Source organism: Ovis aries, chromosome 11 (genome assembly GCF_016772045.2).
Source record: "Ovis aries strain OAR_USU_Benz2616 breed Rambouillet chromosome 11, ARS-UI_Ramb_v3.0, whole genome shotgun sequence".
Lineage (NCBI taxonomy): Eukaryota > Metazoa > Chordata > Mammalia > Artiodactyla > Bovidae > Ovis > Ovis aries.
In genome coordinates, this window is record NC_056064.1 from 36473713 (window position 1) to 36535104 (window position 61392).

The 61392-nt window shown below is 52.2% G+C and overlaps 1 protein-coding gene and 1 long non-coding RNA gene across 2 annotated transcripts; both read left to right on the forward strand.

Annotated features, from left to right (window-relative positions):
• Nucleotides 1-12270: 12270 nt before the first annotated feature.
• Nucleotides 12271-18681, forward strand: LOC121820599 (uncharacterized). The gene is made up of 3 exons (XR_006061187.2): nt 12271-12362; nt 17352-17681; nt 17960-18681. It is a non-coding gene; the product is annotated as an uncharacterized LOC121820599 (long non-coding RNA).
• A 34280-nt stretch (nt 18682-52961) lies between these two features.
• On the forward strand, nt 52962-60484 carry TAC4 (tachykinin precursor 4). The gene is made up of 2 exons (XM_015098719.4): nt 52962-53133; nt 60342-60484. The coding sequence occupies exons 1-2, from the start codon at nt 53035-53037 to the stop codon at nt 60441-60443; spliced, it is 201 nt and encodes a 66-aa protein (XP_014954205.1). The 5' UTR covers nt 52962-53034; the 3' UTR covers nt 60444-60484.
• The last annotated feature ends 908 nt before the right edge of the window (nt 60485-61392 follow it).

The window sequence follows — 61392 nt, forward strand, 5'->3', positions numbered from 1 at the left end:
TCTGCCTAGAAGCCTTCTTTGAGTCCCCAGTCTAAATCTGTCCCACCCCCATTATAAGTTCTCCTTGAGTTCCTAAAGATACCCTGAACTTATCACAGTTTGTAAGGATGTGTTTATTTATGGGATTATGTGATTAATTCTTCTCCCCCACAGCACCGTAAGTGCCAGGAACAACCTTGTTTGTGAGCCAAGGTGGTGGGCCCTGAAAGCATGCAGCATGGCCAGGGTGAAACAAGCCACTAGATGTGGCTAGAGTTAAGGGGGTGAAGTGCACAGTGGCGGCCCAGACTGGCAGGGGAAATTGGCACCAGATCAGGGCAGGCTGTAAATGCCAGGCAACGTTGGGACTTTATCCTGCTGGCAGTGGGGAGCCATCAAAGGTTTTTGAGCATGAGAGTGGCATGTTCCAACCTGTGTTCTGAGATTCCAGGATCCCTTAGTACAGTGCAGAGGAGGGATGGGGGGTTGGAGTGTGCCCCCCTGGAGCCAGGGGAACCAGCCTTTGTTGCAATAGTCTCAGGGACTGGTTTTAAAAGGTCTCAGTTTTGCATCTGGAGCAATCAAAGTGGAAAGCAAAGTGGGCAAGTTCGAACTACTAATACTACAGAAAGGATGGGGTTTGGTGACCAATTGGATGGTAAAAGGAGGGAACATTAAGGATGACTTGCAAATTCTAGTCACACTGCTTTGGAGATGGTAATGCCTTCAAGCTGGATAAGGCATACCTAAGGCAGCAGTTGTTGAGAAAGATGAGCTATATTTGAAAGATTGAAGGCGGGAGGAGAAGGGGACGACAGAGGATGAGATGGCTGGATGGCATCACCAACTATTATGGGCATGAGTTTGAATAGGCTCCGGGAGTTGGTGATGAACAGGGAAGCCTGGAGTGCTACAGTCCATGGGGTCGCAAAGAGTCGGACACGACTGAGTGACTGAACTGAACTGAACTGAGTATATTTGGACATACTCCTGAGATCCACTGTCCATTCTCCTATTATAGCCAAAGTCAGTGTTCTCTTACCCCTCCACACAGGCTTCAGGGTGGCATAGCTTCCCCAGGGTGGTGATGCTCATAGATACCAGGGGGGAGTGTGGGGTGGGCAAGTGGGAGTTGGAACTGGGCACCGGTCCTTCTCTCTTCCTGCCCTTGCTTGGCACTGCCTTTTGACTGGACCTCTGACTTCCTGCTCCTCTTGGTGTTTCCACCCCACAAGAGGATCTCCCCAGGGAGGCTGGATAAGATGGGGAAGAGATCAGGAAGGAAAGATCTGAACTCTGAGGCAAGTTTAGCTCCTAGAGCTTTGCCCTCCTCACCCCTGCCCACTAGATAGCCCTGTGCACACCTGGATTCTTGGAACTCTTAGCAGAAGATATAAGAGAGGGGGCTGCGAAAAACACAGGGCTGTGGGGAGGCATTGGGTCCAGCCACATGCAGAGTATTAAGAGGGAGTGTGGGCCCCAGACATGGACCCTGAACAATAAACTCAAGGTTGAACTTGCAGTCCTCTATGGAGGGCTCAGGACTCAGTTCTCAGACCCTGGAAGCAGGAGCCCAGACCTCAGGGCATCCCAGCATGCCCCAGGGTGAGCCCTGGACAGAGAGCAAATGCCTGGTTGGCAAGACCCCCAACGAAAAGAAATGCATTCTGCATCACCAACACCTGGACCTCACAGCTTTCCAAACTGCATTCCCTGGAATCCTCCCTAGGTGTTTCCATCAGATGGGTGGGAGGGAAAGGGGACTTCACCCTCTACTCCAACCAGAAACTCTCCACTTTGTTTCATTTATATACTAGGCATCTGCCTGAGACTCCTGCCTGGGGGGTGTGGGAGGGGAGGGGCGGAAATGTAGGTTGCTACTAAAACATACAAATACATAATCCCACATTTTTAATTACTGACCTAATTCTATACATTGGAGAAACTCACACTTAGAGCCCACGTTCCCTGACTCTTAACAGCTGAGCTGATCCTCTTAGAGCTTCGGGTGTCTGCACGGCGTGAATATATGGATTTCTGGACTCTCGGTCCAGTGCTCAGAGCTTCAGGGGACTTTCCAAGAGAAGGCACAGCATCATGGGAGGTTGGCCCGCCCCGCGGGGAGCCTTGCGAGGGAGGCGACATCATCTGTCACAGGAGACCTGGCTCTCAGCTGTCAGCCCTAGGACCAAAGGGGCCTGAGGCCAGCGGGGCGGAGGCGGGGGACCCCCCCGCCAGCGCCCAGACGCCCACTCAACCGGCGCGCCCAGCCTCCCGCCCAACCGCCGCTCCAGCATCCCGCCCCTCTGCCCCTCGTGGTTGGCGACCACCCGGCAGCTGGCGGCAGCGAAGGGGTGCGGCCAAGAAAGGGTTAATCTGTGGAGCCTTTCATCAGCAGCTTGGCGGGCTCCCAAGGCCCACAGGCTGGGTACCTGGGCGCCTACCTCCGTCGGTGGGGCGGAGACGTGACCACAGGGCAGCCCTGCCGTCTGCATTCCTCCCGCGTGAGTGCGTGAGTGACAGCCGCCGCCGCGCCGGAGCCCCTCGCCGGGCGCCCCGCCCTCCTGCCTAGCGCGGGGCAGAGGTGGGGGCGGGCCCCAGGGGAGGGGAGGGGAGGACACCCCCTCCCCGCTGCCACCCCAGCCCACCCCCACCCGCACACACACCGCGCCCCCTCTTCTCTCCTCTCGCTGTGACCAGTGCTCTGGAGTGAGTCCCAGAGTGGGGAGAGACCAAGAAAACCCTGCTGGGGACACAGCGGAGGAGCAGGGCACACCCTGTGCCACGAGGTCGGGATTCGGGGAGGGACAGGTGACCTGGGCTTCCTGGAGGAAGGGTCAGGACAGGACAGGCACAGCCAAGTCCCAGGCCCGGCTCCCTGGGATTTCTGCCTTTGTTCCCTGTATCCTTCTCCTGCCCCAGCTCTCCACACAGGTTTCAACCCTCCTATTACACAGTGGCAGTATGGGCCAGCCTCAGTTCCTCTTCCCTCAACTCAGGGCTCTTGCCTTTGATCTCCTCTTGGGGCCTGTTGGTGGAAACAGGAAGTTGCCTTTGGCTTGAAGCAAACTCAGACAGGGTGTAAACAGGCAAGGACCCCACCTGCAGGCTTCCCCAAGGTGGAGACCAAGTGTCAAGACAGTGAGGTGCGTCTTTGCTCTGACACAGAGGCAGAACTGCGCTCCCTTCACCGTAGGCCTGGGGTTCTCCACGAAGGCCAAATGGACTAGAGAGGGGCTTTGTAGATGGGTCCTCCTCTTCAGGAAGAGCCTCTCCCTGAAGTGGGGCTCAGCCCAAGGCCCAGCACCCCTTCTCCAGACTAGAGCACGTGGCACCACTCCTGGAGAGGAACTCCCCCCAGTGGCATCTAGGGTTGCCCAGAGAAAGGAGCTGTGCAGCCCCCAAATGCCTTAGTAGCCCCAGGGTCATCAGACCCAGGAAACCAGCAGAGACTCCTGAGAACTTTCCACATCCCTCTTCAAATTGGCACTTCAAGCATAGTTTGAAGTGCAAGCTCAGCCCTTGTCTCCAGCCTCTCTCTCTGTTTGGCTTCCAAGGGCCCTGAGCTTATGTGCAGAGGAGAGGGAGGGAGGGGTTTGGCGGGAAGAGGCAAGTGGAGGGGAGATGGGTCAGGGCAGGAGCAGGTGGGGGCCAGCCCCTGAGCCTACTCCAGAACCATGGAAACACTGCTTTGCCCACTGGTCTCCCTCCCCACTCCAAGATTCTCAGCCATCTTCTTTACATCTTGGCTTTCAGTTCTGTCTCAGGGAGGCCAGTTGCTGCTGAGCAGGTAGAAGTTGGTCTGATATCTAGATTTTCAGAAGTCTTCTCGGCCTTTGGAATCCTGCCAGGATGGCCTTCTTCTCCTTCTCTGTCCTCAGTTAATTATGTAATTAATGCCTGGGGAGTGGGGTTGAGGCCGCTTTCAGGGGAGGAGCAACTGACTCCCTGACTTGGGAAAGAAAGTGTTAGTCCGACTCTCTGCGACCCCACCAACTGTAGCCCACCAGGCTTCTCTGTCCATGGAATTCTCCAGGCAAGAATACTGGAGTGGGTAGCCATTCCGTTCTCTTGGGGCTCTTCCCCACCCAGGAATCAAACCCAGGTGTCCCACATTGCAGGCAGATTCTTTACCATCTGAGCCACCAGGGAAGACCCCCACCCAACTTAGGGCAGAGGGCTTATTCCTGACCTCAAGGAAACAGCAGTCTTTGTCTGAACAGGAGATGGAGTAAGGGGTTGGGCGGAGGGGGCAGATATCCAGGAGATCTTGCTTTGCACTGCCACAACTCTGCCCTGGGGCCAATGACTCCATCTCAGTTCTCCCATCTCTGAAATGGGATAATAACTCCAGAAACCACACACAGCGGGTGTTCTGAAGGTTCCTCTCTTAATTAGAGATGGGTGCTGGGTGGTCGGTGCCCTGGGAGAGAAGGCCAGCTTGGCTGCTGTGATCATACCCCAAGCCCATGGTCCTCAGCATGAATGAGATGAATTACTAAGTTACCCACTGCCTGCCCCAGTGGCCCCCCAAGTCAGGGTATCCTTCCAACACCCCAGGCACTACCTTGAAAAGAAAGCTGAGGAACCCACAAATAATAATAAGGCATAAGCCACAATCAGGTAAGGACAAAATAAAGTCAAATGAGGAATCAGGCAGCAGATCTCAGAAGAACCAACTCTGCCTGGTTGCCCGGGCTGATGCTTAGATAGCATGACCAGCTGTCCCAGTCTGCTGAAGACTGTTTTGGCTTCAGCACAGAAAAACCACATCCCTGAAGACCTCTAAGTTTGGGAAAAACTGGGACAATTGGTCACCCTTTTTCAGGGGACTTTGGAGGTTGGAGAGATCACAGATGTCTGATTCGCTTTGCACCTCTTGGTTTTCTTTAGGCATCCATGTAGCAATGAAAAATGCTGGAAGCCTGAGAAGCTCCCACCCCAAAATTATATGACATCACGATGGAAGGCAGTTCTCCCCAATGCTGTAGGCTAGGACCCCTTTCCCCAGTTATCTCTCTTCCAGGAGAATTCTCATCCAGGGACTGTGGTCCTGGGCCCCTTCACATACTTCAGGCAAGAGCAGAGCCCTGGTGCTCCCTGGCAACCAGGGAGAATCTTTGAGGAGACAAGCCCCAGGTTGCCATCTGGTGGTAATTCCCCAGGGAAGAGATTTGCCCAGGTGACCTCTAGGTCAGGCTCCTTTAAATAGCCCCAAATTGCCTTTGACACCGGCAACCGAGGGTCACTGCTGGGGGAGAAAGACCTAAGACTTTGAAGGCCACACCCCCAATGGTATTACCTTGAAACTACTTCTAGGGGCAAGCCGTCCAGCTGTGCAACAGTCATCCACAGGCATTCCTAAGGGGTAGTTGCAGCAGCAGTCTCTGGGAGGGGCAGGGAAGGGGCAGAGGAAGTCGGGGCAGGCCCTCCCTTATACACGCCTAGCCTAGCTGTTTTCTTTTAGGAAACACCAGACCCTGCCTCCCCCACCACACACACACACACATACATGAATCTCTGTTGATCTCAAAGCATAACCATTACTGTGTAAGATGAGAAACTAAGGGCCAAGGGAAGCCTGGTGGAAAGCTTAGCGAATGCTGCTCCCCAGGCCTCACCTAGCTGTGCATTTACACACACACACACACACACACACACACACACGCGCGCGCACAGGGCATACAGGTGCCTGGGCCCTGTTTGGAGCATGCCATCACCCATGGAAGCAGGTTAAGAGGGTGGTGGGCAGGCAGCCTGGCCTTGGGCCTCTCACTAAGAGCCAGGCCCCCCAGGCTGGCCAGGGAGCTGTCAAACCCCCCACTACAGAGACAAATGGAGCCGTCAGAGAAAATAGCTTCTAATGGGGAGCAGGAGCCAGCCTGGGCTAGGGGTGGGGGGAGGACTCTGCTGGCCAGATGTGAATTCTTCACTAATCACACCAAATTGGCCCAATTTGTTCACTGACACGTGGGGGGACTGGCTTCATCTTTCTCCCACTGAGCAGTCTCCCTCCCTCCCGCATGGAAGTGCTTTTGCTCTAGGGATGAGGCTGGCCAGCTGACAGCAGGCTTGGGGGGAAGGGGATGAGGCCAGATTTACACACACCCCTCCCTGTGGGAGCCCAGAAGTTGGCTTGGGCCGGCCTCCCCTCCATCTCTGCCAATCCACGAGGCCCTGGGTGCTGAGGAGTTTAGGGACCCTGGGGAAGGAGGCCAGCAAGAGAAGGGGGTTAAGGCATCTGCTCCCTGGGAAACAGGTATCATAGGCAGGAACTAGGGAACTGGAGATATTCTTGGGAAAAGCAGGGAGGGGTCTTGAGAAGGTCTAGGGGATTACTTCAAACAAGATGATGTCACTTCTTGGAGGCAGCAATGTTTCCCAGGTCCCATTAGGCCACAATGGTGGTGAGGGGAGGCAAAGGAGAGCCCTTGGCCCCTTGCTCCAGCCCTGAGGAACACTGACCCCTTAAATGCGTCTGCTAAAAACCATGTCCTGAAGGTGGGACTAGCAGGAGGGCTGCCAGTGAGACTATGGGAAGAACTTCCTCACCTTCCACTTCACTTGGGCCTCTCTTTCTCCAATGCAGATCAAGAGGCGATAATGAGATGGGCATCTATGAGGGTTTGTGGGCTCCAGGAGATAGGACAGGGGCGATAATGAGATGGGCATCTACGGGGGTTTGGAGGTTCCAGGAGGTGGGATGGGGCAATGATGACGGGTCAGCCAGGGCAGGGACATAAATGGAGGCCCAGCCTCTGGAACTCTCTTCTCGGCCCTGCGCCAGGAAAGGGAGCCATGCGCGTGCCATCTAGGGTCCATCCTCCCCCTGCCCCCTGCCATCACCCCACCCCCACCCAAACAGCCACTGGGGCCTAGGAGTTTCAGTGGGCCCAGGCTAGGAAAGATGGGAGTGAAGGGGAAAGCCTGTGTAGACCTGGACAGCAGGTTCAGGGCTGCTTGGGCAGGGAATTCTGACATTCTGTGGTCTAGAAAGGAAATTGTGCCAAGTCTTCCCCTTGGGTTCATGGAGTCCTCACTCTTGGGAAGGGGGATCCGGCTAGAAGAGGGCCAGAACAGGGCTAGTAACCTTGAGGTCTAAGACAGGGGCTTCCCATGCCCAGCCCAAGAGTAGTACAGCTGCTGGCCCATGCTTCCTGCCTGAGGGCTGGGGTGAAGTTGAAGGGCATCCCGGCACCCCAGCCCGGCTAGCTCTGGGGAAGAGGACAGCTCCCATTCCCAGGCCCCTTTCCTTCCTTTTGCTCTGGCCTCCTCTAGGCTAAGCAATTGCAGCCCTTGGGCATGGCCCTTAAGAACTTTCCTAGGTCACCTTTCACCCCAAATCCCAATGTTTCCAAGGCCCATTCCTGTCGTAATCAGTGCTACCCCCTTGAGGGGAATTCCACTCAGGAAGCCAGGGGGGTTGGGCCATCCCTGAGGGGGAGATGGGCCGCCAGGCTTTTGGAAGGCAGGGAGGTCGCCTGGTGTGATAACCTGTGGGACCAGGTGTGGCCTGCTCCTGCAGGAAGGAAGAAGACAAGAATTGGAAGAAGGGGGCTTAGGAGATAGACAAAGATGGCAGCCAAACACTGTCGGTGAAGTCAGGGGGCATCCTGGGGAGAAAGGAGCACAGGACCAAATGGAGGCCACCCTGCTCCATCAGCAACTTAATTGTATTGATCAATAATTCCTACTCCTCCCTACCTCACCTGCCTCCTTAGTTGTTCCCAGCTAAGCGGAGCGCCCCCTCCTGGCAGGGTTGTCAACCTGACTCCCAGAGAGCAGAGCCCAAACAGGAAGGAACACAGGAAAGTCCCTTGGTTTCTTGTAGAAACACTCTCTACCTCCTGTTCTCTCACTCACACAGTTCCTATTTGATTTGTGGGCTTATCTTCCCTCAGAACAAGAGCTGTTGCGCCTACCCAAAGAGTCACCCTGACCCAGGCATGAATTCTAGTTCTGCTACTTACTTGCTCGCTCTGTGACCACGATCTATTATTACATAACTTTGAGCTATTATGTAACCCCCTTAGAGACTCAGGTTTCTCATCTGTGAAGTTGGAAACCTACTACAGAGGACTCTGTAAGGACTGTTGCAGATCACAGAAGCCTTTGGCTTCATGGTGCCTGGCACACAGAGCTACTGGGTAAGTATATTTGGATGCATGGATGGATGGGCAGATGGACAGACTTGAAGAGCTCTCTGCTTATGTCTTTTGCTTGACTTCCTTGCAGATTCGTGGGCACCATCTGGATTTCCAACAGGGATTAAGCTCTTGTGTCCCAGGGTCCTCAGCAGCAAAATGGGTAGTAATGAGCCTTCCTGCCTCCTGGGGTTATTGTGAGGCTTGATGCATACATCCAGGTAAAGATCTTCCAGCAGAACCTGGTACTTAGCAAGAGTTCAGTAGGTGTTGGTCCACTAAAGGCTATCTTGTCTCTTCCCCAACACAGGGCAGGGCCTTCCCTTCAGCCCATACCACTCTGTCTTTAAACAGCTAAGGAACAAGATGCCCCGGGACTCTTCTTCCCTTTATCATCTTATTGCCCCCACCCAGCCCAGTCCTCCCACCTTGGAGATCAGAAAATCCTTTCTTCATTAAATGCCTTCTCTCAGAAATACTCTCCCCAAGACTAAAAAAACTCCAGACAAGTTCCACTTCCTCAGCACCCTCCCTGCCCCACCCAGGACCCAGTCTGGGCCACCTGCCCTTCCCTCCCTCCCTGTCTCCAGGACGGATCCTTCCCATGTCCCTGCCCTGCTCTCAACCAGTGACCTCCCTCTGAACCCTCCTCCCCGTTGCCCCTCTGTCTGGCACCTGGGCCTCCATCTCCCAGTGGCGGGTGGTGGTTGTGTGTAGACTGAATCTGTAGCAGGTCTTGGGAGGAGCAAGGGGTGCCAGAACCAGCCCAGGCCGGCGGCTCAGGCCTCCTCTTGCTGAAACCTGCAACCTCCCAGCCCCTGTGGACACACACTCATCCTCTTCCACCGCCCCCAGGAAGTGAGCTCCAAACACCTTTGCCTACAAACCAACACTCGCACCTACCAGATCCTGTCCTGGGATGGTTCTGCCAGCTTGTCACCTCAGGTGGGGCCTGTGCCCTTTGCCTGGGCTCTGGCCCTCTCTAGATGGTCCTTCCCCACTGAACTGACTTGCCTCCATTCTGAAGTGGACCCTGTTGCAAACGACAGAGAGGAAATATGGTTGTTCTGGGCAAACAGTATTTCTCAAAGTTCCCTGTGGGGGACCTGTAAGAGCAGGGTCCACCGGCCAGTGGGAAGGCCATTCAGAGCAACTCACTCATAAATACTTTGATTTCTGGCCTCTGGTTTACTTATAGTAGACCGGTACAAATGTACATGCACGTTTTACTCTATATTATGTCCAAGTTTGCTTTAATATAAAAAGCATGCTCTTGGGAATTCCTGGGCGGTCCAGTGGTTAGCACTCCACACTCTCACTGCTGAGGATCCGGGGTTCCATCCCTGGTTGAAGAATTAAAATCCCACAAGCTGTGTGGTCAATAAAAAGTTAAAAAAATAATGAAAAGGATGCTCTAAAATATATAGTTGAATTATTTTTTCTCCAAAAATCTTTAGGTCAAATAGACATATCAGAAAGGCAAGCAATGTCTGGGTATCCCCTGGCACAGCCCATGTAGTACAGGGCATATCAGTGCCTCTGCCAGAGAAGCTCAGGCTGAGGGAACAGGGAGGAGATTTGGATGAAGTCGGTGAATAAGCAGTCAGGGAATGTTGCAGGAAATTCTGGCACCTGATCCTTGAGGCTGAACAGAACATTATTTCTTTCCTTCCGTTGCTAAACTGACCTTATCTGAGACCAAGTTCTCCAGCTGTAAGTCCCAAACATGCCCCATTTATCTCAGATTTTTCTGCAGTGGGATTTCCCCCAAGGCTCACCATCGCCAATTCCAGCCAAGCCAAATCTTTGCTCTGATCCAGAGAAGAGCCCTTGGCAGTTCCAATTCTGGGGGAGTAGCGAAGCACATCCTTCCATCCCAGCACTCTCCCTGACCCCCTCGCACACAACAGCGTTCATTCTCTTCCATCACTCCACGCCTCAGTTTCCTTATCTGCAAAGTGGTGGAGTTGACTTTTGCTCTCTGAGGATCTTCCTACAGCATGAATCTTAATCTCCTTATAGAAACTGTAGGCTTCACTAAAAAATCAGTCTCTTTACTTCAAAACTAGTATTCTTCCATTCATTCCACTAACACCTATTGAGCCACTGCCATATGCCTGGCTCCATGCAAGGCACCAGGGCTGCCGATAAAGCACGATTCCTGCCCACACAACACTCAAATGTGGGGATTAGCGTGATGTTGGAAGCCTGCCTTTCTCTTTTCATCACTTAACAAATCTTAAAGTACCAGAGCCTCAGGAAACCTCAGGTGGCGACCCAGCCCTGGTCCTGCCCTTGTACAGAGTGAAGACCCCTCACTGTGGGACAGGAGAGCACAGTGAGTCAGCACTCAGGTTTCAGTGGGGGCAGCCCGGTTTGTATCCAGTCTCTGCACTCACTACTGAATCTCTCCAGGCCTCAGTTTCCGCATGTAACCTGGACTTGATAATAGTACTTCCCCACAGACTCCTCTCCTGCTGTGGCCCTCACTCCATGCAGCCTCCTGCCACCTCTGCTCAGTCCCTGAGTCCTCTCTGCTCCCACACACTGGCCTTCTTGCTGTACCACATGCCAAAGCCAAGCAAACACCCAACTCAGTGCCCTTAAACTTGCTGCTCCTCTTGCCTCCACTGCTGGGTCCCCAGTATTCAAATGGCTGGCTCTCTCCAGCAGGCCCAGCCCACCACTCTCTGTCCCCTCATGTTGCTCGTTTTCTTCAGAGCACTTACCTGACATTATATATCTGTTTTCTCCCTCGTTTGTTTTTTCCCTCCCTCGTTAGAATGTAAGTGCCAAGAGGGCAGAGTTTTTAATCTGACTTCTTGTTTTAATTCCCTGTATCCCCAGCCCCAGTGTCCAGAATAATGCCTGGCAGATAGTAGATGCTCAATAAATGTTTCCTTGAATGAATCTTGAATAAATGAATAGCGGAGATGTGGGAAGTAAATCAAGGTAAAGCCTGTAAAGTACTGCCCCGTCTCTGGCACAGGGTGAGCAACAATAATGGAAACTGTTAATATTAAACACACACCAACAGCCTGACTGAAAGGGACTGGAAGTTCATGAGGAGAAAAACAAAATTCAGCCGAAATTACATATATTACTTCATGCAATAAACACTTCTGTTGCCATCCATCCATCTCAATCAGAAAATGGTTTACTCCCGACACTCCAAAATGTCAGCATGCTCAGTAATCACTAATTCTTCATCTTCTTTAAGCACCTGTTATCCAGCTTATGAGGGCACGACTTGGAAGAAATCAGCAAGATGTCTCTGCTATGGCCACCTGGGCCTCAGAGGGGGACCAACCCCCACCCCCCGCCACGATGCTGCTAAGTGATCACAGAGCTGAGACGGCGATCACCATGACCAGATGGAGCCATTTCTCTTCCTGGCTGGGGCCCCAAAGAAAGAAAGGGCCATGGAGGAGGCCCCATGAGGGGTCTCCTGCCTCTCACTGGGAGTCCCCACTGCCCCTCCCAGCCTGGAGTCCCCTCAACCTAGAGCTCTGGAGAGGAGGAGGCCACACCCCCTCCCTCCCCTCCATGCTGAGAAGCCCGTCACCATCAACCCCACGCGAGGCCTTTCTTTGTCTTGGCCGGTGAGGACAGAAGGGGAAGCACCTGCTTCCAACGTCCGGTATGACCTGGAAATAAATGGTCCCCGCGTCCTCCCCACTCTCACAATGGCCCCGGGTGGGCTAAAGCTTGAAGATGACAATCCCTGACCAGTTTGAAGGGAGAGACGGGTCCCAGCCCTTTGCGGTTCTACCATAAATTCACCACTTACTGGGCCAGGCTCGTCTACCACTCGAACGCGGCAGGTGGGGTTCATAGCCCTATTTTGGCTGAGCAAACAGCCTCAGAGAGGTCAGGCGACTTGCCCAAGGACAGAACCAAAGCCAAGTCCCCGTGACTAGGGCTGAACATGAGGCACTTCCATCACTGAAGTGTAGGCCCCAGGAGAAGAGGTGCAGCCTCCTGAGCAAACTTGGAGGAGGAGGAGAGGCTCAGGGCTGGGAAAGGGGCGGCCAGAAGCAGAGAGGAAGAAGGCTGGGGTCGGGTGTGGCCTGGACAGCACGATCCCGGGATTCGAAGGCGAGGTGGAGTAAGCCCAACCTGGGAGGGGCCCTCACACCAGCCCTGCCGCCGCCCGGCCCACAGCGCGTCCCCGGCCACCCCCAGACTGGCAGGACGGGGGGGCAGGATGTAGCAGAGCCCAGGAGCCTAGATGTAGGGGTAAGCTCCCTCCTCTAGCATTCCCTGGCGACTTGGGGGCCCCGGGAAGAGGCTGGAGTGAGGGCCCAAAGGCATGGGGCCATCCTCAGGCCGGGCCGGGTCTAAGGACAGAGCCACCTGCAGCAGAAATTAGGCAGTGAGCAAAAACGAGGGGTCTACTTGGGCCCTGCGCCCAGACTGCAGGGTGGGTGTGGCGTCGACGACGGGAGGTGGGAAGTGGAAGGTGGAGGGTGGGGGGAGGGCCTGTCGGAGGCCTGCAGGGCCTGGCTGCCTAATGGTTTTCTGAGGAGGTTCCTGGTGGATTAGAAGTCTGCTCTGAGCAGGGCAGGGCTGGGGGAGAGGTCGGGCAGGAGCCGTTGGGCCGTGCTTGGGAGGGGGACCCCGGTTTTGGGAATGGGATAGCCCCAGGGCCTGCAAGTGCCCAGTGGGGCCAGAAGTTGGGGTGGCTTTTCATGCTAACCCAGCACCCAGTGGCTGCACAGACAGATGCTGGCTCTAGACCCTGGGGAGGAATGAAGATCTACCCAAGAGAAGGTGCTGGTGGGGGTGGGGAGGTGGGGCAAGGGGGTACCTTATGTAAGACAGAAATGCCAAGTGCAGAGCAATGCATGGGGTAGGGTGTGGGGGACTCAACTACCTCAATGCCTGCTGGAGAGGACTTTTCCATGGATTGAGCCTGGGAGGGAGTTGCCTCCTCCACAGGCCCCCATCTCTGCTGGCAGAATCCCCTGCCCCTCACTGAGCTTTCCCCTAATTTAAGCCTTCTCCCTTCATTACCACCCCACCACCAATCCCCTCCCTCTGCTTCAGCCTCCTCTCATGTAGCCCCTTCTGCTTTGGCCCCTGCCAGTGGGCTGCCGTCTGTGGGGTCGCATAGTCAGACACGACTAAAGTGACTTAGCAGCAGCAGCAGTTCCTGCAGAGACCCATCCAAGGAGGCTAACACCTCCTCCAGCCAGGCCCAGGCCTGCATTTCCCCCTCCGTGTCTGGAGCTGGCCCCAGGCAAGAGGAGCTTTCTCCTAAGAGGACCCCAATTCTTTTCAGGGAGTTGACCCAGAAGAGGGGCCAGGCCTTAAATGCAGGCTGGATGACTTCAAAGGGCGGTAGGTGGGGTTGGCGCCTGGTCACAGGTGCCACTCAGGGTGGGCCAACCTGCCCAACCAGGTCAGGGCTTGCACTGCACCCCGCCCTCTGCCCAGAACATCACGACACAGACCTGACAGCCGCTCCACCCATCAGAGACTCCCCTAGGGCCTCCGGAGAAAGACCTGAGACGCAAGATCCAGGATTCGAGGCACAGAGGGCCTGGCAGGTCATCCTAGCGATCCTCCCACACCAGCGCCCTGAGTCTCCACACGCCCTTTCACCCACGTGCACACCCACCGAGCTCTCGGCTACATAGGGACAGAGATGAGATCCTGGGCCTCAGAGGCTACACTTAGCTTTGTCCCAAAGTACTTCCTGCTGTCTGTCTATCCTTTGTCTGAAATTCTGAGGAAATTGACAGAGTAGGACAGTCCCCAGGCTGGCACCAGCTCCTCTGGACTGTGGGGCCCTTGAACCTGAGCCAGGAGTCCTAGGCACATCCTCTCACAGAGCCCTCTGCTGCCTCACCGGACTGTATGCCAGGTGAGCATCTGCACATTCCTATGCTCAGCACCAGGTGCTCAGGACCATCAAATGCAAGGGCTTCAAAGGGGCTAAGGTTTTTTTTCCTTCCTGTAGAAAGCTAATAGCCTCAGCTTGCTGATCAGTAAAATGGAGATAATAATAGTACATACCATAAGGCTGTTATGAGAACTAGGTGAAATACCACGTAAAAGTTCTTAGCACAGAGCCTGGCATAGAGTGAGTGCTCAGTAAATGGCAGGTGTCATTGCTACGAGTATCAACAGGACTCAGGGAGACCACATGGAGAGCCACATATGCCAGTCTGGACTTCTGTGACTGAGTGGGTTCTGGCCTTGGGTTCTGGCCTTGTGCAAACCAGTGTTCGCCCCTGCACTGCCATTCCACACGCAGCTCATCTCAGAGCAACAACCCTCAGGATTCAGACTGACCCTACCATCTACTAGAAGGGACTCCAAGGCCCCAGGCAGAGGCAGAAATGGTCAGTGGGGGCACGTGGCTATGGGCTACATATGGTGAAGACTCACAGAGGGAGAAAAGGGCACCCGACAGAGAGTCTTAGCCAATCAAGTTCCAGGAAGGCCTCAAGGAGGAGAAAGCTTCTAGGAGCAGGGGGAATAAACGGAGGGAAGTGGCTCTGTGTATCCTGGGCCAGAGATAGGATGGGGACAAAGAGGGTTAGGATCGGGGAGGACTGGGAGAATACAACAGGGTGTAAGGGGATGGAGAGATGAGATCAGCAAACAGGGGAGCGGGGAGAGCAGCTCACCCTGGCTCTTTCCAGGCCCCACACTGGCTAGGACAGGCTGGGTACCAATGAGCCATCTTAGCGTCAGTTGAGGGGAGCCTGGCTTCTCAGCCAACCCGTGCCTCTACAAATGTATTCATCTTCATGCATTTAATTCAGCAGTTTGGCAAGAAAGTGGGCATTATTTACTGAACACTGACTGCCAGGTTCTGAGCATAGACAGTCACTGAGACAGTCAGGGTCCCTGAGCCTGGGGTGCCTGTAACCTGGAGGGAGCAGTGACCCCTCAATTGAAGAAACCCTCCTACAAACAGGGAGGGTAAGGAGGCAGGGGCTGGAGAAGGTAATGTGGGAGGGCAGAGCAGGCCAATCTGAGCACCTCCCCCAACCAGGGGGAGGGGAAGGAGGAATGGCCTGGCCAAGTGGAATAGGATCTGAAAGGCTGCTGGGAGGGATGCTGCTGGCACTCATTCCTGGCCTGAGTGGGAGGGGATGTCTCTGGACCAGCCAGCCCTGGACTCCGGCTACACAGACCTCCCTTCCTTAGGCAGCAAGAGCCGGATGGGCCACATTCCACAGAGGCCCAGGCTGCCATCCTACTGGGCTCGCATGCACCCCCAGGGGCAGGCTGGTCTCAGGGCTGGAAAAACTGGTCTTCCTGCTCCCCCCCACCCCAATACACACCAGGCTGGAGTTCGAGGATTCAGGAGAGGGGATCACAGGAACTGGAGGTTTCCTCCTTTCCACACTTGCGGACCAAGGAGGGCAGAGAGGAGCTTCTCGCCTGTGAGGAACATGGCTTGATGGGATGGTGGAGGCATTTTTAATAGATTCAAAAGCAGGATGGGATGAAAGTCAGATGGCTTTCCCTCTCCCGGCCTGACAGGGGAGATGTCCTGCTTATAAGCAGGAGAGCTTAAGGATAGACATCAAGAACTTGCCCCCTGAATGAATTGGATGGCGGTGAGAGAGGAGTGAAGTATTCTCTAAGAAGAAAAGGAGAGAATGGCTTTCAGCCTGGGATGAACCCAGGAAGTGCAGCCTGAGGGTGAGCTGACTGGCTCCTCACCAACTCCTCCTTCCTTACCGTGGGGTAGGGGGACTGTCCTTCTGTCCTCATGGATCACTGCCACTCCCTCAGCCATATTAGACCTAAGAAAAACTCCAGTCCCTAGCACTACCTCTTTAAGAATATCCTTCGCAGCAAGAGATTTACTGTAGACCCAGAGAAGGAAACTGGTGACCAAAGCTAAGTCCCCAAATCGGCCCAGGGACATGTCAAGCCCTGTCTGGGCTGTGGGAGCCTCACCTCCTTCCTTCCTCAGGCCTGTTGTGATGCTGGTGCAGAGCAGTCCCAGTGTGTGTGTTTGTGGGGTGGGGCATGGTGGGGGGCTTTAATGGACCATGGCCAAGCCCCTGAGGTTTCCAGCCCATCTCCTCTTGGAGTGAAAATGACCAAATTTCTGCTCAAGGTCCTTTCCTGAATGTAGGCCAGAGATCACCCACCTGCCTCAGAATCAAGGAGCGCTTGTTCAAAATGTTCCCACAATCTCCCCACTGAAATTCACTGGACCAGGAACCGGTACTTTATATGCTTTCCCCATCAAGGTCCTCACCCCCAAGTCCATCAATGATTCTGAGAAGTTTAAATTTTTCTGCAAGGGACCAGCCCAATGAGCAGTTCCTAGAGAGTGGAACTTGGGGAACTCAGACTAGGTAGACAGTAGCCTTCAAGCCTTCTGTTGTGCCAGGGTGAACAGTGTGACCAGAGGAGGTTCCCCCATGACAAGTGACCTGAGTAACAAATACCTTTTCCCAATGTCTCTGTCCTTTCACTTGATATTCACTTAATAATCTCTGTTGTCAGCAACTAAGTGGTCATCTCAGAAGAGGTCCTGCTCGCCTGCCTGAGGGGCAAAGGAGGGGTAAGGCCGGAGGGTGAACAGATGACCATTTAAGATCCCTTGGAGACCCAGACGCACACTTGCCCAACTTTCCCACCACAGCTTTCAGGATGGGCCAGTCTTTTCTCTTCCTCATCGCAGCACTGCCCCATCCAGACAAGAGTGACTTTCCTGAAGGTGCTGAGCCTCATGGAGGGGAAGGGGCCTCTGGCTCTATAGTCTGATATCCCACTGATATGTTCCAAAGTGGAACTCACTGATGGCTTCATCATCCATTCACATGTTCATTTATGCACCAGGCTCCAGTCCCAGTCTGGGACTCAAACAGACTTACGGCACAGATAAGACATAATCTGTGCCATCAAGAGAGGCTCACATGAAACAGACACTTGTGATCCAAGGTGATCAGGCAGGTAATCATTCACCCACGCGTGTACCATACACAAGGTCCTTGGCCTGACTGTCTCCACCCCCTGGCATTGTTGCCTGCAGTAGAAGGGTGCAAAGAGCAAGGGCTTTGCAGTCAGGTGGTCTGCAGTTCAAATCCAGCCTTCTGGCTCCCTAGGGAAAACCAGCCAGCACTTTGGCTCTTCCACCTGGGACTTCCCCTGGCTTGTTAGAGTGCCAGGAACAGTGTCAATTAGGGATGATCGAGCTAATAGCACATCAGTGAGTGAGTTTCTAATCATTGATTTCTCCTGTTGCAGCTTCTCCAGTCAAAGCGCTCATCACATCGTGAGAGCTTGGTCTCTGGGACACACACACAACTCATACATGAGGCTGTGGATCTCAGCACCTAGGTGTGCAGCAAGAGCTTGCTGTTGAATGAGTGCTGGGTACAAAGATTAAGAGTGAAATTAGCAACAGCCTCCGGACGGAGTTAGGTGTTGCCCGGAAGGTTCTGTCTTTGATTAGATCTATTGGCAGGTTTTTGGCTGCGAATTCACAGACCTGTGGATCAGGTTAACACGTGAAGGGTTAATGCTGACTCCTCTGACCTGCTTAGTCCCAAGGAGCCACGTATTCTAAGTTGCCAGGTGAGTGTAGAGACAGACACCCCATACAGGGTGACCCCAATCTTCCAGCTGGACCAGAGCGGGTGGGGCAGAAGCCAACGCCAGAAACAGCTAAGGAGAGAGGGACACCTGGGTCTGCTTCCTTCCACCTCCCCACTGTGGAAGCCACAGTCAGCACCACCTCCCCACCCCTCCGCACCCAACACCCCCCCACCCCGTCTCCCAAGAGAAGCTTTTGTATGTATCTGAGAAGTGCTTTGAAATTTCTAGCCTTAAAAGGACTTCTGTGCACTTCCCAGACTTGAAGACTGGCAGGTGAAAAGGTGTCTTGTGGGCCCATCATCCCCCAGCTCTCAGTGAACACACCAGAAGTGATTCTTCAGACTTTCCTTAGTCTTTCTCCTCTTTTCTGCAAGAAGCTTCCAACAAGGAGAGGAGAGGAATGCTCCCTTCCTCCCAGTGTGCTCACACTGTTGTATAGGAGAACAGAGCAGCCAGCTGGGAGCCAGGCTGCCCAGGAAGACCCTGCCCAGGAGATGCGAGGAGGAAACAGCTCCACCCGTCCACCGGGATTTGGGTCAGACTTGTGGAAGGCCTTCCTGAAAGGCAGACCCTGCTCCCAGGATCAAACCACCAAGGAGGAGACCAGGATACTTTCCTCTAGGGATGGTGACGCACGCACAGCACATTCGGGAGCATCTCTCAGGAACCCCAGGCTGGAGTGGATGCTTTGTAGAAGTATGCTCCCACCAATGTGAAGGGACCAAACTCCTTGTTGATCATTACCCATGATGGGACTGCCCAATGCCTCCTGGTAAGAAAGGTTCACCACATTAGATTTCATCCACAGTGGGCGTTCTGTTTGAAAGATCGCTGTTTGTGTATGAAGATAGGAATGATGGAAAACTCAATCAAGGAACTGTTTGTTCTTTACTGTTTGTTAATAAAGTCCCATTTGTGTTGAAAAAAAATTTTTGAATGCTACAAAGTTCTGGCAGGAAGCACACCACCATTAACCAGAGTTACCTGATGGAGTTACGGACCACTTTGTATTCTACAGACTTCAGTGCTGCTTACAGAAATGCTGTATTCTAAGCATGTATTTAGCAGCAAGACCACAGCAAAGGCTAGACTGGACCCCCACACTGGGGCTCAGTCCCCTAGGCACGCCCTCCTCTCTTTCTGTGGCACTGGGAGACCAGCACAAGCCAGAGTATCTGCTTCCCACACACAGACATTGGAGGCTGCCTGGCTCTGCAGGCTCATTCTTGTCTTCCCGAGGCTTTGTCAGGATTCCTCATGCTTCCACGGGACCCGGGGTGAGCCACTTGGTCTCACTGTGCCTCAGTTTTCCCATGTGTGAAATGGGAGTCGGCCATACTAATAACTAGGATCAAAGAGATGATGTTTATGAAAATATTTCATATGTGTGGCTGCTTCTCTTTTCTAAATGAAGGCGGCCCCTTCTGGGAGGGGGGAGGCGGGGCAGGAGGAGGGTTAGAGTGAAGGTGAATACCTCCAGGTCCTTCAGGGGCGGGCCAACCACAGCAGTTGGGCAGCACCCAGAGGTCTGGGTGGGAACTGCAGCCCTCCTGCCTGCTGTCTCACTCCACGGACAGGAGGCTGGGGGAGCTGATGGGAGTCCTGCTGCCCACCCGCACTCTCGGTGGGCAGCCTTCGGGTCCTCTGCAGGCCTCTGGGGTTGGGGTGGGCAGAGGAGTAAAGAGAGAGAGGAAAATGGATCTTCCTCCTGCAGAGGAATCTCTGCTGCTCAGAGAGGCGTCTAAACTTGGGCTGCCATAGTGGGGACCCCGGGCAGGATGCAGAGGAGGTCCTGGGAGGGAGCCAGGTCCCCTTGAGAGGCAGAGAGGAGAAGGGCAGGAGCCAAGGGCCAGGGTGAGCAGTGGCATCCATGGAGGAGACAGGCTGAGAGCTGGAGATAGGGTGGTTGTTCAAGGGGAGAATGGAGCCATTTTTGGCCAGCCCCCTGCCTCAAAACCCCCTCCCCAAAGGGATGAGTTATTGTTTTTTCCTGTGAAAAATCACCTGAATCCCCTGTCCCAAGGTCGGCTCCCCTAGGTCTAGCCCTTCTTGGGAAGTTCCTTCTGGAGCGTGACCTCGGATGTCCCCCTCCCTTCTGCCTGGGCTGGGGGTTGGGGAGGGAAACCGCTGCTTTAGTCACGCCAGATAATCACCTCTGGTCACTCACTGTCTGGCCTCTTCCTCCAAGTAACTCCAAGTATCTCTTAGACATTATCTCACCATGCAGGCCTGGGAGGGGGGCGCAGTGGGTGGTGCGGGGAGAGGAGGGGAGCCACATTTAAGAAAGGGAAACTGAGGGCAGAAAGGACCAACATGCCCCCTACCCTGCTTCCCCACGTAGGCTGGGAAGGTGACACCATGTCGTACTCCATACGCCAAGGAGGGGTAGCAGGCAGACAGCAGAAAGAACCTCCAGGAGGGCACCCGAAAGGGGCCTTTGGAGAAGCCCAGTGAGTGCCAGGCTCTGTATTAACAGCTTTACGGGGACTATGCCATCCCTTCTCCCACTCTCTTATCCTTACTTTACAGTTGGGGAAACTGAGGCAACCACTCGTCTAAGACTGCTCAGTAAGCAAGGGGGTGTGGGGCAGCCTCTTGGTGGAACAGCAGAGAAGTCAGTCTGGAGACAGGAGCACAGCTGGGGCAACCTCCAGTCAGCCCTCCTGGAGAAGCCAGCAGAATGACGTTTAGGTGTCCATCAAGGGGAGGGCTGTTGAGTTGTTGTTGGGTCCTACTCTTTGCAACCCCATGGACTGCATCACACCAGCCCTCCCTGTCCCTCACCATCTCCTGGAGTTCGCCCAAGTTCATGTCCATTGAATCGGTGATGCCATCCAACCATGTCATCCTCTGCCACCCTCTTCTCCTTTTTCATTCCCAGCATCAAGGTCTGGAGGGTGAAGTAGCTCGGTCGTGTCCGACTCTTTACGATCCCATGGACTGTAGCCTACCAGGCTTCTCCCTCCATGGGATTCTCCAGGCAAGAGCAATGGAGTGGGTTGCCATTTCCTTCTCCAGGGGATCTTCCCGACCCAGGGATCGAACCCGGGCCTCCCACACCTCTGCTAACCATTGCTGCAGGTGCCAGGCCTCAGCTCACCACATTATTGACCTTTATTTCCCCCAGTGTTTTCATAGAACCTGATTTGTATGTCTGGGAGAGGAGAATAAGCCAGAAGAGGACCAACGTCTTCCTTTTCCTGTGTGTATATGACCCTCAGGTCTTTTTTGGTGCTAATGCGGGTACCTCCTTCCCTCTGCTATCAACTGCCTGCCTGTCCCGTACATCGCCCAGCGCCACAACAGCAGGGTGGCCCTCCAAAACCTGAAGCAGGGGATTGACTCTCTAATTCTACCTCCCTGCGGACCCAAACCTTGCAGGTTTATTATCACCTACCTCTGTGACCTGGAAGGTTCTTCCTGGCTTCTGACCCAAAGCCTTTTCGAACAGCATGATGGAGGCTCTACATGGGGTAAGAAAGGCAACCACAGTCCCTGCCTCCATTTGGAGGTCAGAGGAACTGTCCAAAGGCCTTCTTTGACACAGGACATCATGGGATCCCAGAGGTCGTACAGCCCCAGGGCTCAACTCAGCCAAGGTGAGAAGGCAGGTGCCACGTGGGTCCTGGACCCAGCTGTCCCTCAGCAGCATCCTTCATTAGAATAGGAAGTGGAAAGCCACGAAGGACTGCTTATCAGATGGGAGCCCCACTCCGAAAAGCCTCATTACCAGGGCTCCACACCCGGCTCTGCCTGCCGGTTTAAGTCCTAGGAACAACACACTCAGCACTTCAAAGGAGTCTCTTGATGGTGTGTGTGCTGGGAGGGAGGGAGCGGGGGAGGGGAGCGGGCAGGCAGAGAATTGCTGGTGGGGTCCTCAGGGCCGGTGAGCACCCTCTGGAAGCAGGAACGGATCACTGAGGCAGCACTGCTTCTGCCCTCAGAAAGCCCCCATCTTCCGATGAAATACCGCCCTGCCAAGGAGCCCCTGGTCTGAGGGAAGAGCAGCTCTCTCCTCCCTCACACACACACAGATACCAAGACAGGCAGACCTGAACGTGGAAACCGACTCCCTTGTACACCAGGGCCTCAGACCTCCGGCTGTGGATTGAGGAAGGCAGCCCAGATGTCCCCTCGCCGGCTCTGGGGTCCTGACTGGAAGCCCCAGCAGAGCCTGAGGATTCACCGTATGACTGGCCACCTAGACTGCCACCGAGTCTGACCGACACAGCCATTCCCATCTCCTGAGAATCCTCCTCAGCCGCTCTGCCCACCCTGGTCTGGTGGGACGTCTTCCCTGAATCTTCCTGCTGCGACTGGGCAGAGCTTCCAGAAGACAGAGGCCCTTCTCCCCTCCCCACCCCGTGACAGTCAGGATGTGCCTCCATGGATCATACCTGGAGGACAAGTTGGGTGCTGGCAGGCACCGTCTCTTGCTTCACAGCCCAACAGCCACCCGGGGGCCTCCAAGAGAAGCCCTTGCACTCTCACACCTTCAGGGGTTTCTCTCCCCACCTGCCCTCTCCATCCCCAGCTTCATTAAGGAAGGTGGTTAACCTCAAACAACAAGCAAATTAAAGTCCTAAAGCCGATCAAATAGGAGGCGCCCAGAGGGTAAATTGAAGGCAACCTGCCCAGGCCTCAGAATTATCCTGTTCCTTCCCCAACTCCCAGGCTCCCCTTTCTCCCAGGTTCATAAAAAGCAGAAGATTGAAATGAGGGGCTCGGTTGGGACAGAGCATGGAATCCTGGGGTCCAGGGTAGGTACTCCTGGGAGAGGTCTCCAGTACAGACGGCCCACCTGCTTTGGTGCCTCGTTGGGAACAGCGCCTTCCCGCGGAGGAGCCGGGTCACAGCAAGCATGGGATCCAAGCAGCTCTGACATCTCACGGCAGTGGTGCCCTGGCAAAGCCATGGTGACAAAGAGGCTGATACGGATCCAGTGACACCGCCCCCAGGAGGAGAGTATGGGCTGCAACTGGGATTGAGTTAAACCATGCAAAATGAACCTGCACAAAGACAGAGCGGAAGCTGCATCTGGGCCAATTTCCCATTGGCAATATGGAAGACAATTCTATAGTAATGGTTCCTAGTTTTCTCTAGGTTTTTTTTTTTTTTTTTTTGTTTTTTTTTTTTTTAAATTTTGGCCAAGCTGGCAGCTTGCAGGATCTTAGTTTCCTGGCCAGGGATTGAACCCAGTGCCACAGCACTGAGAGCATCAACTCCTATCTACCAGACAGCCAGGAAACTCAAGTTAGTTCTTTATTTTAATGTACATGAGAAAATCTACCTCACCAGGTCACCACGTCACAGCTGTTATTGCTCGGAAGTATTTATTTACTCATTCTATTTGACAAACAGATAGCGCTTCCCATGAGCCAGGCACTCTTCCAACTGCTTTATAAACACTAACTCATTTAATCCTCACAATAACCCCATGAGATAAGTACATTGTTATCCCATTTCACAGGTGAGGAAACAAAGGCACAGAGAAGGGACTTGCCCAAATAGCAAAGCTAGGAATTGGTGGAGAAGCTACGTTTGAAAAGCGAGTTGTTATCAAATCAGTCAACTTGAAAGACCTCACTGCAGAAGTCGGGCCAGTAGTATTCCCACAGCCGAGGTGTAGGAAGCACTGAATTCAATGGACATAATTGGGATTTTATGTCCAATTACTTATCTGTTTAATTGTGAAGATTAATTTTAAAATAAATGAGTGTTTTTATTCATCTCTCCACCCATTTCCCTTGCTTTCCTCTGCCCAGTCCTAGACCATGAGAAAAGACCCAGGACAGGTGATTCATTTTTGCTGGGTCTCAAGCCAGAGTTCACTCCTACATCCCTACCTCCCCATCACCAATTCCGTCCCCATTTATGTCCTGACTTCCTTCTTCACAGAGCAAGGAACTGGATCCTGGAAACCATAGAATTCACATCCTTAGCTCTGCTTATAAATTCAAACAATAACTGAATGCCAGAGCTAGAGAAAGAATATATAGGGAGGAGGGAGAAGGAGGGAAGAAGAGAAGGACAGGCGCTCTTCTTTTCATACTGTTCATGCGGTTCTCAAGGCAAGAGTACTAAAATGGTTTGCCATTCCCTTCTCCGGTGGGCCACGTTTTGTCAGCTCTCCACCAGGACCCGTCATCTTGGATGACCCTACATGTCATGGCTCATAGTTTCTCTGAGTTAGACAATGCTGTGATCCATGCTTCATTCACAGTATGAAAAGGCAAAAGATATGACACCAAAAGATGAACTCCCCAGGTCTGTAGGTGCCCAAAATGCAACTGGCGGAGAGCGGAGAAATAATTCCAGAAAGAAGGAAGAGATGGAGGCAAAGCAAAACCAATGCCTAGTTGTAGATGCGACTGGTGACGGAAGTAAAGGCCGATGCTACAAAGAACAATATTGCATAGCAACCTGGAATGTGAGGTCTATGAACAAGGTAAATTAGAAGTGGTCAAACAGGACATGACAAGAGTGAAGATCGACATTTTAGGAATCAGTGAACGAAAATGGACTGGAATGGGCGAATTTAATTCAGATGACCATTATATCTACTACTGTGGGCAAGAATCCCTTACAAGAAATGGAGTAACCCTCATAGTCCACAAAAGAGTCCAAAATGCAGTACTTGGGTGCAATCTCAAAAGCGACAGAATGATCTCTGTTTGTTTCCAAGACAAACCACTTAATATCACAGTAATCTAAGTCTATGCCCCAACCACTAATGCCAAAGAGGCTGAAGTTGAACTGTTTTATGATGACTACAAGACCTTCTAGCTGCTGTTGCTGCTAAGTCGCTTGAGTTGTGTCCGATTCTGGCACCAGGCTCTGCCGTCCCTGGGATTTTCCAGGCAAGAAAACTGGAGTGGGTTGCCATTTCCTTCTCCAATGCACGAAAGTGAAAAGTGAAAGTGAAGTCACTCAGTCGTGTCCAACTCTTCGTGACTCCATGGACTGCAGCCTACCAGGCTCCCCCGTCCATGGGATTTTCCAGGCAAGAGTACTGGAGTGGGTTGCCATTGCCTTCTCCACAAGATCTTCTAGAACAACACCAAAAGAGATGTCCTTTTCATCATCAGGGATGGGAATACAAAAGTATGAAGTCAGGAGATACCTGGAGTAACAAGCAAATTTGGCCTTGGAGTACAAAATGAAGCAGGATAAAGGCTTACAGAGCTTTGCCAAGAGAATGCACTGGCCGTAGCAAACACCTTTTTCCAACAACATAAGAGATAACTCTACACATGGACATCACCAGATGGTCAATACCAAAATCAGATTGACTATATTCTTTGCAGCTGAAGATGGAGAAGCTATAAACAGTCAGCAAAAACAAGACCAGGAACTGACTGTGGCTCAGATCATGAACTCCTTATTACAAAATTCAGACTTAAATTGAAGAAAGTAGGGAAAACCAATAGACCATTCAGGTATGACCTAAATCAAATCCTTTATGATTATACAGTAGAAATGACAAATGGTTTCAAGGGATTAGATCTGATAGAGTATCTGAAGAACTGTGGATGGAGGTCATAAGAGGAGGCATCATAGAGGAGGCAGTGATCAAAACCAACCCAAAGAAAAAGAAATGTAAAAAGGCAAAATGGTTGTCTGAGAAGGCCTTACAAATAGCTGAGAAAAGAAGAGAAGTGAAAGGCAAAGGAGAAAAGGAAAGATATACCCATGTGAATGCAGAGTTCCAGAGAATAGCAAGGAGAGATAAGAAAGACTTCCTAAGTGATCAATGCAAAGAAATAAAGGAAAAGAATAGAATGGGAAAGCCTAGAGATCTCTTCAAGAAAATTAGATACCAAGGGAACATTTCACGCAAAGATGGGCGCAATAAAGGACAGAAACAGTATGGATCTAACAGAAGCAGAAGATATTAAGAAGAGGTGGCAAGAATACACAGAAGAACTATCCAAAAAGATCTTAATGACCCAGATAGCCACAATGGTGTGATCACTCACCTGGAGCCAGACATCCTGGAATGCGAGGTCAAGTGGGCCTTAGGAAGCATCACTATGAACAAAGCTAGTGGAGGTGATAGAATTCCAGCTGAGCTATTTCAAATCCTAAAAGATGATGCTGTGAAAGTGCTGCACTCAATATGCCAGAAAATTTGGAAAACTCAGCAGTGGCCACAGAACTGGAAAATGTCAGTTTTCATTCCAATCTGAAAGAAAGGCAATGCCAGTTCAGTTCAGTTCAGTTCAGTCGCTCAGTCGTGTCCGACTCTTTGCGACCCCATGAATCGCAGCACGCCAGGCCTCCCTGTCCATCACCATCTCCCGGAGTTCACTCAGACTCACGTCCATCGAGTCCGTGATGCCATCCAGCCATCTCATCCTCTGTCGTCCCCTTCTCCTCCTGCCCCCAATCCCTCCCAGCATCAGAGTCTTTTCCAATGAGTCAACTCTTCGCATGAGGTGGCCAAAGTACTGGAGCTTCAGCTTTAGCATCATTCCTTCCAAAGAAATCCCAGGGTTGATCTCCTTCAGAATGGACTGGTTGGATCTCCTTGCAGTCCAAGGGACTCTCAAGAGTCTTCTCCAACACCACAGTTCAAAAGCATCAATTCTTCGGTGCTCAGCCTTCTTCACAGTCCAACTCTCACATCCGTACATGACCACAGGAAAAACCATAGCCTTGACTAGACGCACCTTAGTCGGCAAAGTAATGTCTCTGCTTTTGAATATACTGTCTAGGTTGGTCATAACTTTTCTTCCAAGGAGTAAGCGTCTTTTAATTTCATGCTGCAGTCACCATCTGCAGTGATTTTGGAGCCCAAAAAAACAAAGTCTGACACTGTTTCCACTGTTTCCCCATCTATTTTCCATGAAGTGATGGGGCCGGATGCCATGATCTTTGTTTTCTGAATGTTGAGCTTTAAGCCAACTTTTTCGCTCTCCTCTTTCACTTTCATCAAGAGGCTTTTTAGTTCCTCTTCACTTTCTTTCATAAGGGTGGTGTCATCTGCGTATCTGAGGTTATTGATATTTCTCCCGGCAATCTTGATTCCAGCTTGTGCTTCTTCCAGCCCAGTGTTTCTCGTGATGTACTCTGCATATAAGTTAAATAACAGGGTGACAATATACAGTCTTGACATACTCCTTTTCTTATTTGGAACCAGTCTGTCGTTTAATGTCCAGTTCTAACTGTTGCTTCCTGACCTGCATACAGATTTCTCAAGAGGCAGGTCAGGTGGTCTGTATTCCCATCTCTTTCAGAATTTTCCAGTTTATTGTGATCCACACAGTCAAAGGCTTTGGCATAGTCAATAAAGCAGAAATAGATGTTTTTCTGGAACTCTCTTGCTTTTTCCACGATCCAGCGGATGTTGGGAATTTGATCTCTGGTTCCTCTGCCTTTTCTAAAACCAGCTTGAACATCAGGGAGTTCACGGTAATGCCAAAGAACATTCAAAGTACCACACAATTGCACTCATCTCACACGCTAGCAAAGTAATGCTCAAAATTCTCCAAGCCAGGCTTCAACAGTACATGAATCAAGAACTTCCAGATGTTCAAGCTGGTTTTAGAAAAGGCAGAGGAACCAGAGATCAAATTGCCAACATCCGTTGGATCATAGAAGAAGCAAGGGAGTTCCAGAAAAACATCTACTTCTGCTTCATTGATTATGCTAAGGACTTTGACTGTATTGATCACAACAAATTGTGGAAAATTCTTCAAGAGATGGGTATACCAGACCACCTTATCTGCCTCCTGAGAAATCTGTATGCAGGTCATGAAGCAATAGTTAGAACCAGACATGGAACAACGGACTGGCCAAATTGAGAAAGCATTCCATTATACAAGGCTGGTATATTGTTATATATACATATACATATATATAACATAACAGGGTATATTGTTACCCTCCTTATTTAACTTGTATGCAGAGTACATCATGTGAAATGCGGACTGGATGAAGCACAAGCTGGAATCAAGATTGCCGGGAGAAATATCAATAACTTCAGATGTGCAGATGACACCATGCTTATGGCAGAAAGCGAAGAGGCACTGAAGAGCCTCTTGATGAAGGTCAAGAGGAGAATGAAAAGCTGGCTTAAAACTCAACATTCAGAAAACAAAGATCATGGCATCCGGTCCCATCACTTCATGGAAAATAGATGGGGAAACAATGAAAACAGTGACAGACTTTATTTTCTTGGGCTCCAAAATCACTGCTTATGGTGACTGCAGCCATGAAATTAAAAGACACTAGCTCCCTGGAAGAAAAGCTATGACAAACTTAGACAGCATATTAAAATGCAGAGACATTACTTTGCAAAAAAAAAAAAAAAAAAAGATCTGTATAGTCAAAGCTATGGTTTTACCAGTAGTCATGTACAGTTGTGAGAGTTGGACCATTAAGAAAATTGAGCACTGAAGAATTGATGCTTTCGAACTGTGGTGTTGGAGAAGACTCTTGAGAGTCCCTTGGACTGCAAGGAGATCCAACCAGTCTATCCTAAAGGAAATCAGGCCTGAATATACATTGGAAGGACTGATGTTGAAGCTGAAGCTCCAATACTTTGGCCACCTGATATAAAGAACTGACTCATTGGAAAAGACCCTGATGCTGAGAAAAACTGAAGGATGAGATGGTTGGATGGCATCACCAACTTGATGGACATGAGTTTGAGCAAGCCCTGGGAATCAGTGAGGGACAGGGAAGCCTGGCATGCTGCAATCCATGGAGTCAAAAAGACTGGGACATTACCAAGCTACTGAACTGAACTGAAGGTGCTCTTCTACTGATTCCCACTGAGGAGAGCACACTTTTTCTGCAGCTGAGGTTGTGTCCAGACCCCCTCACCCCACTGGCCCCTGCCCACCATCAGAAAAGGCCAGGTGCCTCTCAGGCACACCTCTCCAGCCAGTGTCACCCAGATGACCAACCCCTTGCCCACAGCCCCATTCCTGGCTTCGGCTGGGGGTGGGCGGGGTGTGCCCCTGAGAGATGAGAGAGGACTGGTCAGGGAGCTGTCAGGCTCTGGGGAGAATGCCCCAGCCTCTGTAGGAGCAAACAGAAATCAAGGGACACACCAGGCTGACACTTCCGCCAAGCCTCCTCCACTTCCAGGCCTGTCCTCAACCCCCTACTCCAGGGTGGATTTCCGTCGGATCCCCGCCACCCTCATTGTTCCATTGCCCCACCTCGCACCCCAGCCCCAACTCTCCCTCACCCCCACTTCCCTCCTTCTCAGCCCAGCTACCCCTGTCCTCCTGCTGGAAACCAGCCCCAGCTCCTCCTCACCCAGCACCTGAAGCCCCTCTCTCATCCCACAGCTGGAACCATGGGGCAGCCCCTTCTGTACCCTGGACGCCACTCGCAGTCACTGGGGAGGGTCTTTCAGGCTCTTCCATGCTGCTCCCCTTCCCCCACCTGAGTCTTGTATACATACCTTCTGCCCACCAGGCACAGCCATAGCAAAGATGGGCAGGGCACGTGGCAGGGCAGGGGCTCAGTTCCTTGCTCAGGGCAGCATCTCTCAGTCCTCAGAGGATGATGGGTGGGAGGAGGGCGAGGTGGTGAGAAAGGGCGAAGGAAGGGGTCCAGCTAGGGGCCACCTGTGCTAATGCACACGGACAGTGCGTAACACACAGCCTGCACTGCTCTCTGCTCAAAAAACCTTAGGTTCATGGACGCTCAACCCTCCCAGCACGCCTCTGAGATAGGCACTATGACCGGTTCCTTTGTACTGGTGAGAAAAACTAGGTACAGAGAGGTTAAGTAACTTGCCCAAAGTCACACATCTAGGTTTCAGAGCAGGATTTGGACCCAGGAAGTCTGGGTCTCTGCTCTTCTGTGAAACTTTCCTATTTAAAAGCCCTGCACCCACAAAATCAAGCTGGGGATCGCCACCGAAGTAGTCCAAGCCCTTCTCAAGCTCCAAGCTCCCTCTGTAGCATTTCTTCCACCTCCACTCTCTGTGGAGCTTAAAGAACTGAATCCCACCTCTGCCAGCACCCTACCGGTGTGATCTTGGGCAAGTCATTCTACCTTCTATGGGGTCAGCTCCTCAACCCTAACATGAGAGCTACTGATACCTCTTCTCGGGCAGAGTTAATGAGACCACCTGGATGAAGTACCCACCAGGTGCCTGGCACTGGTAGGAGCTCAGTCCAGAGTAGGAAGGAAGGAGGAAGATGGAGAGCTCTGAGGGAGTGAGCTGAGGTGGCTGGACTCTTGGGTGGGCATGAAGAGGAGGGGTCTCTTGCCAGAGGTTGGGGTAAAGAGAAGGACATCACCCAGAGAAAGCTGGGCTCTGCAGTGGCCTGGCCAGTCACCAGCCGGGGGGAGGGACCCACTCTGGTATTCTTCCCCCAGGGTAAGAAGGCACCAGATCCCATCTCCCACCCACCCAAGGAGGAACAGCCCACCCAGTCTGGGGCCAAACCCGGACCCTATGCCTCCCACCAGCCCTGCAAGACCAGAGCCAGGATGCAGCCCACAGGTTGCTGGCTGGGGCCACGAGGTCCTGTTCCTGGAGGAGAGTGGGTAGCTACCACACACAACTACCCCAGAAGGAGTCCTGAGTTCCGAGTCTGCTGTGGCCCCAGCTCGGTGGGGCTAACAGCTATGTTGGGATGGGAAGGGTCTGCACTCAGCCAGGGTGAGCCCATCCGCTGTTCCCCGGCCTTGTCACCCTGGTCTAAACCAGACACACAGCCCACCCACAAGGGGTCCAAGGCTTCCCTGGCTCCAAGGACTGAACCAAATTATTTCCCAAATGTGGTAAGTAATGAGAGTGTGGGAAAGAGGGGGCCTGAGATCCCAAAACCTTTCTGAATGAAAGCACACTTTCTGAATGAGTGGGGCTCTCCTCCTCGTTTCCTCACCTGCAAAATGGGAGACATAACATAACTCCTGCCTGCCTCTCAGGATTGCCAGGGGCTCCAAATGAGATCAGGTGTGTGAATGTGCAAGCTGTAAAATGATCACAAACTGCAGTAGTTTCTGTCTGAGATGCGTTGCATTAGTCAATTGCAAATACAGCTATTGGAGCTACTGCTATACGAGCTGGTTTGGGTCAGGAGAACTTTCAACGTTGGCCAAGGGGTGGCCCAGTCTCAGTGCTCCAGAACTTTGATCTTCTATCAAGAAGAGAACGGGCTGATCTGCCATCACAGTTTACTTCTAGATCTGCCTGTCCTCTCACATGCCTCCTGTTCCTTGAAACTGGAACCTGTCAGATGAGGACACACATCCCCTGCCCTCTGAGATGCTCAGCTGATGTGGGAGGGCCAGCCTCAGGTCTCAGGACTAGCTCCCACAACCTGAATCTGGAGACCAGGCCTGGGCAAAGAGCAGGTCCCTGTGGGGGTGGGATGGTTCTGCAGGGAGTGGCTTGGGACCTGCTTTCTACCCTCCTACTCATCTCCGGGGTTCCCTGAGCCTGCTTTTGAGGCTGTGACCAAGCAGGCTACCTGGGAATGAGTGGGTTCCAGACACCCCGGGGCTCCTGTCCTCCTGGGCTCCAGTAAGGGGAGACCCCTGCAGGGATGAGCTGGAGGCCCTTTCCACTGGCAGTCACCTCCTGGCAGGCAGTGGGAGGGGCAGGGCACAGATGCCTGCCCCTAGATTTCCTGGGTTTAGGAGGAAGGGAGGGAGTGGGGCCAGGGGGAGTGAGCGGCCCTTGAGAAGGTAGGGAACCCAGGCTTACCCCACCACCCTCTGCTATGGACCCCCTTCCTCTCCTAGCAAGGGCAGGAATGGAACCTTTGATTCTGGGCTTCCAGGAGGGAGTCTCTTCAAAATATTAGTGGGAGACTGAAGCAGGAAACGAACTAAGCAGGGACTCTAGCGAGGTCCTGGCTCCAGGGTCCTGGAGAGGCCTTGATGCTCACAGTAAATTCCAGAGGCTTTAAACATCCAGAGTTTCAGGGGGAAGACGCAGCTGTCCCTGCATCCCTGTAGCCTTCAGGAAGCTGCCCAGGGCCTCACAGCCCAATTCCATCCGTCCCTCTCACTCTGACACCCTCCCTCTACCCACCCTTCTTTCCTTTTTCTCCTTTCATTTATTCAAAGAACTGAGTGGCTGCCTTCAGCCCAGCCCTCTGTAAGTACTGTGGATCTCATAGTTCTGTGTGGCTGGGAATTGTGTCCTTATTTCACTGTGTGGGCCCAGCTCTCTTGGTATACAGTGTGTCTTGTTGCTCCCATGAAACTGAGGGGCTCCCCCTCAGACTGGGGCTCCCCAGAGCCAGTGCAGCAGTGTCTCCCTCAGATGGCCACCCTGGGGTCCCTCCCTGCTGCAGAGGTGTGCTAGGACAAGTCTGTCTGGGGAGAACATGCCCACCTCAGCCCAAATCTCCTGTTTCTAGGGCAGAAAAAACTCCCTCACTCCTCCAGGCTTCTCCTCAGCCAAGAACCTCAGACTGGGGGTTCTGCCAAGTTGGCAGAGCTGGGGAACCAGGCCACGGTTGTCAGGTGGGGATTGGGTGAGACCCAGGCAGCCAGGTGTTAACTCAGGAGGAGAAGATTCACAGGTGAGGAGCGGAGGCTTGGAGACGCGCAGGCTGGTGAGACTCAGGCCGACCTGGAGCCAGCGTCCGGGCCTGGAAGCTGCCTCCACGACCACCGACCACCGGGACCCAGACGCTGACGCTGGACAATCATCTCATCCCCCTCCCGCCCTGGGCCGTGGGATGGTGCGCGGGAGAAGAGGCCAGGAGGCACTTCTCCACTCCACCTCGAACCAGGCCTAGAGACAGGGGCTGCCATGCCCTCCGTCAAGAACCAACCAGCCCGACCTGGGCACCGAGGACCCCCTTCCTGTCAGCAAAGGGACAAAAGAGTGTCCCCAGGCACCTTTGGAACTGGGGAGTGGTCCTGGCACTTGATCCCCAAAGGGTGGCTAAGTAGGAACGGGAGAGAGAAGGGGATAGGGAGGGACAACAGGGCAGAGAGGGAGGAGGTGGTGCTGACCTTGAAGACGGAGAAAGCAGGGCATCACGCCTCTCACACAGCAGCACACACGTCCACACACACTTGCAGCTGGACTCATACCTGTCTGCTCCCTCCTGCTCTCACTCATGTTTATGTGTAAACGTGTGTACAGAGAAACTACAGAGATCCTTTCACATCGGAGACCCGAGTCAATCCTCACACCCACACACACGTCATGCGTGCTCAGGAGTCACAGACACAGCCCTGTCCCTCATTCACATTTGAAATGACCTCACAGGATTACAGGCGCTCACAAGCCACAGCCTCTCACACACTTGTCTATAGAGTCACAAACCCTCGCTCTCAGGCACACCACGTGTGCACACGCACCCACAGTCACTCATGCTCGTGTACACACTCTCATACACACACCCAGCATCACTCCCTCACGGCCATGCACACACACACACACACACACACACACACACACACAATCACACATGCTTGGGCTGCCAATTCAGAGGGGGTGCCCCCCAGCCTCTGGAGTTCCTGATCCCCTAAGCATCCCCCAGGCCTGGCATCTCCTGGGTCCTGCCCAGAAATGCCCCAAGTCGAAATCCCTGCTGAAGCCCTTGACTCACGATCTCGCATCCACCCACGGGTGCCCATCTTTGCCTGGAACCTAAAACTGGCCAGAACTACCGAGGCCAGAGGGAGGTGAGGCCCCAGCCAGGGACATGCATCCTGCTCCCCACCCCCTCTGGAGCCTGGACTCCCACAAGCCCTGAGCCCTAAGCCCAGCAGACTTGCCTCCCCCTGAGAAGGGGGCACAGAACATCCTTGTGCCTCAGTGTCCTCACCTGTAAAAAGATGGGGTCACCTCGTTCCACGCTCCTGCCAGGAGTCACAAGGCTCCCACGTGACCAGGAAAGGGCACTGTCAGCTGGAAAACATCAAGTTTAACCTCCGGGTTAGTCATCTCTTTCTTAGTATCACCCTCCTCATTGCATCCTTGCAAAACAGGCCCAGGGAGGCCCCAAGGCTAGTCCAGAGCTGCAGCATGAAGGGAGGGCTTTCTCAGCCCTGGGGGTCTATCAACACCCAGACCACTCAAGGCCCAAGGTCAGTCTCTCCAAAAGGGCCCGGGTCTGTGCCGCCAGGTGCCCCGGGGGGTAACAGGGAGGAAAGCGTCAGCCTCTTCTCTGATGGGGATGAAGCCCTTACACCAGAGGGCAGATGCTACTGAGATATGTGGGCTCCGTCATGGGCCAAGGTGCAGCCTGAGCCCAGTGCCTTGGAGGGGCAGGGACTTGTAGGGGTCTTGATCCCCTACTTCCCATATTAGGTCATGGAGAGGCTCCTGGCAAGACCTCCTTCCCCCCAGGAAAGAGAATGACATGGTGCTGCCTGCCACAGGGCTGCAAAGGGGGCCCACGGGGTGGGAGGTCAGCCTGGCCCAGAAAAAACAGACCCTCAGAGGGCCCGAAATAAGTCCAGGGAGGGGCAGGAGGCCCGGGGACTGTGCTGGGAGCTGAGGGCACAACCAGGAAGGAGGTGGGCAGCCTGGAGCTGGCCTAGCTCATTGCCCTGCTGGCTTGCCCTGGCAGCAGTTTCCACCAGGGAGCAGGTAGGGCCTGAGCCCCAGGTTCTGGGTGGGAGAGGCGTGGAGGAGGGCAGCCTTCAGTGTGGGGAGGGGGTGCAGATCACATTAGAAAGAAGGGAAAAAGAGAAAGATGGAAACAGCTTATAGAGATGGAGAGAAGATATGGCAATAAAGACAGAGAAGCCAAGTCTCCAGTCAGAGTGAGAATACACAGGAGACAGAGAAGGGGAGAACGCCGCTCACACAGCAGCACACGCCTGCACACACGTGTGCGCACAGAGTCACACCTGTCTGCTCCCTCCAGCTCTCACTCACGTTTATATATAAACGTGTATACATAGATCCTCTCACATTAGAGACCCAAGTCAATTCACACGTGCACACACACACACACACACGCACACAAGGGAGAGAGCATGCGTCCATGGGAACTGCAACGTGGGGACCCGGCTGGTCCCTGCCTGGGACAGAGGATCAGAGACACAGAGCGAGAGGACCAGGAAAGGAGGGAGAGAGGGAGAGAGAGGAGAGATAAAGACGAGTCAGAGAGCTGGAGCCAGACTGAGAGCAGGGATGGGAGTGAGGGCAAGAGGCAGCCTGAGCCAGGCTCTAATTATGGGCGGGCGGGCAGGAGCAGAGGGCAGCCTGTTTGAAGTCTGTGGTGAGGAGCATCAAAGGGAAAGGAGGGAGGCCAGCAGGGTGAGGGGGAGACACAGGAGGGGCCACCCTCTGCTCAGGCCCACCTGGACCTCCCAGTCTCCACCCCCGCCCTGCCCAGGCCCCAGCTCCCCGCCACCCATCTGCTCAGGACTGGCCAGAGGTCCGGCCACCTGGTCACCAGACTGGGGCTCAGGCTCCTGCAAATCCCTGCTGCCTTCTCAGCATCCCCAGGGTGAGGGCAGGCTTCTGGCTTCAGGGACTGCCTGGACTCGGGAGGTGGGGGCTTCCCTTGTGGTTCCTGCAGCTGTCCCCTCCCTATCTCCCAAAAAGTATATCCTGGAATCTTTTGGGCCCCCCACTTTTGGGATCCTGAGATGAGTTCTAAACTGTTCCAGCTTCGGCATCTCAGCACCAGTCCCCATGATTGGTCTCACCTTCAATTGGGAAAGTTTTTAGGAAAACTCCCACCCAAGTCGTCCTGGCCTCTTTGGCTGTAATAGGATGTCCCAAAATGACCTCTGGGCCACCCCCTTGTCTCAGGGCAGCAAATCAGCTCTGCTGGAACCACAATACATCACCTTCCTCGATGAATGTATGTTTCTGCCCTTCCTCTTCTGCTCTTTCCAGAGTTCCACAGCCCTCTAGGCCAGAAAAGCCTTCTGGTGTTCTCACCCAAATCTTTCAAACTGCCTCATATTTTAGATAGAGGCTAGCAGGTCTCTGTACAATGGCCTAGACACACGATGTGAAGGTTCCTGCTAGAGACCATCTCCTTGGTCTCAAGCCTTCTCATTCTCTGGGGCATCACCTACATCCCTCTGGTGTGTCTTCCCAGCTGCTGTTCCTTAAACCTGTTCTAACCAGCTGGTGCAGGATGCAGAGAAGGGGTGATGGGCTCAGAATAAGAAGTGGCACCAGCAGAGAAGCCAGGCCAACATGAATAGGAATCCTGATTTTACAGCCTCCTAAATGGGCAACACCAGGTACATTCTTTAATCTCTCTGGACCTCAGTTTCCTCATCTATAAAATGCAAGAAATACTCACTTGAAAGCATATTGTGAGAATTGAACATGATGCTGTATGTAAAGTGCCCGGCTTCCAACAGGTACTCAATGCATGAGGCTCCTGTAATTATGGAAGTCAGGCCATCCAGGGTTCCAGAGGGAAGATTTTCCCCAAGAGAAAGCCAAATGAGAATCCTCTTGAAGCCAAGAAGAGGCCTGACACCTGGGAAGGGGCAAAGAAATGATTGCACAGTCCACTGCACCTATCCCCCCACCAAGCACACCCCCTCCTGGCATCTGACTTCCACATGTCTTGTTACAGCTTCCGTTTGCCTCCTCTCATTCAGGAATGCAGGTCAGTGTCCACCTGCCATTGTTAGAGCAGAACAGCGCTATCAAGTTCTTGTCAGCATCACACCACCTAGCAGATGCCAGGCTAATCTCTGCGGTCATGGGCTCCTCCAATGCTGACTAAACCTCAGGGAAACCTGGAGGAACAGCCCTAGATCCTCAGGAAGTACAGCCACTGTCGCTAGAGAAGGAAGGAGCCCACCAGAGAGTGCAGGAGAATCACACCACCCTGTCTGCCGTCTGTAGCCATCCGGGAGGAGATGCTGTCCTGCTCAGCATGGGAGGGAGAAAGATGATGGCAGGCTGAGAGGAACATGAGGTCTAGACTCCCCAGATGAGCCATACCTGCGCGTAACACTGACACACCACCAGCGTTCAGACCCTCAGACTTCAGAGCAGAGAGACAAAACCTACCCTTGACTGTGATAGAAATCAGGTTGCAACCAACCAGCATATTCTAGATTTTTCTAAACATTGTTTCTCTCCATCAGTTCAGATGATTGAGAGCTGACCAAAACCAAACTACTTGTGAAAAATTCATTTTCTATGTATAGCCTGTCTTTCAAAAGCTCCTTCAGGCTCTCAAATCTCACCACAAATCCACTCACACATGTATCTACCCACCTTCCCATCTCTACCTTTTCATACATCCATCTATCTATTTGCCCATCCATCCATCCACTCTTCTATCCATTTATCCATCCTTCCATGCATCCATCCATTCACCTACTTTTCCATCCATCTATCCATCCAACTATCCTCCACCCACCTAATAATCCATCCATTCAACCATTCACTCATATATCCATTTATCTAAATACCTGCCCACCCATCCATCTTAACACCACCCACTCACCCATCCACACATTCCACTTGCTCACTTATCCATCCATCCATTTACCTGCCAATTGACACATGCATCCCCCACCCAACTCACCTGTGCATTCACCCTCTTCTATATATTTATCCACCCACTCACCACTGTACGTCCATCTTCATACACAGATCATCTCTTATATTGAAGGCATGGAGCCAGATCCCTAACCTCCATGACCATTTGCAGTTATTGGGAAATCCTAGCTTCTTGGTATGCTTGGCAGCTTCCCTTCCATGGACAGAATGGGGCTGGTGCCTCATTGTCTCCACTAAAGACCGGATAAAAGGAGATAGGAGGGGACTAAACCTCGGAATAATGTTTTGATAGAAAAGAAGAATATGGGACAAAGTAGACAACCCATTTGGCAAAAGGAGGAAGAGAGCATCCGTAAATACCTGCAAATCCCAGGATGGATGCAAGGACTGTCCATGCAACAGGCCCCAGATTGCTTCAGGATGAGGTGTGACTCAGGGCGGAGCCAGGTCAGCTCACCCAGCTCCCACTGGCCTGCCCCCGTTCCAGAGTCTCCTGAAGCAGCAGAATCTTCAGGGGGTGGCAGGGACTGACAAGGCAGAGGCCCAGCCACAGGGATTAGGAGGGATCCAAAGGGTCTCCCCTGACACTTACAGACCAAGATCTTGGCTGTATCTATTGCTCGCCAGTTGTATAACTTTGAGTAAATCCTTTAACTTCTCAGAGCCTCAATCTAAACACCTCTGAATTGGGAAACATAGCCATATCCATCCTTTGTGTTACTGTCTGGTCACTAAGTTGAGTTGACTCTTTACAACCCGACTGTAGCCTGTAGTCAGGCTCCTCTGTCCATGAGATTTCCCAGGCAAGAATACTGGAGTGGGTTGCCATGCCCTTCTCCAGGGGATCTTCCCAGTCTAGTGATCAAAACCACGTCTCCTGCGTTGGGAGGCCAATTCTTTACCACTGAGCCACCAGGGAAACCCCAATACCTGCCCTACCTGTTGAGAAAATCCTTGAGAGTAAATGTGAAAGAACTTTGAAAATCATTTCTGATTTTGCACAGTACAAAGAAAGTGCTAGACTTAAAGCCTCAACATTAGGTGGTGCGACCAGACCAGCCTACCAGTCACGCTCCCCATGGAGAAGCCGTGGGTGGCTCTCCAGAAAGAGGAGGCCCAATGTCATCCCCATGCCTCCTGCACTGAGCTCCTTTGAACACAGCTTGGCCTCACTAGGGCTTCCCTGGTAGTTCAGTTGGTAAAGAATCCGCCTGCAATACAGGAGACCTTGGTTGGATTCCTGAGTCAGAAGATCCCTGGAGAAGGGATAGGCTACCTACCCCAGTATTCTTGAGCTTCCCTGGTGGCTCAGCTGGTAAAGAATCCACCTGCAATGTGGGAGACCTGGGTTCGATCCCTGGGTTGGGAAGATCCCCTGGAAGAGGGAAAGACTACCCACACCAGTATTCTGGCCTGAAGAATTTCATGGACTATATAGTCCATGGCCTCACAAGGACTCGGACACAACTTAGTGACTTTCGCTTTCACCTCACTAGTGTGGGCCGAGCCCTCCCCAGAGGGGCGCCCGCCGCCTTCTCTCTGGCTCTCAGCGCTTACTGGCCAGATCACACCCGCCCCCAGGAATGCAGAGGGAAGAAACGGGAGGTCGGAGCTGCAGTCAACTGTGGGGGAGGGGTGCAAGAGCCAGGAATGAGAGGTTCAAAGTCATAGGGGTGCCGCCCCAGATGTAGGCCTGCCAGGCACATGCTGAGCGACAGAGAAGTAGGAACCCAGGGAGAAGGTGGCGCCACCAGCAGTGGGAGGTGGGCACCCCACTTCTCATCAGCCTGCACCTCTGCTCCCATCAAGGTGTGGGGCAGGGGGGACACAGACACAGACACACACACACACACACACACACGCACACACCCTCCAGGCGGGAGAGGCTTCCACGGTGAGGGCACCGCCCCTGGGCTCGGAGGTGTCGCTGTCGGTGCCAGCCGGGTGGGCTGGCATGAGGTGGGGAGAGGGCGGCGCGGGCAGCTAATCCCCCCAGCGTCTCCCAGACGCCCACAGAGACCAGGGTGAGCTCTTTGTCTGAGTGCAGAGACGACAGAGGGGCGGCGGGCAGGCGGGCAGGCTCCTCTTTCTCTCCCCTGCCTCCCGCCCCAGGGCAGGTAGAAGCCTGCCGTCTGTGGGGATGGTCGGAGGGAGTGAGGGTGAGAGGATTAGGAGGGAGACAGACGCTTATGACTTGCAGGGTTCCCTCCCTCCGGCCCAGAGGGCCTGTGGCTTTGGGGTAGGGGTCCCCAGAAGGGCAGTGGGCCGTGACCTGCAGTGGGAGCAGGACTCATGTGCGGTGGGAAGCTGGCAGCCCTGCTACATTCACACACCCAGTCACACCCAGAATGACAACCTACACACATACGCGCACACACACACACACACACACACACACACAGCCTGAGTCCCAAACTCTGCATCCACACATGTGTTTACTCCCAGGCTCACTCGCACAGAGACCAACATCCAGGGGGATAATTACACAACCCCACAGGATCAAAGCTGGACAGTTTAAAACAGCCCTCATCTACCACCATACTCATAGGCTGCCCCCCAGAAACATCACGATGGGGTCACATGTTGTCCTAGTCACTTACAGCGGAGCAATGCCACAGCCACTGGTGTGTCATCTCACACCCAGGCACCACCAGATCCCAGTAACACAGTCACCCACACCACACAGGTCCCAGCCCACCAGCCCCATCACACAGAGGGTGCCCACCGCCTAAAGCCTGTGGCACTGAGTCAAACACACGCACACCTTCCGCACACCCCAAACCCTTACCACCTAGCACCACTTGGCACCAAATAATTGCCTCTCTGTGTGCCTGTTTCTTTCTCTCTTACACAGATATACCTGCCCCCGCAACCCTCCACCTTCTCCAAAACATCAATGCCCAAACATGTCAGTCTCCTTAGAGAGAATGGAAAGGCCACCCCCTTCCTGTCCCTGCAATTCTGCCCCCTGAGCACCTCTCCTGCTTAATTTTAAGTACAGGCCCCCAGACTCCCAGGCCCGGCTACCGCCATGCCCCAGACATGCTAGGCCTTAGCTGGACCCAGGCTCACAGGAGCAGGCAGCAGGTCTACCTCCAGGCCAGCCCTCCAAGGCCTGTTGTTTTGTTGCTAAGTCATGTCCAACTCTTTGTGACTCCATAGACCGTAGCCCGCTTCTCTAGAGTCTGCAAACCTAGACACATCCTGAGCATGGCATTCAGAGCTGAGAGGCCCTGACTGGCACTCACACTGCCCCCGCCAGCCACAGGGATGCACAGGATCACATGTGCCCCTTCTCCTCCCTGACCCTGCTCCCTGCCTGAAGCCTGTCTGCCCTGCAGCCCAGGAGCCCAGCGTTGGCAAGCTGAGTCCCGCTGTGGCCAGCGCCTCCAAGGATGAAAGACCTCTGGCTCCTCCAGAAACCAGGGCTAAATATACCCCTCGCCAGCTTTCTTGTGCCTAACTGGAACCAGCTGGGCAAGACCCACCCTTCCGCCTGCAGGACAGGCCATGGGCCATCAGAGCAGGGACCGATAGATCAGCAGGCCACTTCCTGGGAGTCAGGCCTGACAGAGCACTGGGATCCGAGGAAGTGGATGAAGCACCCTTCCCCAACCCCTGTCCTTCCACAGGATACTCCCTGAGCCCAGCACACAAAGAATGGGCTCCTTTCGAGCCTCAGGTTTTCTATTTGTAAAATAAGGATAATTCATCACTGACCGAGTAGTGTTGTTTTACACAGTAAATGAATTCATACAGGTAAAGTGCTGGATCAGTGCCTGGTACACAGTAAGTGCCCAGTAAACTATTATACACTCTCTGGGCACCCCTGTGGGACAGGCCCAGGGCTAACAGCCTCAAGTCGGCAGGGCTGCCGGGAGGGGGCAGAAGGATGGACCCTGCGGGGTGCAGGGGGGCAGATCAGTGAGGGGCCCCGGGAGGGGTCAGATGAGCCAAGGACACGCCCCCACTGGGCCCTGCCTCAGGTCTGGCCACGTCCCCACTTCCCTCCCCCTGCCAGAACTCCGCCCCGGGCTGTGGTCTGTGCTGTGGCTGCAGCTCCCACGCCACGGCCCAGTTTAGCGGCTCCAGCCCGCGGCCCCAGGACAGCCCACTCTCTGGCCCAGTCCAGAGGCCTGAAATAGGAAGGAAGAAGGGCCTAAAAATAGCCCTAATTACAGAGGGGCCCAACGGGGTGGGGGGCGGCGGCTCCTCTCTGGCTCCTGGGCACTGCCACAGCCGGCCCAGGATCCTGCTCCAGCCCTGGGGAAGGGACCCCACCCTGGGCCTCCTGTCCCCAGCCCACAACAGGCCTCCCAGTGGGACAGGGGGGTGAGGGGTGGGGTGGGGGATGGGCCAGTAGGGAAGTTGAGCCCAAGTTAGGGACAGTGTCGTCCCCTCCCCGACTCCAAGGCTGTGAGAGCCCACCCCCGCTGCTCCTCATTCAGGAGGATCACCCAGCAGCTGCCACAAAGGGTGCTGCCTTCACTCACCCTACCTTTCCCTAGTCCTGAGCCCTGCCTCCTCCAGGAGGCCTGCCTTGAATACCCTCACCTGGCCCTGGCTCTATACCAGGAGAGGTTCCCAGAAAGCTGCACCTATGTGTCCCCCTTTCGATTGGCTCCAGGGGCAAGGTTGCGATTCCCACCATCCTGGGGGCTCCCAGAAGGCAGGGAGGGGCTGCCTCTTCTGCTTTTCAGCCTTACTAGAAGAAACAGAGCATGAACATACATAGAGAGGCCAAAGGGAAAAGAAGAAACCGGTTAAAGATGCCTAAATTCTGAGAAGACCCAGAGACTAAAATAATAGCGGGCACTTCCCTGGTGAAATTCTGTGTCAGGTTTGAAAGAGGTACCAAAGAGAGTGCTCAAGGGCCCTACCTGCTTTGCTGCCCCCTGCCCAACTGCTGCCAGCCCAGGAACCCCGAGGTTTGGGAACCTGCAAAGCTGAGGTCCAAGCTCCCTTGCATTTGCCGTCTCACCCTGGGTGACTGACTTCATTCCTTTGGGCTTCATTCTCTTTGCGTGTATAGTGCACACTACCCAGGAGCTCACGGGTTTGAGGTGGAAACCCTGTGATGTGTGCGAATACCCTTTGTGAGACAGAGGTTACCCTAAGGGGCATTAGAGCCTCTCCAAGGAGCTCGTGGCCCCTACCCTGGCCCTGCCCATATTTTGCCACATCTGTTTTCCTCCCTGTTTAAAGTCTCAGGGAGATGTTGGGCAGGGTGTGGATGTTGTGAAGGGTTAGGGGTGGTTAATCACCCCTGGGCTAGGGGCATGGAACGGGTGTACCCTCATCTAGGATGGGACACACGGTACGCTGGTGCCATCTGGTGGCTACAGATAGCAATGCTAGTTACTGGGCTGAGAGAAGACAGGAAGGACAGGAAAGCAGAAAAGTAGGTGTAAAAGGAAAGGAAGGAGACAGAGAGGGCACCCAGGAGAGAGGGGAGGAGGGAGTGAGCTGGAAAGAGGCAGGCAAGCCAGGGCCCACAGCAAAAGGGGGATGCCCAGGACTGGGCCCGTCGGATGCTGCCACAGGCCCGGGCAGCCCAGACCAGCAGCCCAGGAAGACCTGCAGCCTCTGAGAGGCTCCCAGAGGCCATGCGCTCCAGCCCCAGCATGAGTTTGAGCCATGAGGCCTGACGGTCAGGAGGCTGAGATCCAGCAGGTCAAACCAGGTGTTATTCCACAGGGACCCCCAGTTCTAAGGCCACCCCCATGGGCCTTCAGCTATTGGCCCCCAGCACCAGTGATGGAGTGAAATGGTCCCCGGAAAAGGTTGGCCACAGCTCCCCCGAGGACACGTGTGAAGGTAAACACAATTCTGTACATGTTGCCCACATGTAAGAGCCCAGCACACGCCCTACAGGCCCCGTGGATGCCCGTGACACGCACCTGTGTTACGCAGATGGCTTGGGCCGGGTGGAGTGCTTGGAGGCCCCCACCTCACCCTCTCCCCTGCTTCCTCTCAGGGGCGGGAGGCAGAGGGCAAACTTGTTTACCACTTCTGCTCTGGGCAGTGGTGATGAGCTCAGACTGGCCCATTGCCCTCCACGGGCAGGGCCAGGCCTGAGTCATGGGGGTCAGATGACTGCAGAGGCTAAATGGGTCCCATCCTGCAGCCCCCAGGAGCTGCTGGCAACCCCGCCCTTTCGCTGATGGTGGGCCACCCTTCCAAAGCAATCAGGATGGGGTGAGGAGGGGGATTTCCAGGCTCGGGCCCCAACAAGCCCCTCCCCTGACCAGAGGACAACAGGGCAGATGACCCCCTCGATCTATGCCCAGCCAGGCCTGGTCCCCTGAACACCCATCCAGGAGCAGCACCTCCCTCTGGGACATCCTGGTTCAGACCAACGCCCTCCCAGAATGCCAGCACTCCTTCAGTCATGTGCAAGGCCCCAAACACATCTCAGAAGCAAATGGAATGATGCAAAAACGGTTGTGCTGGGGATTATGATACTTCTCCCTGAGTCTCAGTCTGCCACACTCTGAAATGAGAAGAGGGATCAAGGTAGTCCAGGGGCATTTCCCAACTGACACCTGCCTTGGCCTGCAGTATGTCTTTGGGGGGCTGCAGCTGATGGAAGCTGAGAGAAAGTCCTCAGCTCTGGCCCCCCCACAGACCTGCAGGCCTTAGGATTATCTCCCAACAGGAAGACCACAGACTGATCCCCCTTGACAGCAGCGTAACCAAGGTCAGTTCCAGGTACCCACCTTCATGTTGTATTTTTGCCTTGTAAAATACTTTCTAGTACTGCGGGTATTTTATTTCCATTGAAAATAAATTCCTAATGATTTTTAACGCCTCTCTATTTTTTGGAGTTCCACCAAAACTAGTTTCCATGAGATCCCTCCCAAAGGTCCCAGCTCACAGGAGGTGCTCTCCACTATTGACCCAAAACATTTCCCCAGGGGCACAGGTGGTCTTCCACTGCTGCTGGGATTGACCTCACCTCCCCAAGGACCACTAACCCCCTTAGTCAAGACCAGAGTCCTTTATTCTTGGTGCCCCTCACCTGCCAGCTCTCCATGCGACCCTCCACTGGTGTGGCACAGACAAGGACACAAAGCCAGGTTCCATCCAGGTCATGTCACTAGACTCACCAGGTGGCCTCAGAAAGGCCAGTCCCTCATCATGGGTATTACTGGCCCCACCAGTACAAAGAAGCAATTGGAAAAGATGACCCCAGAGGTCTCTCTGAACCCTGAACTCTAGGGTTTTATAATTCACTGACAGAGGCATCTCTTTTTATTACAAAACTGAATGAGAACTAAGGAAAGAATAAGTGTGAAGGCCTCCTGCCCCCCAGCCCCAAGCTGGCACTGACTCTTTCCCATTGCTCCTTTGGCACTGCCTACTTCCTCCTGGCCACCCTCTGGCTTCACTGATCCTCATACTCCACCCACCGCCACCCTGCCCCCGGCGGCCTCCTGCTTCAACTGCTTCAAGCCCTGACAGTGTGCTGGCCCTCCCCCATCCGCTCCTCTGATCTCCAACCCTGGCAGCCCCTCTCCCCATCTTGGCACAGCATCTTTCAGCCTGCTGTCTGCCAAGCCTGGGCATCGCCCACTCTCCATGCCTAGGCACCAGGGTTTGGCTTTCGCCTCCCTGAGCCTTCAAGCCTCAACACTATCCTCGCCCACCCGCCCCCCTGGGTGCCAGAGACTTGCTGACTCCTGCCAAAGTCAGCATGGTCATCCCCCTGCCTCAGGGCCAAACTACGGCTCCAACAGCACTGACTGGTCCAGCCACTGTCACCCCTTGGGTCCTCAGATGAATCCCTCCCAGTGTGATGACTCCACTTACTCTTTGGTAAGAAACAAGGACAGCTTCACTCTAGCAGCAGCAGCAAGAGCAAAGACTGTCAGCAGGACCCTCACGGGTCCCAGGGCAGCAGCGTCCAGACCACAGGAAGTCCCCAGGTGGACCACTGGCTGGTGATGGGCCTTCAGGACCCTCTTGTCACGACTCTTAACAGGAAGCTGAGAGCAGACCCTGTGCCTGTGGGCTCAAAACACTGGTGGGAGCTTGCCTACCCCGGGTCGGCCCGATTTCTGCCCCCAACTCTGTTATTGTCTTTCTCCACATTTCCAGCCTGGACAGGAAAGGCGTTTGGGGGAGAATGGATCCATGTATATGTGTGGCTGAGTCCCTTCACTGCTCACCTGAAACCGTCACAACATCGTTAGCTGGCTACACCCCAACACAAAATAAAAAGTTCCAAAGAAAAAAAGAAACTTCCTCCGCTTTTCATACTGTTAACCTTTCCTTTTTTCAACTTTGTTTTCCCCTTTTTTCTTATAATTGCTCTTTTTTTCCCAAAATGCTTCAATTATATCAGGCACATAAAAATGTATAGATAATATTACAGCAAACTTCAGTGCTCTCTCTCTAGGTTGGTTTTGGGGGACTGCTTTGTTTTTTGGTCACATGGCTGTGGGATCCTCGTTTCCTGACCAGGGACTAAACCCAGGCCCTCGGCAGTGAGAGCATGGAGTCCTAAGCACTGGACTGCCAGGGAATTCCCTCACTACCTAGTTTAAGAGAGGAATCATTACAAAGAACATTGAAGCCACTTGTGTTCCCTCCTCCTCCTCCCCATGTATATGTTATTACATGTGTATGTCCATTTATATATGGATATATGTTTTTCATGCTTTTAAATTCTATGTAGATGGACCCATAGTCTAGGTATCCTGATATAACTTGGTTTTTTAGCCCAACACGTTGATATACACACTCTAATTTATTCATTTTTACTGCTGTGTAGTATTCTACTGCCACAATGGACTTACCTATTTTCCTGATAATGGACATTTAGATTATTTCGCACCTTGTTTTAAATTGTAAAGGTAATAAGCGCACATATTCTCACTGTAAAATATTCAAATCATATAGGGTACTGAATAAATAATGGAAACCTCCCTTTACCTACTTCTCCATCTCAAAATTTACCACCATGACCACCTATGTGTATTCTGCCAGCCCTTTTTCTAGGCATTAACATATGCATGTTTGAGGTGAGGAGGATTTGGGAACCCATGAAGGGAAAAAAACACAACCCCACATAACTCCTTTGTTCTAAAACCTTCAGTGACTGCAGTGTCTGCTGGATAAAAGCCACACTCCCCAGTCTGGCATTCAGGGCCTCATCTCTCGGTTCCCCAGTCCCCAGGCAGCCTGTACAGGGTCTCACCGAACCAGCATGCCTCTGAGAGCCCACGTGTTCCAGACCTCGGTCAGAGAGAGCAGGACAGGGGTCAGTCCTGAGTCTCCTGCCCCACCCGCACTAGCCAAGTTAGCCCACTCATGGGTGCCACTTCCACTTCTGAGAGGCTGGCTCCAGTGTCCTCCCTGACTTGAGAAACAAACTGTTCTGCAGACAGTGGGGTCTGGAGGCTCCACTTGGTAGACAAAGGATTGTGCATTATAATTATATTTTCACTTAGCAGTTCACTTCTCTGCCACACTCGCTAACTAAGATCCAGGGAGAAAATGCCAATTGGATTCATGAGCTTCGCCTCTCCCACTAATGGGGTCAGGCTCTGGCGGCCTTTATTGCACAGAGGCTCCGGGAGATGCAAACACACAGGCGAGACTTCACCACCACTTATGAGGCAAGGGCTGCGCAGAGCCCACATTCCCTAATGTGGGGGATCGACATACCTCCCTCAGCGTCCAAGCCTGAAGCTTCTGAACACTAACTTTAAAGCCAGGCACACTGAACTTTGTCGGAGAGACCTGGCCACAGGGAGTTCCTAGTCTGAGAGAAACCCAGTTCCTGTCCTTAGGAAACTCTTGATCTGACGACAAAGTATCAGGGAATGCCGAAAAGTACTTTCTTTAACCTGGCTTTCTTGTAAAATAGGGGTGAGTGTTATTGTTTAACTATAGTATTAATGGCAATCATAACAGCTACCATTTACTAAGCCCTACACTGTGCCTGATGCTGCATGAAGTTCCTTTATGACGCTATCTCATTTAACATCTCAACAACTTTTTGAAGTAAGTATAGTATTATTCCTATGTTATGGTGAAGGTCAGAAAGGTTAGGTGTCTGAGTTAACACACTGTTAGTGACGGGGTCAGAATTCAAACCCGGAGTCATCTTCTTAGACACTACACTTTGTTTCTACTCTTTTTTTTTTTTCTTTAATTGAAAGTGTTTTTTCTTTAATTGATTTGCTTCTCTTGACTTCTCTCCTTGTGGATAAACACTGCGCCCCCCGCCAGCCACTGTGCACAGTCGTCTTTCCTCATAGAATCTAATTGCGAAAATGATGTGGGTAGGTGGGGGCCAGGGACCTGGGGAGAGAGGTGATGGAGAAGGAAGGGAGATGGAGTGAGAAGTCCCAGGGCCATAGGCCTGGGCCAAGAAGCACCTTTGGTGGTGGGCGAGGGGTCTGATGAAAAGGGCAAGAACAGGGACTGTTTTCAATCACTCTCAGGACTCAAGAACTTCTGGTACTGGGCCACCTATACCTTCAGGCCCTCTCAGAAATCCTTGGGATATTACTGACAGGCTACAACCGCTGAAGGCAAGGCAGGCTTGGGCCAAATTGTCTGCCATGCCTACACAACTTGTGGGCACAGAGGGGTATGGCTTCATTTGCTCCACCTATAATCCATGTGTAGAGACCCTCTTTTCCAATACCAAAGTCTTCTGTCTAGGTCAAGTGTCTGAAGTGTGCGTGCCTGTGGTTAGCTGCTCAGTCGTGTCCAGCTCTTTCCCACCCCATGGACTGTAGCCCACCAGGCTCTTCCATCCACAGAATTTTCCAGGCAAGAACACTGGAGTGGGTTGCCATTTCCTACTCCAGGGGACCTTCCCGATCCAGGGATGGAACCTCGTCTCCTGCATCTCCTGCACTGGTAGGCGGATTCTGAAGTGTACCCATACTGTAACCACACTGTAAATATGGGTAAAGAGGGCCCAGGATTCTTATTCTCTCCCCCAGATACCACTGCCATGGCACTTTCCACAGTTAAAAATGTTACAATGCTTGCTGTTTCTTCAGCCGTGTTGTGGGGCAACTCCCACGTTGTAAGGTCTCACCAAATCCAGAATCAATGAATGAATGCATTAATGTAATCTCAAAGATTCGCAGTGAAACGAAGCCATTGCCGCTGAAAGGGTCCAAGCAGAGGGTGCAAAGATTATTGCCCCAATTCCACACACTGGGCTACTTGTACCAGGAACCGCCCTGCCCCCTCCATTGGAACGACTGCGCTGCGGATCCCAAGGAGGCTCGCCTCCTCTGGCGGCCCAGCCTCCCTTTCTCCTCGCGTCTTTCTATCCAAGGGGCAGGCCGTGAGTCTAGGACCCAGCTCTGGCCCCTTCCGGATCCGCCAACGCCAAGTTCTAGAAACGCGCCCGCGGAGGTGGAGTGGGCGAGTGGATTGGGCTTCAGAAGGAGCCTCCACATGGGGGCGCTGGAAGGGCGCGGGAGAGACTGAAGCAGGGTCTCTGTGGCGTCCTCTGGGCTGGGGAACCCAGAGAGCCAGCGCCCCCGGTCCCCTTCCCGCTCCGGCCCGCCCCGCCCCTGCCCCGGCTTGCGTTTGCGTTCTCAGCCGCAGGGAAAGAGGCCGATCGGGCTCCGGGCTCCGCGGCTTCACAGCTGGACGGCCTCGCCCGAGGCACCCAGCCTCCCCGAGCCGGCCGGTAAAGTGGGGCCAGTCTTTCCACCTCCTTTGGACGCAGTCGGCGCTCAGGAAACGTCAGCTTCCTGCCCGCATCCCGCCCTCGGCTCGTGTTTCCCTCTTCCTAGCTGTCCTCCCTCCTGCGTCCTTTCTCCTCTCGGCTCCGCAATCTTAGCCAAACCGCAGCCTTTAACAACCGTGCGCGCCCACCCGGCGCCCGGGCAGCCTCGCCGCGGCCGCGACTCACCTCGCGGCCCGCCCGCCCCCGGCGCCACCCCCGCCCCAGCCCCGCGCTCGGCCAGCTCCAGAGGCCTCGGCCCGGCTCAGCAGCGGCTCCCCAACCCCCCGCCGGGCCGCGAGGATCGGGCGAGGAGGGACCCGCAGGCCAGGGAAGTGCCCGGGTGGCCGAGGGCACCGGGCGGGGCGGCGGGCTCGGCAGCCGGGCTGAGAGCGCCAGCCTGACCGCAGCCCGAGGGCAAAGCTGCAAATAGCCGCGGTTTCCAGCCGGTGCCCGGCCTCCCTCCCAGCCTTCCGGACCTTCGGGATTTTCTCTCCCTTCTTCCTGCCGCCCTCTCCTCTGCCCCGTGACCCCTGCCGCCTCCCCGCTGTGCCCCCACCACACGCTGTCAAACTGGGGCCAGGAGACTAGCACTAAGGTCCAGGGTTCCAGAGGGAGAATAATAACAAACCTTGTTAGGACTAATTGAACACATACTATGCGCCAGTCACTGTGCTGAGCTCTTTAAGGGGGGGGGGGGGGGCATTCATAAAGCCTTTACCACCACCAGATGAGGGTTGGCTCCAATTTGCAGATGGAGAAACTGAAGCTCAGAGAGGGTCCTTGGGTCCTAAGGTCACTGGGTTTCAACCTGCAGAATGGGAAGCCATCTCCCCCGTCTAGAGGTGAATGTTGTTACTCAGCCTCCAGCCATGGGCTGCTTGCTCTTGTGGGAAAGTGGGAAGCAGCTGCCCAGGGACCTGGGATGCTAGTCAACCAGTAATTCTCAGTGTAACCTAGACCAAGCCCAACCTGCTGGCTTGTGAAATCCAGCGTCAGTTTCCATGTCTGTAAAGTGAAGGGGCCATTCATCTCTGTAAGGAAAAACTTGTTAACAAAAGTGGAGAACCAAAGTGGATTGTAAGTTATTAAATGCCCTGCCTGTGGGAAAGTTAGCTGGGGGCTGTGTAGATTCAGACCCACAAACTAGGATTGACTAGGTCAGAAGGGGCTGAGCTGGGGAACCTGCATTTTAGCAAATGCAGGGATTCTGAAGCCTTCAGGGTTTTTTTGGGGGGGGGGGGTTGTTTTCATTTCAGCTGCTCTGCGTCTTCACTGTGGTGCCCGGACTCTGTTGCTATACGCTGGCGTCTCTGGTCATGGCACTCAGGCTTTTCTTGTTGCGGAGCACGGGCTCTGGAGAGCAGATTCAGCAGTCGTGGCGCGGGCTTAGTTGCCCCAAAGCATGTGGGATCTTAGTTGCTTGACCAGGGATCAAACCTGTGTCCCCTGCATTGGAAGTAGGCTTCTCAACCACTGGACTACCAAGGAAGTCCCTATCAGGTTGGGATTCACCAAGGAGATTCCTGAAAAGGAGCGAAAGTAGCGTGCCTTTGCCCAAGCCTCCACCCTTGACCTTGTAGCATCTCTGCCTTCACTGGCCTGGACGTGGAGTGACTGCATGTTTCTTAAGGACCCACTGTGTGCCAAGCACACATATATCACAGCCCCACTGTCAGAGCACTCATAGCATAATCGAACAGCGTGGCAGGGCTGTCCTCAGCCCAGCTAACCCTGTGGGAGAAATGGAGCCAGACACCTTCGTGCAGGGGGTGAAGTTCATGCCAGGCTGTACGCACAATGAGAGAGCGAGGGCCAGGTTCTGCCTGCACTCCCCTGGTCAGCAGCCTCCTCAGTGCAGGACACAACCTGCACAGCCTCTGACCACGTCCTGTGCAGAGCTGCGAGAGATATGAGTGGGAGACATAGGGAAAGCTTAGGGAAGGGGCCAGTGAATTCTTGCTGGAGTCAGGAAAGAGAAAAACTCTACTGGGGGTGACCATGAAGCAGACCTTTAACAAGTGGGAGTTTACCATGTGGAAAAGGAAGTCCAGGCAGAGAAACAGCTAAGGACAGTGTGTAGGAGCGGGGAATCTTGTCCTGTATGGGAGCAGGTGGGGAAGCTGTCTGCGGGCAGGAAATGGGCAGACTGAGGGCATGGAGCACAACCTTCTGTCCCCCCTACCCTCTTGCTGGCACAAGGAAATTGAATGCAGCTTATCTGCCAACCAGAGTTCTCCTTTCCTAGAGGCTGTGAGATGCTGTTGGGCAGGGACGGTGCCTTATTCATCTTCTGTTGCCCAGTGCCTCACCCAGCGTCCATAATAGTTAATGGGTATTAAATATTTACCACCATGCACAGTGCTAAGAGCTCCACATGCATTATCTAATTTCATCCTCAAACAACTTTGGAAATACGTGCTATTAATAATCTCATTTTACTGATGAGGATTCTAAGTAACATGCCTAAGGTCACACAGCTATTTAGTGAGGGCCCTGGGGATGGAATTCACAGCTCTCCAACCACAGGGCCCTTGTTCTATATCTGTTGGACTAAGTGGAGAAGGGCCCTGAATTCCATGCTAGGGAGCTTGAACTTTACACCATGGGCAACGGGGAGACACTGGAAGGTTGTAAATAGGGAGAGACGGGTCAGGTTAGGGCTTTGAAAAGACCACTTTGACAGCAGTGGGAAGATATTTTAGAGCTGATGACATTTGAGCAGGAGGCCATTTTTCTGGCAAATCCCAATTCCTTCTTGTAATTTTTTAAAGTCTTGCCTTATCTCTTAGAGCAAATATGCAGAGTACATCATGGGAAATGCTGGACTCGATGAAGCATAAGCTGGAACCAAGATTGCAGGGAGAAATATCAATAACCTCAGATATGCGGATAACACCACCCTTATGGCAGAAAGCAAAGAGGCACTGAAGAGCCTCTTGATGAAAGTGAAAGAGGAGAATGAAAAAACTGGCTTAAAACTCAACATTCAGAAAACAAAGATCATAGCATTGGGTCCCATCACTTCATGGCAAATAGATAGGGAAACACTGGAAACAGTGACAGATTTTATTTTCTTGGGCTCCAATATCACTGCAGATGGTGACTGCAGCCATGAAATTAAAAGATGCTTGCTCCTTGGAAGAAAAGCTATGACAAACTTAGCCAGCATATTAAAAAGCAGAGGCATTATTTTGCTGACAAAGGTCTGTCTAGTCAAAGCTATGGTTTTTCCAGTAGTCATGTATGGATGTGAGAGTTGGACCATAAAGAAAGCTGAGTGCCAAAGAATTGATCCTTTTGAACTGTGGTGTTGGAGAAGACTCTTGAAAATCCCTTGGACAGCAAGGAGACCAAATCAGTGAATCCTAAAGGAAATCAGTCCTGAATATTCATTGGAAGGACTGATGCTGAAGCTGAAGCTCCAGTACTTTGACCACTTGATGTGAAGAACTGACTCACTGGAAAAGACCCTGATGCTGGGAAAGATTGAAGGCAGGAGGAGAAGGGGACGACAGAGGATGAGATGGTTGGATGGCATCACCGACTTGATGGACATGAGTTTGAGCAGGCTCTGGAAGTTGGTGATGGACAGGGAAGCCTAGTGTGCTGCAGTCACGAAGTCTCAGAGTCATATAGGACTGAGCAACTGAACTAAGCTGATCTCTTAGGGCAAGACACGGCAGGGAATGCCAAGGAAGGGGTGCAGTGACAGGAAAGGGACACTAGTGGTAGAACACTAGGTTCTGGGGAGAGGCCTCTCCTACAGGGGAAGGAAGAAACCAGGCAGCTCCCCCTCTCTGTTTCCAAGATGCCAAGGCCCCCTCGGGGCTTCTAGTCAGGAAGCCAAAAGCACTAGGCCCTACACACTGCCCCATTGTGCACCTGCCTCCTGGGGGAACGCAGCCAAAGGTAAGGTGGTGTTGCAACAAAGCTCAGCTGCCGGGGGCAGCAGTGGAGGAGGCCTGGTCCCTTCTCTGGGCAGCTCATGATATCAGTGGCTTTTCCAGCAAGTGGGGTGGGGAGTTACAGGAAATGGCCTGGGGCATCAGATAAGGTGAAGAAAGAGGCCGAATAGCTGGAAAGACGGAACAGGTGGAGATTCCCCCACCTGCTAAGAGGAGCCAGAGAGAGGACCAAGCCTGCTTGAGGCAGTCTTTGGGCTGAGAGGGGTCCGCTAGGGTCCCAAGATGCTGCTCTGCGTCACCTTGCTTCTCCTCCTGGGGCTGTCTGCATGCACTGTGGCAGGTGACAAGAAACTGGCAGTTGATGCTGAAGTAGGCTCCTGGGTGGCTGTGACCCTGGAGGTAGGTACCTTTGGGGAGAGCAGGGCATGATAGCAAGAGAGCAGGTTGTACATTACACGGTAGGGTGCCTGCCTCCCCTCTCTGGGCAGGTTCGAGGCTGTTGCCCCTGGCCTGATAGATCTCCAAAGAGATGCAAGCATATTTTGCTGTTGTTCAGTCGCTCAGTCCTGTCCGACTCTTTACGACCCCAGGGACTGCAGTATGTCAGGTTTCCCTGTCCTTCACCATCTCCCAGAGCCTGCTCAAACTCATGTCCATCAAGTCGGTGATGCCATCCAACCATCTCATCCTCTGTCGTCCCCTTCTCCTCCTGCCTTCAATCTTTCCCAGCATCAGGGTCTTTTCCAGTGAGTCAGTTCTTCACATCAAGTGGTCAAAGTACTGGAGCTTCAGCTTCAGCATCAGTCCTTCCAATGAATATTCAGGACTGATTTCCTTTAGGATTCACTGATTTGGTCTCCTTGCTGTCCAAGGGATTTTCAAGAGTCTTCTCCAACACCACAGTTCAAAAGGATCAATTCTTTGGCACTCAGCTTTCTTTATGGTCCAACTCTCACATCCATACATGACTACTGGAAAAACCATAGCTTTGACTAGACAGACCTTTGTCAGCAAAATAATGCCTCTGCTTTTTAATATGCTGAGTTTGTCATAGCTTTTCTTCCAAGGAGCAAGCATCTTTTAATTTCATGGCTGCAGTCACCATCTGCAGTGATATTGGAGCCCAAGAAAATAAAATCTGTCACTGTTTCCAGTGTTTCCCTATCTATTTGCCATGAAGTGATGGGACCCAATGCCATGATCTTTGTTTTCTGAATGTTGAGTTTTAAGCCAGCTTTTTCATTCTCCTCTTTCACTTTCATCAAGAGGCTCTTCAGTGCCTCTTTGCTTTCTGCCATAAGGGTGGTGTTATCCGCATATCTGAGGTTATTGATATTTCTCCCTGCAATCTTCATTCCAGCTTGTGCTTCATCCAGTCCAGCATTTCCCATGATGTACTCTGCATATAAGTTAAGTAAGCAGGGTGACAATATGCAGCCTTGATGTACTCCTTTCCCAATTTGGAACCAGTCTATTGTTCCATGTCCGGTTCTAACTGTTGCTTCTTCCTCTTTTTTTAATCTTTAAAAGAATTTTATTGAAGTATAGTTGATTTGCAATGCTGTATTAATTTCTTCCGTACAGCAAAGTGACTCAGTGATACATATATATATAGATATATTGTTTTTCACGTTCTTTTTCCTGTTTCACATTCTTTTGTCACGGAATATTGAATATAGTCCCTGGTGGTATACAGTAGGACCTTGTTGTTTATCCATCCTATATGTAATAGCTTGCTTCTGCTAATCCAGAACTCGCATGCCTTCCCTCTCCTGCCCTCCTCCACCACTGGCAACAAGTCTCTTCTGTCTGTGAGTCTGTTTCTGTTCCATAGATATGTTGATTTGTACCATATTTTAGATTCCACATATAAGTGATATCATATGGTATTGTATCTTTTTTTTTCTAGCCTGTGCCTTTGCATGTCTTCATGTGACCCCAGGAAGCATGGTTTTCTATGATTTGATTGTAGTTTTTTCAACAGCTGAATGGTAACAGTACTCACCAGGTGGATGAGCACCTAGAAGCGTTATCTTTATCTCAGTATGGACATAGGGCTGATTGTCCCCCAGAGCTGACAGTATTAACTCTCCCTGAATCAGTTATAGTGGAGACTGGTTTATTAGGAATGATAGCAGGAATGGAGAAACACGGAATGCTCCTTGTTTTCCAAGTTCCTTTTAAATAAATAATTCTTAGGAGTTAGAGAAATCCCCATGGCAAAGAATTAAAGAGATCTATTTTCCATACCTTTAGCTTTATCTGTGTAGAATAGTTTGCATAAAACCCTTCTTTGTTAATCATTTCAGCAACGTCTCAACCATAGTATAAAGCAGCTTGAAAAAGAAAATAGTTCATTGTTATGTCACCATGAGGCCAGACTGGCAGGGGTTGAATTCTGACTCTCTGCCTTCTGACTGTAGCTAAGTGACCATGAAAAAAGTTATTAAACATTAAACCTCTTTGGACTCCCATTTCCTCATCTGTAAAATGGAGATATTAATAATACCTACTTAATTGGGTGGTTTGAGGATTCAGTTCAGTTCAGTTCATTTCAGTCGCTCAGTCGTGTCCGACTCTTTGCGACCCCATGAATCGCAGCACTCCAGGCCTCCCTGTCCATCACCATCTCCCGGAGTTCACTCAGACTCACGTCCATCGAGTCCGTGATGCCATCCAGCCATCTCATCCTCTGTCGTCCCCTTCTTCTCCTGCCCCCAATCCCTCCCAGCATCAGAGTCTTTTCCAATGAGTCAACTCTTCGCATGAGGTGGCCAAAGTACTGGAGCTTCAGCTTTAGCATCATTCCTTCCAAAGAAATCCCAGGGTTGATCTCCTTCAGAATGGACTGGTTGGATCTCCTTGCAGTCCAAGGGACTCTCAAGAGTCTTCTCCAACACCACAGTTCAAAAGCATCAATTCTTCGGTGCTCAGCCTTCTTCACAGTCCAACTCTCACATCCATACATGACCAAAGGAAAAACCATAGCCTTGACTAGACGCACCTTAGTCGGCAAAGTAATGTCTCTGCTTTTGAATATACTATCTAGATTGGTCATAACTTTTCTTCCGAGTAAGTGTCTTTTAATTTCATGGCTGCAGTCACCATCTGCAGTGATTTTGGAGCCCCAAAAAATAAAGTCTGACACTGTTTCCACTGTTTCCCCATCTATTTTCCATGAAGTGATGGGACCAGATGCCATGATCTTCGTTTTCTGAATGTTGAGCTTCAAGCCAACTTTTTCACTCTCCTCTTTCACTTTCATCAAGAGGCTTTTTAGCTCCTCTTCACTTTCTGCCATAAGGGTGGTGTCATCTGCATATGTGAGGTTATTGATATTTCTCCCGGCAATCTTGATTCCAGCCTGTGTTTCTTCCAACCCAGCGTTTCTCATGATGTACTCCGAGGTCAGGGGCAGTGGCCTAGAGTGCCAGGCTGCGTCGGCGCAGAAACGGCCGAGAGGAGCTACCCTGCATCCGAGGTCAGTGGCGGCTGGGAGGAGTTATCCTAAGTCTGAGGTCAGGGGCGGGGGCCGGGAAGAGACACCCTGCGTCCGAGGTCCGGGGGGGCAGCCGGGAGAAGCCACCTCGCGCCTGAGGCCAGGGACGGCAGCTGGGAGGAGCAACCCAAGGAGTGGTTTGAGGATTACATTAGATAAAACATGTAGAGTACTTAGAGCAGTCCTTAGCCCAAGTAAGTGCTTAGTAAATATGATGCTATGCTATGCTAAGCTAAGTCTCTTCCATCGTGTCTGACTCTGTGCGACCCCATAGACGGCAGCCCACCAAGGCTCCGCCATCCCTGGGATTCTCTAGGCAAGAACACTGGAGTGGGTTGCCATTTCCTTCTTCTTAACTGTTGCTTCTTGACCTGTATACAGGTTTCTCAGGAGGCAGATAAGGTGGTCTGGTAGTCCCATCTCTTTAAGAGTTTTCCAGTTTGTTGTGATCCACACGGTCAAAGGTTTTAGCATAGTCAATAAAGCAGAAGTAGATGCTTTTCTGGAATCCTCTTGCTTTTTTCTATGATCCAGTGGAGGTTGGCGATTTGATCTCTGGTTCCTCTGCCTTTTCTAAATCCAGCTTAAACATCTGGAAGTTCTCGGTTCACATACTGTTGAAGCCTAACTTGGAGAATTTTGAGCATTATTTTGCTAGCATGTGAAATGAGTGTAATTGTGCGGTAATTTGAACATTCTTTGGAACTGCCTTTCTTGGGATTGGAACGAAAACTTTTTCCAGTCCTATGGCGACTGCTGAGTTTTTCCAAATTTTCTGGCATATTGAGTGCAGCACTTTCACAGCATCATCTTTTAGGATTTAAAATAGCTCAGCTGGAATTCCATCACCTCCACTAGCTTTGTTCATAGTGATGCTTCCTAAGACCCACTTGACTTCGCATTGCAGGATGTCTAGCTCTAGGTGAGTGATCATACCATCATGGTTACCGGGTCATTAAGATTTCTTTTGTATAGTTCTTTCGTTTATTCTTACCACGTCTTCCTAATATCTTCTTCTTGTTAGGTCCGTACCGTTTCTGTCCTTTATTTTGTCCATCTTTGTGTGAAATGTTCCTTTGGTATCTCTAATATTCTTGAAAAGATGTCTAGTCTTTCCCATTCTATTGTTTTTGTCTATTTGCATTGATTACTTAAGAAGGCTTTTTTATCTCTCCTTGCTATTCTCTGGTCTCTGCATTCAGATGGATTTGTCTTTCCCTTTCTCCTTTGCCCTTTGCTTCTTTTCTCAGCTATTTGTAAGGCCTCCTCAGACAACTGTTCTGCCTTTTTTTTTTTTTTTTTTTTGCATTTCTTTTTCTTGGGGATGGTTTTGATCACCGCCTCCTATACAGTGTGAGCCTCCGTCCATAGTTCTTCAGGCACTCTATCAGATCTAATCCCTTGAATCTATTTGTCACTTCACCTGTATAATTATAAGGGATTTGATTTATCTCATACCTGAATGGCCTAGTGATATATGGAATTAACAGTAAGTATGTTCATGCTTCATTTAACAAACTTATTTAACATACACATGTTCCTGACACTGTCCTAAATGCCTCATAAATATTAACCCATTTAATCCTCATATCCACCTTGTGGGAAAGGCACCATTTCTATCCCCATATCACAGATAGGGAAACTGAAGCATAGAAAGGTCAAGCAGTTCGTCCAATATTACACAGTGCCAAAAGCACAACTGTACATCTTGCCCAATGTCTTATTCTGTGTATCTGTGCCTCGGAGGACATTGTCCAGCACATCCTTTCAAGGGAGTCAACTTGGAGTGGGGTCATTGTTTTGTCTCACGTGTAGAAACTTATTCCCTGACAAGTAATGGTTTGATTGCCAGCCTCTCCTTCTAAGCTGACCTGAGTGCTGTCACTGGGAAGAAATCTCACAGCTAGAGACAGCATCTGTCAGAGAGACAGAGATCCTGGCCTCGGAGGTTCCCATCAGACAGGGGGACGAGGCCAGTGGACCAGGGACACGCTGGCAAAGTGCTCAGGGAAAGCCTCCGGGAGGGCAGACGGGACAGGGCTCGGCCTGCTTCCCCTAGTCCAGGGACGGTGAGGACACTGGGGCTGCAGGACAAGCCATGAAGTAACAGCCATGCCTGGTGGCTTTCCTTCTGGTGGGCTTCCTTCCTGGTTTGTCTGAATGTGGAAGTGTGTGCCTTTGAGAAGACAGTAGGCTTAGGAAATGAAGGTTCAAGTCTCACCTTCTCCACTGACTCTGTGTGACCTGGGGACATCAGTTTCCTCACTTGTAAACCGGGGGTGGGGGCGGGGGGTGGGGAGAAGATGGCTCCCAAGGTTTTTTTTTTCCAGCTCTGACATGGAGTCTGTGCCCATCAAGGGACATGGCCCAGGCTCTGGGAAGCTGTGTAATAGGGACCACTCTACACAGTTATGTGGGAAACATCGATTTCAACCAGTGCCTCGTGGGGCTTTCCATGCTGCAGCTGCATCCGATGCTTCTTGGCTCACTCTCGTTTAACATCCTTCTACTTCCCAAGACACAGAATTTGGGATATAGGAACCACCTCATCTGAATGAGGAATGATGCCTCTGTTAGGGATGATCTGATTTTCTCCCTTGCTCTCAGGACTCCTGGTTAGCCCTGGAGCTGGGGATTTGAGTTAAAGGGGTAAGAAGGGCTTCTGGTCAGGGCAAGAGTCCTTCCTGAGTAAAAGACGCCTCCCAACAGGCCCCAAAAACCTAATGGGTGGGAGAAAAAAAAAAAAAAACATTCTGTCCAGCTTGCATTTGAAGACTGCCTTTTACCAAGGCAAAGTGCTTTTCATAAGCTTTACAGAAATGGGTCCAAATCTCCAAAGACACTTTTCCTGTTCCTGGCCAGGCTAGATGACTCCAGCCTGAGACAGCTGCCCCAGCCATTGATGTCCTGGAGAAGAGACAGACTGGAAGTGACTGCATTAGTCCAAGGCTTAGAAAACAATCCACTCCTGATCCGAAAAGTTGGGATAAGCTGGGAGAGCTGAGGGGGTCTCCACTTCACCCCAGCCAGGTCCCTGCTTGTCCCTGAAGCTTCAGGGCTGCCCCTGGGGAAACTGGGAATGGAAGAGCCCGTGACCCAACCCCAGCTGCCAGCCTCCAGCCTCCAGGCAGGCAGCTTGTGTTACTCTAGGGCTCTGGTCACCTGTCTCACCCTTCCTATCTTCTTCCCTGTTCCCAGACTGTCAGAGAAAGGGCCTTCCATTCACCATCCTGTATCCCATACATGCTGAGCTCCTGTGTGCACCAGGCACTGGGGATACAAAGACATGAAGATGGTCGAATGACTGTCACCCACTATCACTTTCTCCACTAGCAAGCATCTCTCAGTCTCAGCAGAGCCAAGCAGGCCCTTCATCAGAGGCTCCAGAAAAAGCCAGGGAAGGAGAGGCCTTTGGCCAAGGTCACAAAGGTTAGAGGAGAAACTAGAACTTAAAACTATAGTCCTTGGTCCAGAACTTTTACCCCACCAGCTCAAGGATGAAAATGTCTTTGCCTGAGGGATTGGCCTCCACCCCAGGCCACAGGCCCTGAGAGGCCCAGGTTAAACCCAGGACAATGAGGGGAGTGCCAGAGGAAGACGGAAGGGCAGCAGTCTAGAGTCAGACTGAGTCTGGATTCTGACTCTACCACTTCCTGTATGACCTTGGACAAGTCACCTAATCTCCGCAAACCTGTGTCCCCATCTGTAGATGGATATTTCACATGGTGGTTGTGAAGCATAAATGAGATTATGCCTGGAGTGTCTGAGCCTTTGAGTTAGATGACCTGGGTTTGAGTCTGGCTTCGTCTCACATCCTGACTGGTAATCACTCTGAGCCTTAGTTTCCATCTGTAAAATGGAGACCCAAGTAGTACTTTATGTGGTTTTGGTAAGGATTGAGTTAATATATGAAAGTGCTTAAGAATACTTTAACTTTAGCCATTTATTACTGCTGTTTATTATTATTTGCAGAATTGTATAAAATGTGAGGAGATCAATGCCAGCACAGAGCACAGGTTATTGAGATTGTTATTGTTCAGACTGTCTTGTTGTCAGCCTCCCCTCACTCTAAGGAACTCTGCTTCTTCAGGAAGATGTCATCCCCAGCATCCTGCTTCAGCTCCGGGACATGAAGAAGGGGAAAGCAAGCCAGTTCTTTGGGCTAATGGGGAAGCAGGTAGGAGGTGAGTGACAAATGTGGGCGGATGCCCAGGGAGGAAGGCTTCTTGGTGGGTTCTGTTACCCCAAACAGAGGCCCTAACTTAAAGCCCAGGACTCAGCATCCCTTACTCCAGTCTAATAGTGGTCACTCACACCATGGAATGGGACACAGTGCCCATATCAAGTGTTATCCAGTGTTCATTATGCCAGGCAACAGGTACAAACCACTCCAGCATCTGGGGAGTGCAGTGACCCTAAGGGTGGGGACAAACTTTTGCACCCTGCTGGTGCCCTTCCTTCAGTGTTGTGGAGGTCTATGGAGAGAGGTGGTAGAACTTGAGATCTGCCTCTGATGTGAGTAAAGCCAACGGCTAAGCTTTCTGTGAGCTTCTGTTTGGTTCAAGTTGAATTATTAAAATGAATCTATGTTCCCTGAGGGCACGCTCGATGTGAAATCTGTATCCTGGGAGGACAAAGAGAAAAAAAGTCTGAACAGAGAGCAGTTTTCTTATTGACAACTAAATTTTTAAAAGTGGTTTTGGTGAGGATATGAAAAAACTGGCACTTACATACACTTTAATACACTGTCCATTTGGAGGACATGTTGGCAATATCCATCAAAGCTGGCAACATGCATACCTTCTGACTCATAGGTTCGCTTCAGGAAATCCATCAAATAGAAATGCTATTGCTACAAAAGCCCTGAGGTATTTGTGCCAAGTAGCAAGAATGTGAAAATAACCTAAAAACTATCAATGGGGAGGGGGGATAATAAAAATATATATGGCCTTTTTTTTTTTGGCTGTGCTGAGTCTTGGTTTCAGCACTTGGACTAGTTGTAGCATGGGCCTAGATAGTTACCCTGTACCATGTGGGATCTTAGTTCCCCAACCAGGGATCGACCCTGAGTCCCCTGGATTGGAAGGTGAATTCTTAACCACTGGACCACCAGGGAAGTCTGGCACCTCCATAGCCTTTGT

Coding starts and splice junctions, on each gene's coding strand:
- TAC4 (XM_015098719.4), top strand. CDS start 53,035: ATGCTGCTCTGCGTCACCTTGCTTCTCCTCCTGGGGCTGTCTGCATGC. Junction 53,134..60,341: donor ATGCTGAAGTAGGCTCCTGG/GTGGCTGTGACC, acceptor CTGCTTCTTCAG/GAAGATGTCATCCCCAGCAT.